The following is a 63258-nucleotide window of genomic DNA, read 5'->3' as shown; positions in this document are numbered from 1 at the left end:
ACAATGAAATCCTCTGGACTTTTCTAAAAACTACAATATTGTTGGTGCAGTTGAGATAGAAACCCCTCCTCCTGAAACACGCTATTATGCTATGCAGTTGAGATAGAAACCCCTCCTCCTGAAACACGCTATTATGCTATGTGCTCACCATATCAAGTTAACAGGCATCAGAGAGCTAGGTTTCATACTTAACCTGAGAGTATACTGTTACTGCAGAAGGACATGGATAGGAATAGTAACAACTTCCCCTCAGTTGTGTCTGTTACTGCAAGTTGTTTCCTATAGCAATGCTAGAATACTGTAGAAAAACCATAGTTCAAGTGGTCAGAGAAAAAATTATGCCTTTCAACAGGCCATAAGTGAAAGATGAGGATGGTTTACCTCCAGTCAGGTAGAAGATGCAGTTTGTCACTTGGAATCTGGCAACATTTACAGAGCTACCAGCAATTTCCTCTTCCAGCCATTTATCCTAGGTATGGGAAGCTCTACCATCTACTGATGATCGCTCTAAGGAGTCTTCAAGGGTATAAACTGATTGGGAACACTCTCAAAATGCAAAATAATTCTGCCTGTCATTTGCAAGTCTCACCCCAAGAGCTGAAGGTAAGAACAGCTTTGTCATACTTTTACCTGCCCTTTTAAAAAATAAAGCTTGCTTCTGTCCTACACATAAGCAAGACATCACTGCACTATTTGTACATGATTTGACAGATACATTGAGGAGACAGAGGGCAGCAACTTCCTAGCTTACCCACAGCAGCAAGGAGTTCTTTACTGGGAACATATGTATAAAAAGAATCAAAGTGGGCTGGATGGATGACTTAGTTCCCTCCCACATGAGCACGACCTGCGTGGAAGACAAATCTCTACAGAACTACATCACTGGCCCACCCAGAGTTCATTCTTTCATGCTTTTTTTTTTTGCGCTGAGCTGCATGCCATTGCGCCACGAGGAGGGAGGAAAGAACCAGCCATGCAATTGTAGGTGTTACTGTATCTTGATATGTAGATGGGACTTCTGGGATTGTAACTCTAGAGTCCACAGTAAGGAGTGGGGAGAATTATGTCTACAGTTCTACTGTTTCCAATAGCATTATGATCTATAGTAAATCTTCTAGCATTCCTGCTAGTATAACTTCAGGCAACCTGCCTCAAATGAGCTCCCCCTGAGCTCTTTATGCACTGAAATGCATGGAAGCGGCTTAGAGGAACAGAATTTTAATGTAAGTTTATGCTTTCTTTAAAGATGATATGGCTGTACTATAGGTTTATTTCATTTAGAGTATTGATGTGTAAGAACAGAAACATCTCACTTAAAATTTCTGCCTGGCCAGGGGAGGGCAACAGTTTTTATTAATTCCCTCTCCACACAAACACATAGGACCTTTGATTCCACTTCCCCCCCACCTCACCCTATTCCTGGGTGTCGTCCTGCTATTTCAGGATGTAAAAGCTGAAGGGAAGTGGAAAAGTCATACTTCTGCAGGTAGAACTCCTTTCATCCACAGAAACTGCAGCCAGGATTCCAGCTGGGGCCTGCAAAACAAGCAGTAATAGTTTGCCAAATGAGAGGGGCGAGGGATGGTGTGAACTTCCCACTGTTAGCCAGTTATGCTGTATTCACATAACAAGCAGGGAGAGAGGCCCTGGGGAAACTGTGCCTCACTTCTGTCTTGTTTGCACATACTTTCTGAAGTTCAAGGCCATGTTTAGCCCTGGCTATCATACAGCTCTTTAAAAAAATATTCTAAACAGATCCTTTCATATATCCTTTGTGATGAAGACCATCACCCATGAAGATGTAAAATGGCTCCTACATTAACCAGACCATTGAGTCAGTTCATCAAAGTCAGCACTGTCCAGTGAGACTGGCAGAAGCTCTCCTTCTGTTCACCTGGGACCTTCCGTATGCAAGCAGATGCTCAACCACAACGCCATGGCCCCTCTCATTGGAGGCACATAATGTTTAAAGACAAAGAAATACCTACTATACTCCCTGAGTCTTCTCAATGCTCCCTCTAAACTGTGGAGTCCTGTGAGCAAAAATTCTAGTTTGTGAGCTACTGGCATTAAAGTTGTGAGCTCCTGCATAAAATAGTTTGCTGTGGGGCCATTTTTCCTGAACTAAGACAAAAATGTGAGTCAGAGGCTAAAAAACAGTGAGCTAGCTCACACTAACTCAGGGAACCCTGGATCATTCCTTTCAGTCAATGGCTGCATTGCCTTGATATCTGAATGTTGCACAGATTTTGGCAAATATTAAAAACAGAAGTACATTTTGTGTAACAAAAGATACTTGTAAATGCTGAATGAAGAAGCTATCTGTGCTTCTTCAAAATGTTCATGATCTTTAAAGTCATCTTTCTCATAGAGGTGAAATAATTGCACTCCATGGGCAGATCTTTCCACCTACAGAAGCACTCCATTGGTCCAAGACAGGCTGTCAGATTTAACCTATACATTAGTCCTCTCTCAATAAAAGTACATTCTTAATCTGTAGTTCTTCATATTTTGTTTCACAAATTTCTACAGGCCCCAAATTTTGCATACTGCCCACTGCCTACAATATTACAGTACAGGCTAAATTTAAGTTTCTCACCGACTTGGCAATAAAAAACAAAACTTTGATAAATAATCAGACAATAATGGAAACATTATACAAAATTCAACATTTGGTTTAAAAACTCCAGGGTTTGGCTGGCACAGAATATCATGTGATGGAAAAAGACATTTTTTAACTTTATATGTTTAAAACAAGTGTTGCAATTTGACTAATCTTTAGCTGCAATAAGAGAATGTAGCCCAAGTTGGTGTTGATGTTAGATCTTTATCCTTGGGATTTAAAGTTATTTTCAAAAGGAAATATATTCCACATTAAGCCGCTCTTATTTACAGATAGTATTAACTGTGAAAGCTGGATCTTGAGCAAAGATACACATTGCAAGGATTCTGGTTAAGAACACACACACGGCCATATCTTCCTGAACAGTATTCACACAGATCTTTGATTGACCACATCAAATCAGGTCTGACTCAACATGTACGATTTTGTATGAGAGAATTAAAATACAAAACATTTTCTACTCTTGGCACATTTGAGCTTCATTTATTCCTAGTTCAAAAACTGGGAATTTAATAGAAACTCCTCAAGAAATCTGAAAAAATAAAATGAAACTACAAGTTAATCTTGATGTGTTCATAAAGGCATTTTTTCGTGTTCATATAAATAAGCTTTATACAACACTGGCATGAAATATTTTAAATAGCTTTTGAACTTGAAAAATATTTCCACAGGGTTTTTTTTTCTCTGTACAATCACCAGTAGTATGCACTCTTCAACTTCTTCCCAAGTGTACATCAGGTTTTTGAAGAAAGTCACTGGTGAAAATGGAGAGTCAGATGCAGTACATTCACTAGTGAAACTACCCAATGTCATCATTGTTCAATAACTTAGTCTATTGACCATCCGATTTGTTCTCCTCCAGTGGAACAGGCTCTTTTCTTGCCATAGTAGCAAAGAGTGCATCCATCATTCCCAAGACTTCTAGCAGTTCCTCCTGGTAATCAATCTCCTTTTCTACAATATTCTGAAGTTTTAGAAACTGCTTATCAACAACAGCAGATTGTCCAACCACAGGCATGTAGATATCTGGCAAGGGAGGGGGGGGGGGGGAATAAAAGTTAATGTAACTTCCTGCTTACATCAGGCTGTAAAAGTTCTAAGCACAAGGAATTCAGTTGCACAACTAAGATAGTCAACAAAATAATTTCAAGTAGAACAGAATTTTCACAGGCAACTGCATCAAACCATTTGTAGGCAGGCAACAGGCTCTTGACTTTTTAGAAAAGTCATTCCAGTTAGTCTTGAAGGTGCACATGGGTTCTTCTTAAACAACAGGAGAGATCCACAGGAGAAGTCCTACTTTCACCCTCACTTCATCCCTTCCTCCTACTTCCCTTCCCATCACCTGCAATTGCTGTGGCCCCTCCAGCTCTGCTTGATGCCACTGCGATGTCCTCTTCTTTGTGCAGGCCACTATTTCAAAGGCCCTGTGCCAGAACTCCAGGTGGGTGCCAAAGCATGCATTGTGATTGCTATGACAATCCACATGGGTGGCTAAAAGTTGGCCAAGGTTTTTTCCAACACAATGCATAATGATTTTCCTATCCATACAAGGCCAGCCATTCATTATTAGATACAATTTCCAGGATTCTTAAGAATATACATTTTGATTTTTTAACAAGACATTCTAAGTCTTTCTGTGAAAAGCAAACGCTTCTTATCAGCATGGTTCTAAATATAAATGACTACATTATATTTATTCTCCTATACAAAAGGGCTGAGTTTATTTTGCAACTCTAAGCAAGAATAAGAAGTGTTTACTTTGATACTGTGCACTTGGTTCAGTTATCATAAAATCCTGGCTTCCTTCTCCATATGTATTTTTAAAAGGCAAAACTCAAAGGTTTTATAGCTGTGAGGACAGACTTCAGAGAGTGGAAAGCCTTGACATACAATGTCAAAGCAAGAGGCACTGGCTGCCCACCTGTTTCTGGGCACAATTCAAAGTGCCAGTTCTAACCTTTAGGGCCCTAATTGACCACCTCCTCCCTCCAGCCCACCAGTTAAGAGCTTCAGCACAAGCCCTGGTCTCTATGCCCCCACCTGCAGGGGTGAAGCATGTGGCAATTAGAGGGGGTTTTCAGAAGTGCCTTGCCTGTGGAACTCCCTTATCCTTGAGTCACTCCTGATTGCATACCTTACTCTTTTAGGTGACAGGCAAAAACACATCTTTGCAGCAGGCTTTTAATTAAAAATGACCCTTAACATCAAATCCCACTTCGCCTTCAAATTTCACTTCCATTTTAGAGTATTTATTGAATCATCATGAATGCCCTAATATAGTCAAGGATATGAACATATGGTAACTTTTGTGATTTTTGTACATCTTGATTTTAGTTAGTTACCTTTTGTTATGAAATCGGTATGCTCTATTTTTGCTATGCAATTTTACCTATTATTCTTTTCCATATTTGGTTTCTTCAATCGCTGATGTTGTTATGCTATGCTATTTAAAATCTGGTTTTGTGTTGGTGTATGGTTCTTTTTCCCCCTCTAAAATTCAATAAAATGTTAATTCACAAAAAATGACCCTTAAAAGATCAAGCCCTTATAGTCTGTTTTTTATTTTTAGCATAACAATTGTTTTGAGGCTCTTTTTAAGCTGCTTAATACAGTTTTTACTGCAGTGCAAGTCTAGGTTTTCTCCAGGTATGCTATTCCAGAAAAAAAGAAAGAAAAAGAGGACGACCTCTTGCTATTTGCATACAAGATACAGTTATATCCAACATACACACAAAAAGTAAATGACTTTTTTCAAGGTGGGGGGGAGAGTGTCTTACAGTCATGGTAGCCTTCCTTTCAAGTAAATACAGCATTTTCTGCCCTGATGGGTTTTTAATAGTTATCCATGTTTTCATTATGTTATTTGGTAAACCATCTCAAGCAAGTACTCTGGAGAGGTGATATTCAAATTGTCTAAATATATACTCAATAAATAAATAGCTCTTTTTTAAAAATTCCATCCTCCCTTGTGACTAACACTAGAAGGCATGCTTTCAGCCACCTGAGCATGAGTCAGCCTTACAGATTAGTGCTGTTGGAGATCCGTACTCACCTATAATCATTTCTGCAACATTTATTAGCACAGGAGCAAATCTTGCATCAGTCACATGCCTGCAAATTAAGTTTAAAAACCCTGTTAACCTTTATGTTCCAGTCCAGGAAGTCTAGCCAAGGCCCAAGAACCCTCCTTCTTTTGGTTAGTGTTCTAAGCAAAACAAAGCTCACACACTTCAGACCAAAAGGGGAACGTTGTAGGAGAAGGGGGAGAGAACTGACAGGAAGCCAGCTGAAGGAAGCAAAGTAGGAAACAATGACTATGGAGGCCTGGAGTTGCAGAAATGGAGAATGGAGGTCTGGCACAAAACTGAGAAGTAGAATTAGAACTGCACACCATTAGAAATGAGCAAGCAAGGGTAACTTGGGATACATTCCAGCAGGAAAGGTTCATCAGTGGCCACTGGCCATGATAGCTACAGGGAACCCCCACATTCAGTGGCACTAAACCTCTGCAATCCTTTGCTAGGAAGTAACATCAGGGGAATACATTAGCTTTTTGGCCCTATCGGCCCTCTGGTTGGCCACTGTGTAAAACAGGGCACTGGGCTTTAATGGACCACCAGTCTGATCCAGCAGAGTTCTTCTTATGGGAAGAAGAGAAGAGAGTTTGAATTCCTCATGCTGCTTTGATCCAATCAACCAATTATTTGGCTGCAGCTTTCTAACTTAGATGTATAAATGGTGCCTCTATCAATATTTGCATTGCTGGGGCTGTCAATCGCCAGCTTCCATATCCTGGCCTCTCTTTCTATTTACCCTTGATCATGAAAGAACTTGCCAAATGTTTCCAAACTCTTTCAAAACCATGGATTTTGAAAATGAAATTCACTATGGAACTTCTCAACATACAGCATGACATATTGGCCCAAAGAGCATCTCCTAAGCATTACCTTATCAAGAAACTAAGGAGTACACTGAGCTGTTTCTCATCGCGTCCCGCAAGTGCATTTTTCAATGTGCCTCTCCGATTCAGTTCCTGCATGACAGCAACTGTAACTTCAGGTGGGTTTGATCGCACAGGGCCCTGGAAGCACAAAACATTCAATAGCGCACCTTTCTAGCTGACCATATGCTTTTACACTAGTCAGACTTCCTGCTGGCCCACATGGGAAGAGGAGTTCATGCAGAATATAACTGTTTACCTTTCAAAGTGACTCAAGGGGTACCTTGTAAATCTCCAGCTCCCAAAGTTCTGGAAGCCTCAGCTACAAGGGACCAACAAATAAGCCAGTCTCCTAAGTACTTGGATGGGAGACCACCAAGAAAGTCCATAGTCACTACACAGAGGCAGACAATGACAAACCACCTCTATCTGTCTCTTGCCTTGAAAACCCCAAGGGGTCACCACAGGTCAGCTGCAACTTGACATCACTTTACATGCAGCAAATAAATTGCACGTTGGTTGCACTCAACCAACACAAGAAGTTTTCAGTGCAACAACCCATACTGCACTGAGGTGGAGGTCATGCAGCTGTGGCATGAGCCCCTGAAGAGAAGTGGTTGCATGAGGCACGTAAGAACAGCTGATGGACATGTGTAGAAATGTATGGAGCAGGGACCCCAAATATGAGGTATGCACATATGCCAATCACTGTTCCCTCTAAGCTGAGTTAGCGTGAGCTAGCTCATGGATTTTTAGCTTCTAGCTCACACATTTTTGTCTTAGCTCAGGAAAAATGGCCCCAGAGCACAATTTATGCAGTAGCTCACAACTTTAATACCAGTAGCTCACAAAGTAGAATTTTTGCTCACAAGACTCTGCAGTTTAGAGGGAACACTGATGCCAATCATATTGCTGTGAGGTGGATTCAAGCACAACTGTCTACAGTTACACATAAGGCCCGGCCTTACAAGACTCTTTGACTGTAAAACACAACCTCGGATCAAATATGACATGTATGCGAGTCTGTTCCTTGATTCCATTCCTCCTTAAAATGTATGAATATGCGGCAAAGCCTCACGAGTTCAAATGGGGAGCAAGTATTAGTTTGCAAAATGCTGTGCCTTTCCCAAGAATATTGCTAGATTAACACTACCGGGGGGGGGGGGGGGAGGAAGCATGACAGGGCACTGATCAACCACTATGCAGATGTATCTTGAATACACCAGTGTAATCCAGAGATACACTGGAATAGCGTCCCAGTGCTACACACTGGCTTGGCCCCCTGTCCCAGCAGCAGAGTGGGCAGGCCTACGGAAGTGGCAGGAGTCAGTCAGCCTGGGAACATCCCCAGCCAGCAGCACAGAGTTACTCCCATAAATCCTATGGCATAGCCCAAAGGCACCCATGCAGGCCAGAAAAACTACCTCCCCACAGGTGCCATGTTCACTGTTCCACATCCCTCTTTGGCAACTTCCTCTCATTCCAGGAGCAGTGGCTGTACCAGGGCAGACATGGCAGATGGCCCCAGGGCAAGAAGCAGCCCAGTGCTCAGCCAGCGAGAGGCTCCACCCTGAGACCTATTCAACATCAAGGCTGGTCCCAACAGAGGCTGGCGGGGGGGGGGGCAGCCTACCAGGCAACCACCAACTGATAAACCCTGCCCAGAACATTATTATGTTGACTCCCAGAGATCCACCTACCACCTGGGTTGCCAACCACCAAACAGGCCAGACCACCCTCAGAAGTACACCCCTCCCCCAAAGACCATCTATGTGGTGAAATATGACTGGTCCAACAGATGACCTCTCTGGACCATCAGCCCCCCCACCATTCCACCTTTTTGATCCATCCTGAGACATAGCAACAGAACCCACCAGAGGGTTATCTGCTTCATGTACATCCATATGGTGGCACTAATGTTTGTCCTTGCCCAGCCAGGCCCTCTCCAGTGATCCATCCACATGTCACCAGCAGCAGGCATCCAGAACTGTCCATGACAACAGCAGGACTGGCACAGCTCTGCCCAGAAGATCCTGCCATTCAGCACCCAGAGCCCTGCCACACTGGCCCAGAACCTCTCCACACAAACACACCAGCACTAAATCTGAGAGGTGGATAAAGCATGGAACTGAGGCAGACACAAGGGAGTGACAGCAATGCACACGCATGCAGGAAAAAATAATACATGCTGCAGCCTCCATTTTGTTTGGGTGAGGCCTGTGGTGCAGAGATGTTTGGTGCTCTTTCCCCTCTACCCAGTGCCCCTGGGATGAGGATCCCATGGCAGTTTCCCTGTGGTTGGTTAGTTCCCCTTGTCATCACAGTCTCACCATTGTATCCCTGTGATAGCTTGTGGGCACAACAGGGGTACTTGCCCAATCAATTACCTGTGTGGATTCCCTTTAGGAAACAGACCAGCTCTCAGGATTGCACTGCCTGAGGAATATAGCACAGACCTTCACAAACCACAAAGTAGCCAATTTATCTGAGAATGTTACAGCTTGTTGTACTGTGCATTCTAAAAGACCACCCAAGTAACGTTACCTTACCTGAAGGACAGCATCCAGGGCCTTGGAAACCTGGAAACTTCTCAAAAGTTGGTCGTATTTTTTCAAGTGATTTCTTACAGGCTTTGTGACAAGGAAATCCTCCTAAAAAGGAAAAGATCACAGTTCATGACAGAGACTACAAAAAGAAAAAAAAAAGAATCCACATTATTGTAATTATAACTTCTATCTTACATTTTTCTCTCACCTTTTCACCAAGGCACTCAGAGAAACATAGGTACCGCACTTCTCCCCTTTATCCTCACAATGATTTTGTGAGGTAGGGCTGAAAGACATGGCTGAGACACAGCCACCAATTGAGCTTCCTGTCTAAACAGGGGTTTGAACCCAAGTTTCACAAATTGTACTGCTTGTATTACTAACAGTTGGCACTGGGAGACAGCATGGTGTGGTGGTGAAGAGTGGCATACTCTGATCTGGAGAATGGGGTCTGATTCCCCACTCCACATGAAGCCTGCTGGGTAACCTTGGGCCAGTCACAGTTCCCTCAGAACTCTCTCAGTCCCTCCCACCTCATAAGTTGACTGTTGTGGGGAAAGGAAGCAAAGGAGATGTAAAACTCCCTAGGATATAGAAAAGCAGGGTATAAAAAGATACTCTTCTTCTATTAATATAGACAGTTAAAAGCACATGCAAAAAACTGTGTGAGAAAGGAAAAATACCTCTTTGAAGAGTGTAACAGCCAGCCCTGATTTTACAAGCACTTGTATTAAAAACATTTTTTTAAAAAAAAAAATCTACTTGTATTAATTGGGGGGATTTTATAAAGTGCTCAAAAGGCTTTCTAATGTATTGTAGTTCTGATGTCCCCCTAAATCTTGCTATACCATATGTCCTATTAAAATTGTGAGCTGAAATAAGCCCTGATGTTTGCATCCTGTGGTCTTGTACCTGCTTTGGCAAATAGTTTCTTCCTTTTACAAATGTTCGATATGTGGGCCGCCTCCTCCTTCCAGAAGGCTGCTTTTCTTCATGTTTTCGATGTTTGATATTCAGGATTCTGTTTGTCATGCCAACAACTAGGGTTTCATCATTTGGCTAAATGGAAGAAGAAACAGGTTTGCTGAACCCAGGACTGTAGTTCAGGGATCATTTAGGAAATGTTTTCCTACAAAACTGCCATATGCCAAGCCCAACCACTGGTCCACTGAGCTCCAGATTCTCTACTCCAACTGGCACCAATTCTCCAGATGGAAACTCAAGTATGGTGTGAAGACACATGGAGCAAGTTGGGTCTGGATGGGAACCACCCCATGTATGCTGCATTATATTGTGGTGGAAGAAAGGTGGGATTCTTTCTTTCCCTGCTCCTCTGACTTACAGGTCTTGAGTAGTATCCGTCAGATCCAGATGCAAGAAAGGAGAAATTCAATCAAGCCAGAGAACAAGGGCATGTCATATACACGATGTCCTGTTACAGGCTGCCCAAGTTCTCATGGCCTGAACAAGAAATTTAGTTTTCAAAAGAATGTTTTCTAGTCTAGAATCTATTAAAAATGTAGTAACTAAAATATCTGGAGGAAACTCGTTGCACTGCTGCATAAGGATTTTAATCCATTTCTCTCTAGCCTCATTATACCATGGACGTTCAAACAGAACAGGGGTCACAGTTTCTATCTTGCCTAAATCACAACTGCAATATCTATCTGAGAAGGGCATCCCTAACATACGTCCTTCAAAAATGCAGCTGGTAGCACATTTAATCTTGCAAGCATAACCACTCATCTATACCCTGGAACTATGAAACTAAACAGATATTTTGGTACTGCAAAGACAGGTGGGAAACACATATGGAAAGAAAAACAAACATATCTAGCTTGGCAGATGGTACTATTATCTAGCTTCATAATCAGCTGCTTAATAGTCTTACGGGATAAAGACCATTCTAATATGAAAACCACATTCTCTAGACACCCCAAAATATTCAATTTTTATGCTATAGCCTGATTCCATGAACTGGAAAAGTGATCTAATATAATATAATAAAATCCTCAGAAAACAATTTGAGTTTCAAATTTGCCAGTATACAGGCTGTAGTTTTGACAGAATGCTGACCAAGTTTCAATCTAAGGTCTGCACCAGCCACAGATTTTGGTATCTCACAGATGTGGCACAAAAACTGTAGTAGTGGCCTCTATAGCCTCATTTATCTTATGGAGAAAAGTGGAATATTAATCCAATAAAAAAGTAAACAGAATAAGCAGACAAAGTCATTCCCAGCACTTGCTACCTTTCACTAAAGCTGTTAGGGACTGAGCATGGAAACATCTGCTTACAATCAATGTGCTGTATATCACTAAACCCTGGAGCTGGCTGTGCTTTGTTTGATTCAAAGACACACATTTAGATTACTTAAGAAAGGCCTTAGAGTAAAAGTGTAGAACACTTTCTCTAGAAGGCACCAGTCAAACGGCACCCCTGCATCTGAAGCGATTCCAAACTCAATGAGGAGGAAAAACAGAACCAAGAAAAGTTACTAAGCCTAGCAACTGCATGGCTTGGAACTTCTCACAATTAAGGTAACTCACAGATAAAGATACTCCAACTATTTCCAAGATACAATCCAGCATCCTAATCACCTGGCTACCTATCCCAATAAGTGAATACACAAGGCACAACACAACCTGAAAATAATCTCTTTTTGAACAGCACTTGCTCTTCATTATGTGTATTTTGCAAGCACCAAACTATTTCAAACAGCCTGACTCACATGACACACAGACATAGAAGCATTACTTGGTAGTGTGGCTACACTAGATTTTCAATGCCATATGTAACCACAGTCCTAACTGGACAGAAACTTTGGAAATAGAAGGATGCAATGCCATAGATAACTCTGCAGCAGCGTGCCAAACCATAGCAAACGATGTCCCATCCAGCAAGAAGCATTACTGTACAAGTGCCACTCACTTGAATAGGACCTGCATTCCACAGGCACTGTTATCCTATTCATACAATATTTCCAGTACAATCCCAAGCAGAGTTACACCTTTCTATGCCCGCTGACTTTTATGGGCTTAGAAGGATGTAACTCTGCTTAGGATAGGACTGTTCTTCTTATTCATACAAAATTTATACATACAACAGTTTTGAGATACTTAGTGACCAGAAGACCTTTTCATCATACATACTGCTAATGCAAGACTGAGAATGGAGGCTTCGTAGAGAAAGCTGTGAACCACTTTGTAGGATGTTGTACTGTATACCTTCACATGCCTGTGGGGATAAAAAAAATAGCTTAGCAAGTAGTTAGATGACATCTCTGAAGAATTTAACAGAAATTTAATGTTCACCATACTGCTGATATCTTGTCATGGTCTGAGGAGTGAGGAAAGATATTGAGACCAAAACAGAGCTAAAATGCATACAAAAGTGTCTACTAATAAACTGGGTTCCCACAGGCAAACTGGCATCATGCAACTTAAAATTCTCATTCGGCATTGCAACTGCCTTTTCCAAATTAAATTAGAACAAAGGAGATTCAAGAATGTATGATTGACAAAGATTCAAGAAATGTACATGACTTGAAAAGAGTTTTCAGGCATCTCTATTCCCTCACTGACTCATGACGTTCCCAGGTTACTAGAAACCACAAGAGGCATTTTCAACTGCAAGCATCTGCCTGAGAGGCATGTCATGTCTCAGTTTTGCTTCCCATTACATCAATACAATTGATTGGGATGCAGAGAGCTTCACTTTTATTTCAATGTTGCACCTACTCATAAAAATAGCCATGGCCAGACAGGATGGCAGGCAGGCTCTTTCTTAAGACACACATGCAGTCCACCAAGGTTAACCCAAATTCTTTGGAGAAAAATTAAGACACACAGCCATGTTTTTCTGTCTGTAGTAGTAGAAAGGAGCAAGAGTCCAGTAGCACTTTACAGACTTAACAAAATTTGTGGTAAGGTGCGAGCTTTTGCGAGTCACTGCTCACTTCTTTAGATAACACTGTGAAGATGTGAGCAATGACTCATGAAAGCTTGCACCCTTCCACAAACCAAATTCTGTGCTAAGAAACCTACCATAAATCACACCTACAATGCATGCGTTTGCACACCTGATTCTTTTCCTTCCAATCATGTGGAAAAGGCATGAAGCCCCATCTTTGACCTCCATGACCACCTCATATTTATCATGCATTGCTCACCAAGTCTCTTTTTTTGAAATATAATCGAGAGGAAGTTTTGACATTCACAGGACACTAAATTGGGCACATAAGGCTGAAGTCTACACTGGCAACCAAGAATACACAGGACTCCCATGTATTAAATTGTTCTCATAAAAAGCCAGGAAAATACATGGTGAGAAGTACAAACCTATCTAGTGAGCCAGACAGCAGCCTCTGACCAGAGCTGGTTAGGCACAAACAGGTTACAGTTTTATGGTGATTTCTCAAGGAAACAAGTAACTGCCCTCCTCTAAGGATATCCCATATTTTAACATACCGACCACCTGCAAGTGAGAGAACAGAGACTTTTATTTGCACACCCATTGCTTCACAAAAAGCAAACTGAAAATGAGACAACTTAAATTAAGAAGAGTCACAGACTTTGATCAGGGTACAACCAAAGCCTGATTACATAAACAGCATGGCTTTTCTTGGCGGTCACAGACTGTGCAGGTGATTCTCAGAAGCTACGACCAAACCCTCCTGAAATATTCAACCATGAGTGAAGCATAATTTACAACAGTATGTTTTTGTCAGTGTTGCCCATATTACCAATGAGATAAGAATTCTTTGAAGACAGAAATAAAAGCAAGCTGCAATGCAACAGGAAAAAGTAAAAGCAAGTTTGGCTATTTGATAACATACCTGCAGTCACAAGAAGACCTCCAGAAGGAAAGAGGTTAACACTTTCCACTGGGTGCCCATGTTCTATCGTCACCACACTTTTTTCTGTCCGGGTATCAAATACTTTCACAGTATGATCATAAGAGCCTAAAAGTCATCCCAGAAAAAGAAAAAGTTTTAAATCCTTCAAAGATGTTAAATAGAATGTTGCTCTAGGTACAGCCAGATATACTGTGCTAGATCATAAGAATTACATTTATTAACGCTTTAAATAAGCACAGTCACACCAATTACAGTGAAGTAATGAAACATAAGCTAGAAAAATAAATCAGTTTAAAGCAGCCAATCTGGCCTACCAGAATACAATCAAACATGCAAATATCACATACAACAAAATATTCAGGCACAGAGTTAAATGAAATAAAATGCAATACGAAGCAACTGTAAAGAGGACATTCTTCTGAATAAGCAGCAATTGATGCAGTAAATTAAATAAATGAGTTTAACTTGACACAGGTAAATCTAACCAAACCCACAAACCTGTTACAAAGAGATCTGCATTCAGTTTACTAACACAGCCACATCTCACATAGTCTGTGTGCTCTCTATAGGTGATGATTTCTGAGGCGGAAGAAACATCCCACACCTTGGAAGTGTAATCATCTGCTCCAGACACTATTCGGTATTTATCAGATAGGAAGCCGGCAACATGTACTGCTCTAAAAATAAATAAAATCCAAATATTAGCCCTCTACAAATACTTTGCAAAATACAAAAAATGCCTTAGGGGAAACAGATGGTGTGCAAGAGCTTTCATACCAGCTCCAGGACTTTAGCATCCTGAAATATGTCTAGAAAACTTGTACAGAATGAGCAGAACCTAAATGGCTGCCTGTCTACAGCTAGGCACCATGATGAATTTATTAAAAAGCTAGGTGAAATTTCCGAGGAATACTATTTTCTCAGTCTCTCATCTTCAATGCTGGGACAGCAATACTGGCCTACATTACAGCTTGTTATAACGACTGAGAACATATGCTCTTGAGCAGAGAACTAATCTTAGCAGAATCTCTGCTAAGCAAACAGCAATGTACACTTGAAATGTAAAAGTATAATATCACATTTACTGCTTAAATTAATACACAGGGGCTAGAATGGACAAGCCATTTGTTTCAGAATAACTTACAGGAATACATCAAAGCAGGAAGCCACAATGCATATACCTAAACTGTGATCTCTTACTTGGTATGCCCCTCGAACTGTCTCAGTGCTGCTCTCCCACCAATGTCAAAGAGTCGAATGCTGCCCTCTTCACTGCCGGCTACCAACAGCTTCCCATCATCTCTATATGTAGCACTGTATGCAACATCTTTAAACCGAGAGAAAGTTTTGATTGGCTCCTGCGAGTATCGACCATAGATGTGAATCTAAAACAAAATACATTTCACCTGTCAGCCAGTTTTAGGCAGAAAAGCAGCTGAACAAGGCTTGTAGTATGATGCTGGATGTGAAACAGAGCATCCCTGCCCAGCAAATCACTCCTGGAGGGAAAGGGTAGAAGAGAAAGCAGGCAAGAGTGCAATCCCAGGAGTGGGCAGAATGAGTTACTATGGGCATTGGGGAAAGATGTACTGCACCCCCACATAGGGCCACTCTCAAGGAAAGTAAGCCACTTGTGCCAGGATGGATAATGGGAGAGGAGGGAAAGGATGCCCTGAAAAGTGGTATTTTAATCCCCCACCCCCTTAGGTGACAACTTCTATGTGAGAGAATAAAGTGCTGAGCCACAATTCTGAAAATCTGGGCTACACCAGCCCTAGTACTTGGCTTTGTCCTTCTTCAACACCTTTGATACTTGCACTCCATTTCACTTTGGTCAACAAGACTTAATGAGGGCCATGGAGGTCCAGTACAAGTTGAACAGCATGGTTCTATCCCGGGTTCTGGCAATATTACAACAGAGACAGACACACTTTGACATAGATCATTATATAAAACTTAATTCCATAAAGACTTTTTTTCTGATGCAGTAATCAATCTGTCCCATTTGTTCATTTCCAAATGCCTGACTTTGTTTTCTGTAGCCACACCAGCAATTTGCAGTTTATTCCTTTATCTGAAATCCTTACCCTTGAGGAAGCTGTAACAGCATAATTATATGGACGGACTGGAGAAAAGTCAATTTTATTCACTGCACCAAACTCCTTTATCTGAATGGGAGCCTGGAAAAAGGGAAGCACAAGTTTTATACAGTTCATCTTTGAATTTTTTTTCACTAGCAGAACAGTTACAAAAATGTGAAAGAAGCAGAAATGTCTTTTAAAGTGTTTTAAGATTACAAAAATTTGTTGATTTTGAAAAAAATCAACAAGGTTTTAAAAATCTGTTTTGTCTTTTATGGTGCACTCCTAAGCAAAATTGGACTTTGAAGGGTGTAACTCTTCTTAACATGGTACTATTAGTACTGTAGAGAGATGCGCATCTGCTACAACACCACTTAAAATACAATGCATATGAACTTTAAATTTGTTTTAAAAACATCAAATATTGTCATTTAACAGAAATGTACTAGTCAAATGCTAACCTAACTTAAGCGTTTTACATTTTGCAACAGGAAAAATCAAGTCAAAACACCTAATGTTTTCAGATCAATGAGAATATAACCATTTTCTAAACTCCATAATTAACTATGCATTACCTTGTAATTCTTCCAGTATAAAGTGTCCTCCGTTACTTTTTCGCCAAGTTTTGGATAAGTCTGTACTATGACAGGTTTGTAGCTAGCCATTATTCCTTTTAGATAATGTTTCCTCTGGTAGAAAAATAGTACGTTTCAAGCCTCTTGGAAAAACAAGAACTTTGCTGAAATGATAAAATAATGCATTGTTAACTTTCAACTAATTCACACATTTGTTTCAGCTGTATACCAATGTATCGTCCCTTGTTTTGTGTAAAACTGCTTCTCTTGCTATGGCCCACGCTCTTCACTACCTAAAGGGGAGTGGCTTATAATCACCCTCCTTTCCTCTCCCTGTGACCACTTTGCTAATCTGAGCAATGCCTCCTGAAGGTGCCACCCTTGCAAAAGGATAAAATTGGCAACTGTTTCTTAATGCACATCCTGTGCAGTGGCTCCCGCTTTGTGGAATGGCTAACCTGAAGTGATCAGAAAGGTTTGACAGAATGGACAAAACAGAAATGCTCAGGAGGCATGTTTACAAAGGGATTAGAATGGTAATATAATGGAGCAATACAGGAAATCAATTTTGTAAGAGACAGAATCATAAAGTTGGAAGGAACCTCCAGGATCATCTAGTCGAACTCCTTCCACAATGTAGGAAATGCACAAATACCTCCCCCTAAATTCACAGAATCAGCACTGTAAACTAGTATGATATAGTACTATCTCTGAACATACAATTGTATGTATTATATCCCTTTTTGCTTCAATGTCCTCTACCTCTGAAACTCCCTTTTTTCATTATGGTATGGCATGCCTTAGATCAATTTTAATTTCCACTGTTCTTTCAGTGCTGTGATCCTAATCCTACTGCATTTTTATTGGAGATTTTGCTGTCAGATTAAACTGGTTTTGTAATCTCCCTCAAGTCCAAAAAGTAGCCTATAATACTTAATAAATAACGATAGGGAAAGTAGCAAGCAATATACATTACAATCGTATAGCTGCAACATTTATTTTCTATATCTAAAGCAAAATGAAGAACAACACATAGTTCAATTTAAAACCAACATTTCACCTAGAATACCATGTGTTAGCATCAGCGCACATGTAAACTAAGTGATTCTCAACATTCCACATTGTCAAAGCACCTGCAGGATTGAAGTCTAAAGAATAGCCATAAGGAAAAGAATCACTGTTTGCATAAGCAGAAGAAATATGGAACAGAAGTTGGGGATAACTAATTTCCATCTATCATTGAACAACTCTCATTTAACAACAGTCATCAACCTCTTCCTAGTTTACTTAAAACTGCAGGCCTTAGACAGGACTTCTTAGACAATCATATTCTAGCCAACAGCATCAGGTACTAGTAAGAGTTTGCACAAACTTTGCAGATTACAAATACCCTGGCAAAAATAGGAAAGAATGCCTATCATCCTACTACAGACCACAGGGTTTGAACTAGCAGAAACTGGAACAGGAAAGGAAGCTCAGGTTCCTGGCTGACAGACTCAATATCTCTGCACATCCAACTGATAGCATGGTGTTTTTATAACAACAACCAATTCCATTTTAGGTATTTTTGTAAATGACTTGACAGTAAAACTAGTAGTATAATGCCTTTGTACAAACTTATTTGGTTTCATTTGGAATATTATGACAGCGCTGCAAAATTCATATCATACAGCATATGCGAGAAAGAAATGGAATCGAGGAGCTGCAACATGAAAAAAAACATTAAACAGAGAGTGTAGGGAAGTAGTTCTTCACTTCCCGCCAGTTGGCCACTGCTGAAAAAAGCAAGCTGGACTACGGTGAACCCTCGGTCTGATCCAGCAGGGTTCTTGTTACATTGGGTGCATTCATACACAATAAATAACATGCTTTACAACTGGATTTTTATTGTGTGCAAATAGCAAAATCCACTTCCAAAAAGTCGCTGTGTTTTTTCTGTTGCGGGGCGTAAGTTACAGGAAGGACCACCGCCGGCTAAAATCCAAGCACCTCTAGGAGGAAAGCAGACACCTTTGGGCTTCAGCGAAAAGGGGGAAATGGAGGCTACTGCAGCTTGCTCGCCCCACGAGCCCTCCGTGTCGGCCCACTGGGCTTCTTACTTACCCCCGAACGCCACACTACTTTCCTTCTTCACCCACCAGAAGTCACGTTGCTCCGCAAGGAAGTCGCCATCACCACAGCCCACCTTCAGGAAGACGAAAACGTCATTACTGTCGTCACAAGCGCTGCGCCACAGCTTTCGGCGCGCGCGCTATAATGTCGTTTTCTTTCCCATAGAGGTAGAAAAAATAAGTCCACTGAGTCCCTTCCGGTGTCGAATTCAACACCACCATCTACAGGGCAAGAAGCATCATGCAAAGAGGAGAAGCTTTTACGGTACCCGGTGGAGTTCATTTATATTCGTTATTCCCGACACATTCAGTCGCTGTTGCTATGGTTTCACTCTGAGGATCTGTCCCTCCCCACCTATAGGCTGTCAGCCATAGGGGAGGCGCTTTTATGGTGACGTAAAATGTAACGCTCTCCATTCCGAGACTGACTTATTCGACAAGGCGGGCGTAGCTTTGATATTTCATTACGGGTTGGTCCTGTGATTTGAGCGGAAGTGACATCATGATATGAATGAGAGCAACAACAATAATGTCGTCGTCATAACAGTGGTGTTGACTGACGCGTGGCTGCCGCAGTAAGAGGTGTGTAGTGGGGCCAGAGGATGAAATGATGGCATAAGGGCGGAGACCTTGTGTCGGTCCTCCCATAGTAGCCAGCCTGCCAGTTACAATCTGCTTCCAAAGCCCTGCTCTCGCCTGCAGAGGTGAGGACTAGAGAGGGGGCTTTTCACGTGGCCGTGCGTTGCCTCTGGAACACATTCGCCTTTGATGCTAGCCTGGCACCTAGTTTATTTTCTTTTGTTGTATTGATAATTTTTCTTCAGCTTGTGTCTAATGGCTTTTTAAAAAGAATATTGCGGGTTTTGATTGTAAATGGCTTCATGCAGGACTTTGAAGAGATGTTATAGAAATATAAACAAGTAAGGGGCATGCTTCATCCTCTCTTCTCTGCTTTGTTGCTTGAGGTTATCGTTGCGTTTAGAGTTAAGGAGAGCTGAGCGTTTAGGAAGAAATTCCAGACTTCTTCCCTAAAGCTCTAATTCTATAATTGGTTTCATATTTATCTGTTTATTGAATTTTGACAGAGTGGTGCATAAAAGCTTCTGTGACAAATTTGTTAGTCTTTGAAAGGTGGCACAAAACTCATTTTGGGTGTAGCTTCCCAGGGGGGTGGGGTGTTGCATTGTCATGATTTGTGTCTCTGTTCATCATCTCACCCTTCCTCCAAAGAGCTAAGTATAGGCTTTCCTCCCCTGTATTGTATGCTTATAACCACCCTTTAGGACAGATAGTGACTGACTGCTGAAAGGTACATAATAAATCCATGGTTATCAAAACAGCTTTTGATAACAATTGGACTACGCTGGAATCACAGAGATTGTATGTTTTGTATGGATAGTTAGGCCTTAATAAACCTGTAATGACACAATCCAGCTAGGAAGATTTATACACAGAAGCAGCCTTCTGTATGCATGTCTGATGCAGGTATTTGTATTTCTATCAAGGGCACAAAACTAGTTGCACGTAAGCACAACTGAAGTGGGTCATGAATCTTAGAGCAGCCCTGTGGCCTGCTCTCTTTTAAAAAGCACAGAACCGTTTAATCTGGCTGTTCTGCCAAAAGTTGAAAGACCTAGCTAATTTCTCTTAAAATATGTACACTCCAGCAAATATTGTGATAATACAGTTGAGTCAGTCACAGAACTAATTTTAATAGGCCAAACTGACTTCCGTAGCTTTCAGAATATTCATTGCCAGTCTAAGGACTAGGGGCATCCATGGCCACACTGCTGACGTTATTTGATTATAAGCAGGGTGCTTTTTTTGTAGAAAAAGCCCAGCATGAACTTATTTGCATATCAGGCCACACACCTGATGTCACCATTGTTTCACATTGGGGGTTTTGGTCTAAAAAGCCCAGCAGGAACTCATTTGCATATTAGGCCACACCCCTTGATGCCAAGCCAGGCAGAACTGTGTTCTTGCTCAAAAAAAAGTCCTGGTTATAAGTAAAATAACCCAGCATTATTTGTTCATAGCTAGCAAATGTGCCAGTACTAGAGGACACGCAGAAGTCTCAGAATCAGTCCACGACATCTCTGATTAAAGGATCAGACAGTAAGTGATATGAAAGACCGCTTGCCAGAGACCCTGCAGAACCACTGCTAGTTCAGATGTACAGTATTGAGCTTGATAGACCAGTAATCTGATTTGATCTAACAAAGCTTCATGTACTTATTCTAGAGAACATCACTAAAAGGAGTTACTGAAGCAAGAAAAAAACTGATTTCAGTACTTGCTTCTGTCATTAAAATGACTGCAGTCATTAGCTTTGAAATAACTGTCATTTCAAGCCATTTGACAATTAAAAATTTGTAGCCTGTGTAAAATCTGAGTAGCTATTTTCTATTTTGCAGTTTTCTGTGCTTGCAGAGTGGTAATTTTCTATGGCATTTTGAAGGGGAAATTGCATTGGTTCAGCTTAACGAATGTGTTTCTTTTGTGTTTTATGGCATTGTGTTCTAACATGTTAATATTTTGTGTCCAAATGCAGGCTACATAAATCTCAGCCACTGGAATTTGGTTTTGTTTTTGTTTTTTAAATAAAGGGAAAACACCACAAGAAAACACATATCTAAGTTTCAGATAATGGAGTCTTCATCAAATCTTGATGTTGGAGCCCCGCTAATTGTGGAAGACTGTGCGAGCAGCTATAGCCTATCTCACATGCCGAACATTAAAGTGGAGCATCATCTTGATCCCAGTGTAGAGGAAGGACCAGCACAGAGTGTTGCTATGGGAATGAAATTCATTTTGCCTAATAGGTTTGATATGAATGTCTGCTCCCGATTTGTGAAGTCCTTGAATGAAGAAGACAGCAAAAATATTCAAGATCAAGTGAATTCTGACCTTGAAGTGGCATCTGTATTATTTAAAGGTTGGGATTTCATTATTTTAAAAAGTGGGGAAATTGGTACTATGATGAAGGAATGCGTAATAGGATATAAACATTTCACATTTTTCTCATTTATGGAATATCTTTAAAAGTCAGTGGTGTTTTTAGCCACAGAATACATTAGAGAATAGGAATTTTATTTTAGCTATGAAAATAGCCACCAGATTGCAATAATTTTCTCTAGGAAATGTGGCAAGAAAGTTTCACAATTATTACTTTTAAATCTAACATGTTTTGAGCAAAGACAGGCTGTAAATGGTGGGAGGTGTTACAAGGTAAACTTTTAGGCTCAAGGGCTAGCTGTACTTAGTCAAGGAATTACAGGGTCCTGTTCAGTTGAGTTGGTGAATCTTTCCATTGCTCTGAAAACCTTGGTGGTAGTTACAGAGAAGCTGGGGGAGTGGAGTCAGTTGGTAGAGGATTTAGCTGAGGAGCCAGGTGTGGTGCTGGCTTCCCATCTCTCAGTGGGAAAGAGAAATGCAAAAGAAGAATTTCAGTGCATTTTATGCTGCACATACTCTCAAAGTTTGTTCAGCGTTTCAATCACTAAGACCTGCAGCATTACAGTGCTTTGTGTTAAGTACACTTATCCAAAATCAGGCTCTCAATGCTGAGTTTACATTTTGATCTCTGAACACTTAGTATGGAAATATAAGTTCCACTCAAATCAATGAATTATTTCCAAGTATTTATACTTAGGCTATCCCTGACCTAGATAGCTTAAATTAGCCTAATCTCATCAAGTCGTGGAAGAAAAGCAGGGTCAGCCCTGGTTAGTATTTGGATGGGAGACCACCAAGGAATACCAGCATTGGAAGAGGCAAGAAATAGCAAACTGTTAACTTGACAGCAAAAAGAACAAATGCTTAGGCTACAGGTTATTTCTTTTCACTTTAATTTACCTTTTGTCCTAAGCCTAAAAGCACCTGCCTAGCCTACAGCCAGAATTTTTTTAAGATATAGTAGCTCTAACCTTGCTTTGAAGAGTTCCCTCGTTTAGTTCTTGGGGGTGTGAGAGGTCTAGGTTTCTGCAGCATTGACTATGCTGCAGTAAGGTTGGATTCACATCCTAGTACTAGAATTTCCCCCGAGAACTCACACTGAATAGGCATTTTTCTGCACAACATGAAGGAGTGCTCAACTTGTTTAGGCTGACTTCAGCTGCAGAAGAGTGAGATAGTTTTCATTGTCAACCGTGCTAAGGGATGAAGTAACCTCTTTTGGTTTTGGTGGAACAAACTTCCACATAAATACCGTATATTTGGATAGCATCCTTGGAATATGACTTTTCTACTACTTGTTATTCTGACATCTATTATAACTTTTTTTTACTTCTCCCACTTAGCTGAATGCAATATCCATACTTCTCCTTCTCCTGGGATTCAAGTCAGACATGTCTACACCCCATCAACTACAAAGCATTTTTCACCTATAAAACAATCCACCACTTTAACTAACAAGCACAGAGGAAATGAAGTGTCTACAACACCTTTGCTTGTAAACTGTAAGTGTTTCTGTCGTGGCCTTTAAAACAGTTTGGGGAGCTTCTGTTATGAATGACAGTACAAGATGCCAGCATTTTGGCAGCATTTAAACAAAACCAGCATTTAAACAAAACCATTACTATATTTTCCTTCTGTTGTTTCTGTAGCTCTCTCCATTCACCAGCTGGCAGCTCAAGGAGAAATGCTGTATCTAGCCACCCGCATAGAGCAAGGTAAGGATTTGTTGTGTCTTTCCTTTTGCAGTGAGATAACTTGTCAGGATAGGTGAGGCTGCAGCAGGCCCTGATTGTATGGCTAGTTTCCATTCATCTTCATTTCATACGTTTCTTGTCCCAGACATTATTGCCCAGTGGATCACAATATTAAGACTTCTCACAAGCTATTGTGTGTCTACATTAAAATGTGTAACACTAAGAAATCTGAAGGTTTAAAAACAAAAGCAGTGTTTTCATGCCCTCTGGTAAAAGCCAAACTGCATATTATGTTTTCAATGGCAATGTCCCTGGGTCAGCTAGAGAGGCATAGTTTGAACTTCTGTGCCTCCAAGCATGCAGAGGCCCAGTTTGGATTCGGACTGCAGAGAGAGGGTGCTTAGACCTCCCTCCCCGCACATGGTCCTGACCAATGTTCCCTCTAAGCTGCAGAGTCTCGTGAGCAAAAATTTTACTTTGTGAGCTATTGACATTAAAGTTGTGAGCTGCTGGCATTAAAGTTATGAGCTACTGCATAAATTATTGTGCTCTGGAGTCATCCTTCCTGAGCCAAGGCAAAACTGTGGCCTGGAGGCTAAAAATCGGGGAGGTAGCTCACGCTAACTCAGCTTAGAGGGAACACTGGTCCTGACTTCCAGTGGCCAGGGGGATGGATTATTGGCCAATGTTGTAGAAATGTGGCTTGTAGCTTGCCGATGTGTATCCAGGTGCCAATAGGGCAACTAGTATATTCCCCTGGGCCATTGCAGGTTGAAACAATGGTACAGGAAGAGGTCAAAGCCCACTCCTCAGCACACCATGGTCCCAGTCCAGAATGTCCCTCTCTACCTGACTCAGGGGCATTCTCAGGAAAAAACATGATGTGTAATTAGGCTTTTAGTCCTCTTTTGTGGTAAAACCTTTTTTAAAAAACATTTTCTACTTTGTGGTATGATGCTTGGTTACAGCTCATGTTCCAGATATTGTTTGCTTTTACTGAATCATGCAACATACAGGGAGATACTTTTGTTTCAGATAGTAGAAGCAGTTAGCCCTTCCTGTTTATGGTAACAATATCACCACAGCATTCAGTGTCTAGATTTACTGAGTTACTCTCTTTGTTCCTATCTATTTCTAGCATGGACAAGCCTATCACATGCTGCCTGCTGTATAGCATTACCATGGCAGGGGGATCCACAACCATTCATTAATTGTTATCACCATTAATTCCCCCTCACCTGTCTGACGGAATATAATACTAATCATATATGCTGTGCAGTTCATATACAGAAATTATAGAAACGTTTGAAATGCAAGGTTTGACCGCATCTTGCTTATAGTTTTTCAGGTTCCTTGTAGGAGTTGTTCTTCCTTTCTTCAGCCTTGAACAGGTCATCTAAACCAAAGTGTTGCATTGTTTGTTGTTACAATGAGTTAAGAATTATTGATCTTCTGCCAAAGTAGCTCTCATCCTGAAAAATGCCACAGAGCTGGCTTAATGCCTGTTAGCCAAAATGCCCTCAAAACGAGGTTGGGGAATTAGTTAGGTGGGCACCTGGCTCACTAGGGATCTTTTACCAATGTATACAAGAATACACGTCCAGAAAAGTGATGCTTAAATAACAGGACTCTAACTTAGTAAAACCAATTATAATTTATTAAGAAAAATATAGTCTTCCATACAAGATAAAAATACACATCCAATCACACATACAGTCCTAGAAATATAGATAGATCGATAGGGGAACATAAAGGGTAGACACACAGGGTAATATTACCTATCGTAGTCTTCAAGGAAGGCTCCAATGGCGACAAAAGAGGACGGGGGAAATGGACCCAAAACTGTGGCCAGAATTGGGGATGGATCTAGACAGCGGAACTGGGATACTGCTAGAAGCACACATGAGTGGAGTTGGGTCAGAGGTTAAATAGACTAGCTTAGACCCTCAGGGGCTGGGAGGTAGGAGGGAGGAGAAAGGGGAGGCTCTGCAATGACCAGGAGGGCTGGACTATTGCAGAGCCAATAGCAAGTCCCTTGGTGGCACCTAGTTGGGTACCTGTCTTGACCAATGAACTTGCCTGGGTCCTGTGTACCTGAAAGAACTTTCAGATTGAAACAGGCTGTGGGGCAGGCTCCAAAGTGACAGAATAGAAGTGATTACTGGGTGGGGAACACTTAAGATTAGATGGACTTATCTGAAAAGGTGACAATAGAGAATCAAATATTGACCTAGGTATCCCCCGGGTTAGACAAAAGACTTGGCTCTGGCAGGAGATGGTCTTCCTCTTTTTCTATCTTCTTCCTGGCACCAGTCTTTGTCCTGGGTTTCGTTAGACAAAGGCTTGAGTGGTCTGGCAGGATCCATGCCTGGATAAGCTTGATTGCCTTATGCAAAAGCTGAAGCAGATGCTGGAGATGGAATCAGGAAAACAAGATGGATTCTGGTGGTGTTAGCCTTTGGTTCATGGAAACAGGCTGGAAACTGTTTGCTTGTACAGTTCATGGTGGCATGGCTTCCTTTACTGCAGTGGCCAAGACTGGGCACACAAGGAGCAGAGTTCTGGCTAACACCCATCAGAGATGTAGAATGCAGCTGCAAAGCTGAGGCTTATAGTATCCACATAAGCCTTAGAAACTGTAAGCAAAGTCCACTTCTTAGAGCAGATGTGTGAGAGTCAAAACTCCAGGCACCCTGGCAACCATACTGGTGATCACGATGTCCATATGTATGAAAAGTAGGGGGCTTTCCTTACATGCCCAGGGGAAAACTCCTATTGTGAAACTGATGTCTTCCAGAATACGTTCAGAGGAATGCCACATCATGCCTTTAGATAGCATGAATCAGAAGATTCAGTAAAGTCATGTACTGGCCTATGAAAGAGCATCTGTATAAATTGGCCATATCTTGTAATCCATGAATCTCGGAGGTTTGGCATTCAGTGAAATCTGCTCCCCTCACCTTTTTCCGGGGGGTGGGGACAGTACTCTGGATAAGGAGCTTTGAAATAATAACCTTAAAGTCAACTTAGGCAGGAATGAGGTGTGTGCTCATCTAGGATTGATTTCTATAGGGTATGCCAGTGTTCTGTGTATCTGGGCAATAATGTTTTAGTTAATCAAAATCCAGAGTTAGTTATCAAATTATTTTTATATGAAAAAATACAGTGATGATTTATTGGCTGGGAAATTCAGGGCTTCACCTTGAACTTGGAACAAAGCTCAATTGCTTAGAAACTGAGGGCTGCGTCCAGAGTTTTAAAGGAGCATTCCATTAGCAGGCTGCACTGTGATATAGAGATTAATGCAGTTGTTTAATTCAGTCAAAGTTTTTCGTTTCCAAGTGACTAAAGTAATGCCCCCTTACAGGTGGGTCCAAGTGACTGCCACACCTGAGTTCTTTATGCTCCCCAGTAAGAAGACTGTTGACCTGTGTGTTTTGTCAAATAGAAAATGTAATCAATCATACAGATGAAGAAGGCTTTACCCCTCTGATGTGGGCTGCAGCCCATGGACAGATAGCAGTGGTAGAATTTCTTCTTCAAAATGTAAGTGAAAACATCACCCACATCATACTTATGTCCAGTGTTCCCTCTAAGATGAGTTAGTGCAAGCTAGCTTACGGTTTTTTAACCTCTAGCTCACACATTTTTGTCTTAGCTCAGGAAAAACAGCCCCAAAGCAAACTAATTTATGCAGTAGCTTTAATGTCAGTAGCTCATTAACTAGAATTTTTGCTTAGAAAACTCCACAGTTTAAAGGGAGCATTGCTTATGTCTTTAGATAAAGTGAGTGTAGTGTTGTAAATTCAGAAAAGGCAATTGCTTTTTCCTCTGTCTTCTCTCTCCCCAGCAAGCAACACATTTTTGGTTGAGCCTCTAAGCCAGGGGTGTCAAACTCATTTGGTTACGAGGGTTGAATCTGACATAAATAAGACCTTGTTGGGCTGAGCCTTGTGTGTACCTATTTAAGATTAGGTAGCAGAGATAACTTTATAAAGGACACAGACAAACACAATTAAATATATTTTTTAAAAAACTTAAAACATGCTTAAAACTTTAGCGCTTGTTGGTCTTAAAGGTGCTTTATTTGTATTTCTCCCATGGGATCCAGAGAACTGGGCAAAAGAAACACTGGCTTTCTTTCCTTCCCCAGGGGACCAGGAGGAAGAGGAGTCTCAGCCAATGGAGAAAATAAGGTTTTGCTCTGGAGCTTCTGTGCGATTGAGCAAGCCTTGCAAAGCAAACTGTTATGCAGAGGGAAGCAAGAGAGAGGGAGAAGGAAGCAAATGACAGCCAGTCACTTGGGGGCCTGATAGGAGCCCTCCAGGGACCTGATTTGGCCCCCAGGCTTCATGTTTGACACCCCTGCTCTAAGCCATTCACCATCCTGTGCCCAAGTTCTCTGCACATTCCCTCAGCTTCAGACTTTTTGAATGCATGAATGAATCTGTTCTCCAAGCAGTTGGGTAGCAAGTCATATCAGTGTCATCCTCCACAGTTACCATTCTTGAGATTGGTGGGGGGAGCATGGGGGCACATTTTGAGAGGTAGTTACTTGCATTAAGTTTGCTGCAGCCAAAACATCAAGAGATTAGGGCCATTTTAAGAGTCAAACATTTATTTTGGGTTAAGCTTTCATGAGCCCAATTCATGAGATAAAGATCGTCTTTTCAGCATCTTTCAGACTTTCACAAAAAAGGGGAAACCACTGTATACAAAGACAAGAAGCAATAGTTGTCACCTGCAACAAAGCAGATTGAGGCTTTGCATATAAAATAAACCAGTAGAACAAATAATCCTTGAAACTTTTGGAAACTCTTTTTATTTAAAAACTTTGTCAGAAATATAAGATCTCTAGAACCTTGCTGGCTTACAAGTGGACTTGTGGAGTTCTTTACACATATAATTTGTGAGGTTGATACAGAACAACTCTTTAAAAGCATCTTTGTTTTTTAGGGTGCAGATGCACAGATCCTGGGGAAGGGGCGAGAAAGTGCCCTGTCATTGGCCTGTAGTAAAGGGTACACCGATATTGTCAAGATGCTGCTAGACTGTGGAGTTGATGTCAATGAATATGACTGGGTAAGTCTCTTGCTTACTACACTGCTGTTTGCATTCATGTGATTTATCTGAGAGGTAGCTTGGTGGCGTGGTCAAGAGTTGCAGACTATAATCTGGAGAATTGAGTTTGATTCCCCACTCCTTCACATGAAGCCTGCTGGGTGACTTTGGGCCACAGTTCTCTCAAAACTCTCTCAGCCCCATCTACCTCACAAGGTGACTTGTGGAGAGGAAGAGAAGGCTTTGAGAAAAAGGTAGAGAAAAGCAGGGTATGAAACAAACTTCTTCTATGGCTCTGCTGTATTACCCGTTTGACCTACTTGAGGGTGAAATCACTTTTTATATGCCTGATTCAACAATACACACTAGATAATTATGTTTCTCCATATATAGTATCAAGTTGTACAAGATGAAATCCAATTAAGCAACCAAAGATGGAGGCAATTCTATAGTAGGCATGTTAATCTGCTATAGTAGGCCATAAACACAAACTATATTCTAGAATAGAAACCTTTCCTTGCACATTCACATTGCGGCTATTTGAAAAGCTAGCATTGCATCCTACCAGTCCATGCTGTTGACGTGACATATTAGGCTTTGCTACCAGTGAAATGAACTGGTGGGATCCAACCCCTGATATCTTGATGTACTCGTGGAATAACTGTTCTGACTTATGTGCAATCTGTATCTGGATTTTAAGCTGTTTGAGTGTATCCTGAGACCTGAAATTTTCTTGGCTTTTGCAGAATGGTGGTACACCTTTGCTCTATGCTGTGCATGGAAACCACGTGAAATGTGTCAAAATACTCTTAGGTAAGTAGTATTATGAAGATCATGTTAGCCAATGAAACTCAGGCAAAAACTGTAACAATTATATAACAACTCATTGTTTTTTATAGAGCATGGTGCTGATCCAACTATAGAAACAGACTCTGGATATAATTCCATGGATTTGGCTGTAGCCTTAGGTCATCGAAGCGGTGAGTATTCAAGAACATCCTAAGATGTGTTTCAGTGACCCCGTTGAAGGTTGCAGCTTTACCATATTTCAGCTTACAGCCTGTACAGAGATGTCATAGAGCTGGGAAATGACCATTTAGTCTCACTGTATTATGCCTCAGCTATTGTCTCCTCCCCATAAATTTCTCTCACCACAGTTCTGATCATTCAAAATCTAGGACTAGGTGTGCCACCCCCACCCGCATTCTAGTTTGCATTTTCTTTGCTTCATTCCCTTGAACACTGTAGAGAACATTAAGAACTGGATTTGTTCCTGTCTTTGGTCAGACTATATTCAGTTCTTGGTCACTTAGTGCATAGCTGCATCCCAGATTATTCTTCTTCGTTGGAGTATGAGGAAAAAACTGGGAGAACAGAACAGGATGCTGTTTGAGGGAGCAAATTTCCATGCACCTTCCATTATAGGAGAAACACTTCCTTATCCTGGTTATCTAAAATAGGCTAGGCCACTGCTTGTACTGAAGAAATGTACACTAACCTAACCATGTTTCTTCTGCTGTAGTTCAACAGGTGATTGAGTCTCATTTATTAATGCTTCTTCAAAACGTCAAGGAATAATGCCATTGCAGGCATGACAGCAGATTCTGAAGAGTTCAACTGTGTTAGCACTGCACGTGACAAACTTGATTTGCTTACTCAGTCCAGTCATTGCAGGGGGACTCTCATTATTTACCAAGTAAGGATAAAACTGTTCCTTTATGAATAATGATAGTGATGGCTTGCCATCCACCCGCATTTTGACAGTTCCTGCTGGCATGGCCATTTTAATAGGCACTGGTCACAAAGATGGGAATTGTTGGTAGTGGCACACATCATACTATGTCTCCGTAAGCCTTGTCTTTACCATGGTATTGCTTTATTGTTCCAGCAGGGCTTAAGGTCCCAAATGAGTAAAAATACCACAGTAGAATAGTGTTTTGGGCAAGAAGTGAGATGCCAGCATAGCAATTTTTGATAACTGCATTCAGGTAAATGTTTTGGAGAGATTGTTTTTGTTTCTCTTTCATTCATAGACATTTGTAAAGCCAAACCTTACCGTATTTGTAAATATGTAGTGAAATGTGATATTAAATTGTATAGGATATTTGAAAAAGGAATTGGGGGGCGGGCGTGCAATCACTGTCTGCAGCCTCACATGTCATTCTGACTGGCACATTACGTAGTTGTGTATGTTTTGGGGCGATAACATGTATCTCCAGAATATATTTATTCAGGTCAACAGTTGGAATACTGGTTAGTACAGATGATACTGAAATGAATCAAGAGAAAGCAATGAAATATGTGAACTTATTTTTAAAAAAATATACAGACCCTGCAAGCTCCTACTGATAAGACTGTACTGTCACTGTATTTCCACCAAGTAGTATGAAATAGGGGGGTGGGGGAGAGAGAGCAGCATTGATTTTCTCAACTAGCAAAGAAAGTTCCCCATTTATTTGAAATTATGTGAACATGAAAATTGGTCTCTATCCCCGGACATGATGTATATTGGCTGTAATTGCAGAAATGAGAATGGCCCATTCTCCTCACCATTTGCTAGATAACAAGACAAATGTCAGTTTATCATTTGATGAATCACAACCATGGTTTGTTGTGTTGAAAGCCAATCTAATTTGGTTTAGAAGATGGAGAATAAACTGCAGCTTAACATTTTGCCTGAATCACCACCTGTGGTTTGATACAGAAGCACTATATTTACTAGCCAAATATGGAAGGACAGAATGAACCAAAGACTTATTCCCGTAATGGCAAACCATACTCTGCCTTCCATTATATGAATCATGCAAGGATGCAGTGTAAAAACAGCCCTGTTGAGGGAGACTGTAACTATTCCACTATAAATGCAGGATCATATCTTAAACATAATTCAACCAAGTGAAGGGTAATGGTGCAATATTAAAAATATGGTTTCCCATTCATCCAGCTTCACTAGTCAGAGAAGACTACTGAACTGCTTGTCTCTTCTGGCAGTGGGGTCTTTTGCGCTAAGAAATCAGAATGGCTAAAGCTACATGTTTGGATGTTATTTTCTGTGTTGTAGTTCTATATACATAGTGTAAATAAAATGTTTTTAAATTAAATTTGTACTTTGACATGTTTCATCACAGTAGTAAAGTTACCCTTTGTTTTGGTTTTCACAAAGGTGTACTTTTTAGGGATGATTGTTTGGTATTTATAGCATTCTCTTTTAAACAGCATGTTTTCATACATATAGTACATGCATGAATTTTCTTCATTTTATGAGCCCCACAAAAATAGGAGTTAAAAAAACTTCTAAATATTCTTCTGTCCCTGCAAGTCCTCAATGTTATAATTTGTTCAATGTTTGATTTATAAATTGTTTTAAAGTGAATGTCATCTTCTCTGTTCTGTCTTTAATAAACCTATACTGGTTTATTAAAATGGAACTCTTTATAGTTCCGTCTCATATCCCAAAAGAGCTTTTCCTTGGTTGCTGTGTAAGACTTCCATACTAAGACTTAGCGCCTAACCCGAATACTCTGGCCTACAGGCCACAGGGATTAGCTACCGGTCTTCTAGTAAAAATCAGTTCTGGGTTCCCAAACTTTGCAGAAGAATCCACACTTATGACAGATGTTATGTCTAGAGCTTTCACCAATCCACTTCATCACAGATATTATGTTATATAGAATGAAAGTCTCTTCAGGAACCTGCAAAACCTGTTTCAAAGTTAGTGTTCTGCTTTATAAATACATCTGTTTAATAAAATAAGCCACCGGCTACAGTGTATAATCACGATGACTGCTTTAAAAAGAGATTGGATTTATGCCCTGCCGTCCACTACCTGAAGGAGGCTCAGAGCATCTTACAATCTCCTTTCCCTTTGCACAACAGACATTCTGTGAGGTAGATGGAGTTGAGAGAGCTCCTCTGGAGCAGAACAGCTCTGAGAAAACTTGTGGTTGACCCAAGGTCACATCAGCAACTGCATGTGGAGGAGTGGGGAATCAAACCTAGTTCTCCCAGGTGAAAGTCTGTGCACTTAACCACTACACCAAATTGGCTCTGCCAGAGAAGCTGACATTTCAGTAACGCAGGTGCCAGACCTGTATTACAGGCAAAGCTAGCATTGACAACAGCTGTAACAAACTGACAATGTTATACCGTATGCCACTAGCAATATTGCAGAATTTGAGTTCTGTATAAATTTTACATAGCAAATAATTTAATATGATAACCTAGATACAGCAACACCTAGGATAAAAATATCACACATATTGACAAGGATGCCATCCATAACATTAAAACAGGGCTTTGTATTACATGTGCAAGATATAGGCTAGCATGTCCCTCCTTTTGTTCCACAAATTCTGGTTCCTTCCCTGCCTGTCACTCCAAGCCATCAAATTATGCTTTGACTTTGCAATCAAAACCAGAATTCAAAGTCATGGTTTCACTGCAGTTTTGAGGGCAAGAACATCCAAAGTTGATAATATCAATACAACCAAGAACTCAATCATCAAATGCCAAACCATGATTTACTATGGCCCACTGTTCATGTGCAAGAGTAGCTTTTTAAAAGATATACTTAAATGCTATTATGATATTAATCTCTGTTCCTGAACAAAGTGTTTGACATGATAGCAGCCACAGTATGTTATTTACAGGTCACAAAAGAGAAACCTAACAGATCACATACAGCATGTTGTTGGATAAAGCAACCTAAGTTCATACAAACACAAGTTATTGGAAGGGAATGCACTAGAGCTGGCATTTCTAATCAATTACTGGGCCTTTAACCCAGTATTTAAGCTGTGACAGATTGAGAAACCATCAACCAATTTCTTGAGATCTCAACTAAGCATTCCGGTAGAAGTATTATAATAGATCCAGGTGGGCAGCTGTGTTGGTCTGAAGTAGCAGGACATCAATATGCTATTCCAACTTAACATAAACTAACAAACACCAGACCCAAACTTGTGACCTGCTAAAAAACATTTCAATGACTGCACACTAACTCACTGCCCACTTTCTCTATATTTAGAACTGCTTGCCATTCCATACTATTGTCTGATGAAGTGTGCTTCTAGCACACGAAAGCTTACATTGTTCTTAAAGGTGCAACACCTTTTGTTATAATGTATTCAACAGGAATGAACATAAACCTTGAAAGCATGACAGGGAAATGTGTGAAGCATTGGGCGAACAACTTATTCTAATGAGGTTTGAGGCCAAGAATCTAGTTTACCACAAAACTAGTCATAAATTATTCAATCTACAAAATACAACATACAAGTATTTGCCTAAACATTTAATTTTTATTAGCATTTTTACTTAACACTTTTCCATTTTGTGCACATCAATCCAGCCGCAAATGAATGCTTAGTGTGCTAAGCAATAACCGAGAAGAGCTGCAATTTTGAGGGGGTTCCAAATAGTATAGACCTTTGACTTATGATCAGTACAAAAATGTTACAAATAAAAGTCACAATATAAAATAGCAGCTCCATGTAACTTTCAAGTTTCAGTTTCCAAAAAAGTGACAGTTCAGTTTGCTTCATTCTTCGAAGCCTCATCAAAGTTTTCCACAAGATCTGGAAAAGATAAGTGTTGTAAGAGGTCTTTAAATTTAAGAGGTAAAACTGTTGGTCAAAGAGCTGCAGACATTTTATATTCCAAACAGTTTTCCAATGCAGACCAGAAAGCAGGAGAAATATCACAATATAAAACAAGTATAGCTATTTAGCCATAAATTAACTACTGCACCTACCAACCACGGAGCCACTACATTCCCCTCTTAGACATAGCAAAATTAGGCCTGAAACCAGAGAGAAGGCTTCAGAACTGGCAAGGTACTACACATAGCATCAAACACCTGGGAGATCCCAGCAGCCCAGTAGATAGGTTTGGCTTTGGCCCACCTGTTTTAATATTTTCACTGGATCCAGGTCTGATAGCTGGATCCAGGTCTGCCTATCCCTAAGAGCAGCCAATGGGAGCTGACAATGTTGGTAAGGGGGACAAGCAAGGTGTCAGCTCCCACTGGCCACTGTTAGGGGGAGGCAAAACCTAACCACTCAGAATTTGGTAACACCTCCCTAATCTAATTCAATGTTATATTCAAACCAGAAATAAAAGTTAACTCCTTGTTGAACCCTGTGGGCTAGTTGCTCAGGGAAGGACATAAACTTACCTAAGTTTGAATACATGTTATGATACAAATAAATGGTGCCAGTGTGTGAAAGAAGCAGTGTTTGGGATCCCAAACCCCATCAAAACAGCGTTAAATACCATATTGTTAAACAATATCTGTAACATTTAAGGCATTGGATTTACAGCTTCTCCAATCTATGTCACCCAATACCCCTCCCTTATGGCTTTTGTCTATGTGGCTCCCACATTCTTGGGGTGATTCCTTTTTTCAAGCCACAATGGGCCCTCCTCCCTTCTTTTCACAAGAGCTGTGCCATTCCACAAATTAAAGAATTTCCCAAATATATCGGCACACAAAGTAGTAAGAAATCTTTCACCACCAATCATAGTCGTTCAACAAGACAGTCCCTGTTCCATTGTCAAGTTTGTCTTGTTTTAGGATAAGATGTGTCTCATTCGCTTTCTAACAATTACACATTATGGAAAATTAAGTGAAGTGTTACCTGGGACTTCATCATCATCATCCTCACCAGTAGCAAGAGGTGCTTTTCCATCAACAGCTGTAATCACAAAGGGATCGCCATAAAACCACCTCTAGAATACTTTAACAAAGCTATGAAACAGGGCTCTTGCTATGTTTTACTAGGTTATAAAAGTAAATATGACCCCAAACCTATAATTGAGAAAACAGGACTAAATAGTCCAACTTCAATCATACATTCCTCAGAGCAGGGAAAAGAAAATCACCACCCTGAGTTGCTTCATTAAGCTAGTTTTAAAAGACAGTCACCATCTTCCCCCTCCCCTGAATAGCACATCTGTAAGAAACTTCATTACCCATCACTTGTCTGCAGCTTAATGGCTGTTTGTTGATTTTAATGATGTTAATGAAACAATACCAACTTGCCTTGAGAGTCATAACCAAAAAGCTATAAATAGATTTAAAAATCCTTTCTTTCTAGAATAAACGAAGCCCCTTTACTCTTTAAATCTAGAAGCACTAGCAGTCATCTGTCATGGTCCACAGCTATAGATTCCCGTGGAGACTCGAAGTCCACACTCCAAAAAATATATTCCAGTGGCACTACCATATCCTATGTTTGAATATGCATTTGACAATTACACCCAAGAGATACCAGGACTATTTCCATTCCAAATTAATGCAAAGTCTACTTACGTTGTTTAGGTAGAGCCTCCGCTAGTCTCCTCAAGCTAGTCAGACTGTCAGCTCCAAGCTGGTTTAAGATACTAGGAAGCATTTCAGTTAGCTGCTTTGTCTCAGCATGGCCTGTGATTGTGAAAGTATTAGCAGCCAAAGATGCCTGAACCTTCGGATTGTTAAAATGGATGACTGTTCCTTGATTGGTGAACATATTTACCTGCAAAACAAATCACATCTATTTGAAAATCAACCTTTACAAAAGGTACGGTGAATTTCATTTCAACAGCAAATGTTCTGTTGAAGTCCAATTCATTACAGTCAGTGCTTTCAGAAAGCTCATTTAAGAGCATTTGGCAAGGAAGATAAGAAACCATAACTTACCTCTTCAATGCCAGAGATATTGTTTACTCCTAGCTTTTTTAAGGAAAACTGAAGTTTCTTATCATCTGCAGTAGCTGTTCTATGGACAACCTTCTTCTTTCTGCGAGCAGTACCCTATGGAAAAAGAACACTGTAGTAGTTAGCAAAGTACACTGTTCAAATCTTCTCTGAACTATATGGATTGCATGAGGACCAAAAAAACCCTTTAGGTATCCAAGTGGTGAACAGTACAGACCTCTCTATAGCTATTTAAAAAAATTCTTCTTCACAAAGAAAACAGCAACAATTAAATGTAACCATTACTACTATATCCAGGTGGATCTTTCACATCTGGTAGACAGATTCACACAGTCTAGGATTATAATAAATAATTATGAACATTAACACAAGAGCTTTTTAAAATAATCAAATACATCCAGGATGACAAGTCATGATAGCCAAAAGATAAAGTAAAATAAAAGATACAAACCAAATTAAATCAAGATTTTGGGCTTAGTTCTCTCCTCCCTCACCATATCAACAGGACCAGAAATGCTACTTTATCTAATTTGTTCAAATAACGATTTGGTAGTGAACAAGTCTAATTCAAGAACAAATCAACTCCTGGATATCATGTGATACTGCACTTAAAAGGAGCATAAATTGAAAGTACCATTGCTAGAAAGGGATGCTTTATGGAAGCAACACTCCCAATTCCTAAACATATATATGTGCTTATTTTCCTTGCAGTTACTAGTACAGCATGTTAACTGTTCTGTACATGATTAGTACATGCAAGCCTTAAGACTGAACTGCATCTCTGCAAAAAGCAACTCATCAAACATGATAAACCTTTCATATAAAAGTTTTTTTAATGTGGATCTTATAAGCTGATGATCATTTATATATGTATTTTGAGACTCTCAGGAGCAACTTTTGAAATAAAGCAAATCTAGCTTTGACATCAAATCAACATCAGCCATTTTGTAAACAGTATGCATAATGGAAAATTATGGGTTTCAATGTCTTAAAGTACATGCTTTATCAGGCTCAGACCTGAAATTCTGCTAACCCCACCTTGATTAAAGATGCAATCTGTATGTGGTGATAGCTTTAAGCATAATCTACATTCAAAACCAAGAAATTAATAATTTTATGATGCACCATATGCAGATTCAACAGCATAGTTTAGATAGTACTTTTCAAATATTCATAAGTAAAAACAAGGCTGAGCAAAGACTGCATCACTGGCTTTATTTTAACAAGTTCACTGGCTTTATTTTAACAAAATATAGATTGTTCCCATAAACTACTGGGATTTTTACTATAAACACAAGACACCTATCTTTGTAAAACTAAAGTGACTATGATATAATGCCAAAGCCCATTAAAGCACCTTGATTAGCCAACTTTTTGCCAAGCCATATCAAAATTTGAACACGTAGAACTGCATTCCTCAAGCTGATTCAGGCATTACTGGATCCCATCAGCTCTTAGAAAGGAGACATACATAGGAGTTTTGTTTGAGAAATACTCAAGAAACACAGAAGATGAGGGAGATGAGAAACAATAGTTGACCAGAGGACAGTCCTGGCTGTTCAAGGATCTGAACTTGGCTCCTCTTACCAAGTCAATATAACTCCTTGCCTCACTATGTTTTTCCAGACTCATTACCATCTACCATAAATTCAGTAAGAACCATTAAGAGCTTCTGCAGAATACAAGTTCCCATAAAGCAAAAATACAAAAGAAGCTTAACGTTACAAAAGCCAAGCAGTACAGAAACATTTCAAGAGAAAGAGTGTACCAATCAGTTTTGAACTAAGATCTGAAAAATCCAGATTCAAATCCCCTCTCTCTAAAAAGTGAGGAGGGGCGGGGTATAAATCAACGGAAATAAATAAAAAAAACCCACTGAGTGACTTTGGGCCTACTTCATTAGGCTGCTGCCAGTGTAAAATTAAGGAGAGTGAGGTACACCCCTGGAGCTCCTTTTATTTTTAGGGGGGAAGAGGTGGGGGTCTAAAAGCACTAAATAAACTGCACAAAACAATGTGCAGGTCGAAGACCGGAGAACCACCACTTTACCTTTCCTCCGATGCGCACTTGTGCTTGGAGCTTGGCTAGCTTTTCTTGATTCATGATCGTTTCTTTCATCTAAAGGCAAGAAAGAACACGAGAAGGGTAGTTAGGCTGGTATCTGGGCGGTGTCCCTACGCTTCCCGGAGGCCCGCGAACAACTCGAAGGGCCACCCAAACCAGGCCCGCCCAGGCCACAGGGAACTGCAGCTCGCGAGAAAGCCCCCGCCCCGCCCAAGCTCCCTCCAACACAGAGGCAAGCAGGAGAGCAGGGGCTCTGCGCAAGGGCCAGGCGAAGGCGGCGAAACCTCGCCCAGGTTTCAGCACCCAACTCGGAGATTCGCTCGACGCTGAAGCCGCAGCCTGTCCTCCCCGCTCAGGCCCTCGGAGTCTTCTACCGAGCGAACACCTGCCACCTGGGGGAGGGGTCTCCCTTACCTTCTCGGAGGGAAGTAGCCCGGGCCGGGCAAGCCTAGGAGCCGGAGGCCGCGAAGGGAAGCGGGGAGCTCAGCGCGCGCACGCGGAAGAGGCCAAGATGGCTGCCGGGAAGAAAAAACAAGCCGCAGCCGCCCAGTGACGCAACCAACCATCCCGCCCCGCCTCTTCCCCTGCCTGTGCGCGTGCGCGTGCGCGAGCTGCTCACGCGGGCGTTGTTCCTGGGAAAAAAGAATTACGGAATGGGTCCAAACCCGAGATAATAGAACCCTAACCTCCTGCGGGATTCTTAACGGGTGCTAATATTTTTATTTTTGAAATTAATTTATACGCTGCTTTCTTCCCCAAGGAGAGCCTTGTTTTTTCATTTTATCGTCACAACAACTCTGTGAGGTAGTGTAACGTACTCAGTCTGGAGACGCGAGTAGGGCAACATTCTTTATTCGGAGCACATTGCAAGAGAGCGAACACGCGGGCCGGGTCCCGCTTATGTACAATCCCCGGTACAGCCTACTGGACAGGTCAGGCCAATCCTGACCTGTTAAACTTCCCGCCACAGCTGGTGATTGGTGGGGGATTCCGCGCCCCACGCTGGAGGCGCCTGGGACAGCCCAGTCGCCTCTGCGTATGGCTGCTGATACACTACAGGTAGGTTAGGCTGAGTTTGTGCCTGGCCCAAGCTCATCCGGGCACCTTCCATGGTACCAGGGCGGATAGTCCGGCGCTCAAACCCACTACACCATAACAGATATCTCCCCACTTAAAGATGTGGATGACCAGGGCCGGTGCGTGTGAGTAGGCAAAGTAGGCAGTTGGCTAGGGCGCCACCTGGCCTAGGGGGTACCACTGGGCACCCCCTACCTGACGCATGACTCTGGCTCCTGACCACTGTCACTTCATCCTCTCGCATCACCACACTGCCCTCAACAAAGCCAAGCCACCCCCCTCTCCCAGATGTGTGACTTGGCTTCCCACCTCATCCTATCCTGCCACCCTCCTTCCTGACATGGCCAGCAAGCACTTATTCTCAAAAAAAATTTATAACATCACATTTAAAAAAAATTAAAAATCAGTAAATTAAAAATGAGAAAAGTTCCAAGTTTGGCGCTCTTCAATTTCCCTATGTTTTTTTTTAATAATGGGGCAGGGGCTAGTGGGTGATTCACCTAGGGTGCCAGAAAGCCTAGAACCGGCCCTGTGGATGACTTCAGCTCTGCTTCCTCTGCAACTTCCTATTCTCCCTCTCGTTTCCATTTTGTTTATCTAACAACAGTTGGGAGAGTGGCACACGTTGGAAGTAAACTGGTCCCAGCGATGGATCTCCCTTTATAACATCTCCCCATTCCTCCAGTGCATCTGAAGAAGTGAGCTTTGACTGACTCAGGAAAACTTATGCTAGAATAAATTTGCTAGTCTGCCACTGGGATCTTGTTTTATTATTTATTCAATTTACTGTATCACCCCATTCCAGCCTAAGCCAAGCTCTGGGCGATGTGCAACAGGTAAAAACAATACACGAGTTAAAAACAACACAGTAATGCAAATTAAAACAATTATTTTGCTGCAAACGCCTAAGAAAGCCTGTGATGTATCCTCAGTTCTTTCCTCTCATGTGGGCACACTGTTTATGATGGCCTGTAATCACCATTTTTTCCCTTATTGCTGGTGACATCATATGACACTTTTGAGTGAAACTTGATAAAGTCACCATGGACCTGTTGGCCATATGCAGGATTTTCAATAGTGGCCCTTATAAGAAATAACTCTGGATGCCAAGGTACTGGAGGCAACTTCCATGTGGAAAACCCTCTAATATCAATGGAACTCATTCAAGAACTATATATTTAGCTATGAAATACAAAGTTGCAATCCCTTAAGCAAGTATGTGACCTAATCCTAAGCATGTTTATTCAAAAGTTAAGTGCTGTAATAGAACTTATTTCAAGGCACTGCACTGCTCTGCACACCAATGAAGGTGTCATATCACAATAGCTCCTGGCAACAGCACTGCCCAAAGTTACAGTGCCACATCAAGACAAAACTTCCCAAGCAGCAGAAAGAGCACCAATCTATAGGCCAAGTGGTCAGAAATAGTGCCTTAAAAGCTGGCCAATTCAGTTCAAGGTACTGGGTTGACATATGAAGCCCTAAATCAGGGAGGACAAACATCTAGCCCCTGGGACATATCTGGCCTGCACAGGGTTTAAAACAAGCCCCCCCAAGCAACCTCCTGCTTCCTTTCCAGGATTGCTACTGCAGCCACACTTTACCTTACTTTTCCCCCAGCTTCCTCTGTGGCTCTTCGCTTCCTGTTTCCTGCCTCTTTCCTCCCTTCTCTCTTCCTCTCTCTCTCACACACACACACACTCACAGGCTCAGGGAGAGATCTGTGGTTGCTTCACATGGGAGAGATACAAAGGCAAGCTTGTCTCTGCCACTCAGTCTGACTCTCTGCCTCTCTCTTTCTCACACACACTCACCCACTCATCCCTTCTGCTTGCTTCTTTGGGGCTGCTTTTGGGGATGAAGGGGGAGGACATAGAGAAAATTATTTTGACTGATTCAGAAAAGTGTTTTTAATGGATTTCTTTTCCTATTTATTTTCTTTCAAAAAGACCCTGATCATGAATTAGAACACCTGAATTGGTCCTTATGTCTTGGAGAGTGGAGTGATTTCAGATGGCAAATGATAATAGCATACATTGACAAAAAGACAGGAAAACCAACTCTCAGTTCAGTCCAGGAGGTTGTTGTAAATCTGCTGTTGTGCTGCTGCTCAGTTGGTTGATTTCTCCTGTGCCTTGGGCTGTGTGTTTTTTTTTGTTCTCCTGGGCCTTTATTTGCTTGAGTTATTTTAATTGCTTTTTAATTAAATGGTTGTTTTTAGCTTCCTTGAGGGCTACCGTCGGTGAAAAGGTCAAGCAGATTTTTTAAAAGCTATAAAGAAGACCAACATTCCCTACCACAACCACCCCGTTACACACACACACCACCCAAAACCAGGTCCTGAGTTTATATTTCCAGGAGAAGACCGAGAGGACAAGGCAGCAGAGACAAAGGGGGCAATCCTTGCCCCAGGGCTCCATTGCCTGATGCTCCAGAGCAAGGTTTCCCAAACTTTTCTTTCCCATGGCCTAGTTATTTTTACACTTCTCCTTCATGGCCCACTAAAATTTGCGGGTAGAGCCAGAAGATTTTGGAGGTGGAGCCGGGAGACAGAAATTATGTCATTTCCTGTGGTGCCAAGGATCAAGTGATGTCACTTCCGGGGCACACTGAACCAAAACTCTACCTTTTCCTGTGATGTCACTTCCAGGACACTGCCCCAAACCTGCCTTTTCTTTGGAAGTAAATTCATTTTCAGAAAAATCTCTCTGAAACTCATGCTGAGCCAAAATGGGGGTGGAAAGTGGGCGATCCTCTCTTTTCACTCCCACACCTACATGTACCTATTTTTTGTGTATTTTTCTCCAGCTTGTAAGCACTCCTAATGCCCATGTTCAATTGCCTGCACCACCTACACAGGCCGCCCTGAGCCTGCTTCGGCGGGGGAGGGCGGGATATAAATAAAATTTTACATTACACATCCCTTCCTCAACAGCACTGGCCAGTGTATGCAGTTGGGAATGGTGTTGCCATTGCCATCAGGAATGCCAGCACTGTGTACCACCCACACTGGGCCCTGGCAGTTGGCCTACCTCAAAATATGCTGACACATTTAGTAGGCCCTTCCTTCAGCTGCTGCTACTGGAACCCTGCCTCAATCTTTCAACAGCTATTTTTCATACTTTTCTTTGGTTGAAACACTGGGAAATTGCTGTGAAAGGTAGCAGAGTACTGTACTGCAATTAATGAATTAATTTCAAGTTATATGAAGTTTATACAAGCTTTTCTGCAGTTATCCCAAAAAGGATATTTATAAGGGGCTTGCAGCTTTTTACTGGCAGTGTTTCCCATGTCTTTAAAAGCAACCTGTCGTGCAGATACTTAGCCAGTGAACTACTTTCATCTTTTTTAGCATCTACAGGAGGAGTTTAATTTTGGTGTCAGACAGCTGTTAAAAGCAGGACCTGTAAAACAGTGCCAAGTTCATAATACCATCTCTTCCAGTGCTGTTGAGATATACCGCAATAATCTCCAATAATCTCTTTCTGCCCCACACCTCTTACTCTCACCCACTCACAAAGAAATCTCATAGAAGGCCATCTGGCTACAACTGGGGGTGCCAACTTTTCATTGGCAGAGCTCCTATGTCTGAAACAACAGTATGATGAACAGAAAAGTTTCACCCAGGAAAAATGGAGGAAAAAAAGAAAGAGAAAGGGAAAGGAAAGGAAGATAATAAACAAGAGGTGCCATGTTGGATCAGGCCAGTGGACTATCCAGTCCAAAATTCTCTCATACAATGCTCCAAAAGCACCAGGATGTCCACCAGTGGGGCCAGGGCACTAGAAGCCCTCCCACTGTTGCTTCCCACCCCCACCCCCCGGCACCAAGAATACAGACAGAGCATCAAGAAAGAAGGGGGGGCAAAGAAAAAAAAGCCTTCCTCACCATCAGATGACCCCAGCCAGCAAAAATTCTGCCCAGGAGTCATTTGGTAAAAAAAAAAAAAAACAGCTACTGGAATGCCCACTCCCCACCCCTCCCAGCTGAAAAAAAAAACACACACACCCTTCTTTGCTGCCCACGCCTCCCGGGGAAATCTCCCCAAAAGAACATACTGCAAGGCACATGAAAGCTCATACCTTGAAGAACACTTCATGGGTCTAAAGTGCCAATGGATGCCAGCTTTTCTCTCAAACACTGGGAGCGGGGGAGAAGGAAGGAGAGGCAGCCCAGCTTCTCTCTGCACAACACAGAGATGGAATGGGGCTAGCTTTGCTGGGGGTGGGGCTAGCTTTGGCTTTTCTTGTGACCCAGTAGTGAGGCTTCCATGGCTCAGTACCGGGTCATGACCCTGCAAATGGGAAACACTGCTCCAGAGGATTGTTGCAGGGAAGCAGCAGGTAGAGTCTTTCTGAAACAGAATGAGCCCGTGCAACGCAGAGCCATGGAAGACAATGAGACTTTTGTCTTGGACTTCAATGCGGCCTGCACACTCTTGTTTAATGCACTCACTGAGACACTTCCTGTCCCCCACAATGGAAGGACCTTCCATTTTGTGCATCCCTGTGTAGAAAGATCTGCCTGCCTGCGGAGCTCATCAAAAGACTCTCCTTTTCTGCTATAAAGAGGGTTAGAAACTACTTTGAGGCAAATCCTGTGATCCTCGTGCCCCCTCTAGCTCCCACTATGACAATCAGTGAGGGTGACCCAGTAGCAATGACATTCAAAGCACATTCTTTTGGGAAAGATGTCTCTTCATCCCTTTGCCCATCTTGATGCAACTGCCACAGAGTAAGAACTGCTTCCCTTAAATGCCGAGGCTTGCTTTCCCCAACTAGTACCCAAACATTATCAAAAACTTTTTTAGTTTTCAGATTGCTCCGGAAACAGAGAATTCTGTCAAATCAAAATAACCCAGGAGGAAAACATACCTATCCAAAAGGGGCTCTTCTTGGTTTCCTTCTTCATCTCTTCACCATTGGAATAATAGTCTGGAAGAAATCTGAGACTTTCCTCCACTCCCCTTTCCTGTGCTGTCAGACCAGTTTGCAGGAAAATGGCAATCCTATATACTCTTTCTTGGGAGTAAGTCCTACTGTTCAGTGTAGAATGTACATCTGAGTAATTGTGCATGAGTTGGGACTGCAGGTGATAACTGGGCCAGAATTCACGGACAGCTCTAGGCTCCATTGGGAACTGGGGAGGTGGGGGGACTTGCTTCTGAACAAGTACGTAGATCAGGCTTCAAGGGTCCCAGTAAATGGAGTGAGAACTAGCTACCCCATGTCCATCTTTATTTATTTTTATTCTTGTTGTCTGAAAAATTCAGAACTTCTGCTTCCAACCTTTGAACCTGGTGGGCTTAGGAAAGCTTTCTGTATAGCGAAAGAAGTCTTTCAGTGCTTTCAGGATCAGTGTATTTGTTGACTGAGTTTGGTGCCTGTGAATGATCCCTCGGATTCTTAGTGCAGAAGGTGGAGGAATCTGAGGCCCACCAGAGGCAGAGTGTTCCAAGGCTCTTGTTTGTCATCCTGTGTCAGGAGTCCCTGGCCTGACAGATTCACTGCAGGTTTGCAGATATTTTCCCCACTTCCTCTTTCAGAGGCTTCTCTGAGAAAAATTCAGTGGCAAAGGTGGCATCACTTACTTGGAATCTTGGATGTTTTACAGCTAGCTGCTTGAAGGCATGTGACTGTTGCATGCATTCTGGCAGCAATAAAAAAGTTCCAACAATACTGTAACAGTATCACTTGTTTTTTTGACGGAGAGAGAGGGAGATGGTGGGTAGGTAGGAAGATGGATAGGTAGATAGACAGACAGACAGACCTCTTGCAGTGGGAGAGATGCTGGGCGGGAAGAAGTGTTCTTGGCAGCAGAAGCATTTCCCCCCTTATTGATTCCCCGGGAGGGAGGCGAGGCTTCCGGGTGTCTCACGTATGTACCTAACTGCGTCTTCCAGGGCGAAATCGGGCGGCTTTCCTGAGTCCCCAGCAAATTTGGCTTCAGGGGGATGCTTGTCTTTGTTGCCGAGACCCCAAAGGAGCAAGTCAGCGGCACGCCCAGAAAGCAGCGTGGGTGGAAGGATGGGGCGCAGGAGGAGCCTCGACACTTCAGGGGTGGGGGCACGTCTGAAGGCCTGTCCCGGCACCCTGGCGTGACTGGTGACTTTCGAAAGGGGCGTCGAGACCCTCGTGTTGATTGCGACTGATCCGTGGCGACGTGGGTGCCTTCTTGTCCCTCGCGGGGAGTCGCAGAGGCAGGGCAGGAGGCGAGGCGAGGCGAGGCCTAAGCAGGGGCTGCTGCTCTTCCGTGGGCCGGAGCCGCCCGAGATCCCTCGCCTCTAGGTGGCGCCCTTCCTCTACGCTGAAGCTCTTCGGCTGCCACGCTCAAGACCCCGCGACAAGGCGGGCGAGGCTGAGCTCCGGAGCCGGTCCGACGGGAGCTTTGGGGAGCTGCTTGAGCCGGAAACCTCCAGCAGGTGACCCCAAATCCCTCGGACCAGCGCCAGGAGACGCTGCCTGTCCCAAGGGAAGAACCGGCGAGGCGGGCGCTTCTCTCGTGGGCGAGGGGCGCCGGTTCTCGGCTCGGCTCCCAGCCCGAGCGGCCCCTCCTCCTCGACGGCTCCTCATCTCGCAGCAGGTGAAGGAATCCTCACCAGAGGACGGAAGGACGGCGGGGACCAGCCAGCGACCTGGGCGGCAGCAGCAGCAGGGCGGGCGGTTTGTTTCCCAGCAGCGCTGAAGAGCCAGACCCGCGCGAGAGAGGCCAGCGGGTGGACGGAGCTCCCTGCTGCTGCTGCTGCCGCCGCCTGCTCGCAAAAGAGCCGCTGCTCCGCCATGCTGCGCTTCCGAAAGGAGGGCCACAGACGTCCTCGAGCTTCCTCTCTGCTTCCTTCCCCTCCGCTCGCAAGCAGCCGCCCGAAGCCCCTCTACTGCGCAGTCAAGGAGGCCGCTGGAGAGCTGCCTGACCCTCCCGCTCCGCCGCTGCAGGGGGACCCCCCCCCTCCTAAACTTCTGCAGCCACTTCCTCAAGCGAAGCTCCTTCAGTCCTGGGCTGAGAGAATTCCGCGCGTGTTGAACACGCCCAGTAAACCGGTTGCGCTTCAACATTTTGTCTGAACTCTCCTCTCCCACACACCTACACGTCTACTTGGAAGTAAGACCCGAAGCTTTCGACAAGAGACTTTTTTTCTCAGCGTCCAGAAGGAAAGTCTTCACGGATTGCTCCATAGTTTAACTCCGACCTAAATACCATAAAATAGGAGGGGGAGTGAAAGAAGAATCATTCGAACTTTTACGACATAATTTTTCTAGCTGGTACTGTCAGAGGACCGGTGAAACCAGGGACTTGTAAGCCAAACTCTTTCCGTTATTCATTATTCCAAAAGATTTCGAATAATACTTTGTGTGAAATATCTCCAAACGGTTGGTGTGAATGGGGAAAGCCTCAGCAGATCTGCTCAGAATCCAACCCAGGTCTTTTCAGTAAGGGAAAATGTTCTTCGCATTGCTGTGGTAACCAGACAAACTCATACAGCAATCCCACACAAACCCAAGTTCCTTAGAAAGAACGGTAATTTGTATTTCTTCTTCGTTAAAATCCCGGGAAAGTTTGCCGCTCACTTAACTCCGGCGCGCCGATTCTCTGGTGTGTTTTGGAATTGAAGTCCGGGGAGTTGTCAGGTCAGGGGGCTACAGATTGAAGTGAGAAACCCATCAAAATCAGCCCTCCTTATTGCCAGTGAAATCCGCACTAGGCTTTTAATCCTGGTTTAGCCCTGTCCCCAAACTGATATTCTAAACTAAAACCATAGAGTCATAGAGTTGGTTTCTCTGATTCTAGCGTAGAATGTCAATTTGGGGACAGGGCAGAACAAGGATGAAAGGTCTAGTGCGGAATTGGTCCCAGTTTCTCATCACTTGGAAAGAGTGCCGCGGACCGCTGCAGAAGATCTTATTTCCCTGCCAGTTTCTTTTTAGGATCGTAACCCTAAAGAAAAACTCTCTTTAAGGGGGGGGGGGGCTCTTGCTCTAAAGATCGCGCAGGTGAGTTCAGAGAAAGCATAGCGCTGTGTGGCACGCGGATAGAGTTTTATACCACTGTAAATGTATCCAGAATTGAATATCACTACGTGAGCGTATTATATCCCGGTCTGAAAGAATATACAGTTTGGGATTTTTAAAATTACTCTTAATTTCTTTTTTTAATCCTAAATGTTCGAGTGATCCGAAGCAAAATACTGGAAAAGGGAGGATGTTCCTCACCCCAGGCGCCTCTAGATGAGAAAGAAGCCCTTTGACTCCTGCGATAGTCAGGCAGCCCAGACCGCCATTCCCAACCTTCAGGCTGCGCCCAGTTCTGTCGGCTTAGACGGGCGTCCAGAGTCGCCTCCGAGACCCACCAACCAGTTGGGCGGCCTTTGAGCTTTCCGAGTGCCAAGGCTCCCGTCGCCCTGAAAGGGGCGCCCTCGACCACCTCCCCGGGCCCTCACGGTCTTCCCCCTGGGCCCGGCTGAGCCAGCCCCCCTGCCCGCCCTCCCTCCCTCCCGCGCTCCCGGCGTCGCCAGCGCCCCCCCCCCCCAGTCTTTAGTAGGCACCCCCTCTGATCCGGGCCCCGCCTGGGAAGGAACTGGGCTGTGCTCTGTTGTGCTGAGGGGGTCGGTGGGGGGAGGCGTTTTCCTGCCGGCCCTTAAAGAGAAAGCGGGGAAAGGAGGTCCTGCGGGGGGAGGGAGAGACTGAACGAGCTGGGGGGGCTCCTGGTTCCGGCAGCAGCTCTTGAGCCGGGCTGGCCCCCTCCCTCCAGTGAAGCTATTCAAGAGAGGGGGCGCTGGCTGGCTGGCTGGCTGGCAGGGCTGGCCTCTTGGTGCCCCCTCCCGGGGCGCCTCTCTCTCTCTCTCTCTCTGTTGTGACGTGGGAGGCACGTGACGGGGCGGCCCCCCGTTGCCGTCCGGAGCGCAGAAAAGGCCGCCCCCTTCCGGAGGTCCGTCCAGCTCCGCCTCCGCCGCTGCCCTGGCCCCGCCGCCGGGCTCCAGCCCTTCCATTCATGTCGGAGGGCGGCCGCGGGGAGGGCAGGCGGCGGCGGCGGCGAGGGGGGCGGGCGGCCTGCCGAGGGGGGGCTCCCGTCGGGTGTGCTGCCGGCCTCTGAGGCCCGCCGGCCCCCGGCCATGACGCTCAGCGCCGAGATGTCGGAGGCCGCCTCCGTGGCGCTGGCCGAAGACCCGGACATCGACGTGGTGGGCGAGGGAGACGGCGAAGGGGACGACGAGGAGGACGACGAGGAGGACGAGGACGCGGAGAGCCTCCAGCGGCGCTTCCCCGGGGGCGAGGAGGACGACGAGGAGGACCCGGAGGAGGAGGAGGCCAGGTCCCCCAGGGCGGGCGCGCCAGGCTCCGGCTGCTCGGGCTCGCCCTCTTCTTCTTCTTCGTCTTCGGCGTCTCCGTGCCCGGCGTCGGTGTCGTCGGGGGTGGGCGTGGGCGTGCGCGGGGGCAAGAGCAGCCTGGTGAAGCCGCCCTACTCGTACATCGCGCTGATCACGATGGCCATCCTGCAGAGCGCCAAGAAGCGGCTGACGCTGAGCGAGATCTGCGAGTTCATCAGCGGCCGCTTCCCCTACTACCGGGAGAAGTTCCCCGCCTGGCAGAACTCCATCCGCCACAACCTCTCGCTCAACGACTGCTTCGTCAAGATCCCCCGCGAGCCCGGCAACCCCGGCAAGGGCAACTACTGGACCCTCGACCCGGAGTCCGCCGACATGTTCGACAACGGCTCCTTCCTCCGGCGCAGGAAGCGCTTCAAGCGGCAGCCCCTCCTCCCCCCGCCGCCCCCCGCCGACCTCCTCCTCCGACGCGCCCTCCCCGACGCCCCCGGCGCCGCCGCCGCCTTCCTGCCCGCCGCCCCGCCGCCGCCCCCCTACGCCTACGGGACCCCCTACGCCTGCCCCGCCGCTGCCGCCGCCGCCTTCGGCCTCCCGCTGCAGCCCTACGCGCCCCCCGCGCCTCTCTTCGCCTTCCAGCAGCAGCAGCACCACCAAGCCCGCCGGGGCCCCGCCGCCCTCCTGCCCGCCCCCTCGGACCTCAGCAGGACCGCCGCCGCCGCCGCCCGCTTCGCCTACCCACCCCAGCTGGGCGCCTCGGTGCACAAGAGCAGCGGCCCCCAGGCCCCCGGCCCGGCCCTGGCCCGCTCGCCCTTCTCCATCGAGAGCATCATCGGGCGCAGCCTCAGCCCCGCCGCCGCCGCCGCCACCAGCTGCGCCTCCCAGTCCGCCGCCGCCGTCCTGCCAGTCCTGGCCCGGTCCCTCCTGGCCTCTGCCTCGCCTGCCCCCGCCGCTGCCACCTCTGCCGCCGCCCTGCACCACCACGCCGCAGCCGCCGCCGCCCTGGCCGCCGGAGAGAACTTCGCCGCTCGCATCTCCAACTGCTGAGCGCCTCTGGCCCAAGGTAGGAGCATCCCGCCGGCGCCCCCTTCTCTCCCCTGCTGCTGCTGCTGCTGCGGGCCTTCCGGGGAGCAGGGAGGGAGGCTTTCTCCTGGACAGAGCGGGCGGCATTGCTGGGGGGGGGGGGGGTCCTTACGCTTCCCCCTCCCACCTTCTCAGTCCCTCTATTTATGCGGAGCCATTTCTCTGTGCTGCACGGACAGAAAAGACGCGCGGCGGAAGAGTGGTCCTGGTCGCTTTCCTGTTTTATAAATAAGAAAAGCTTTGGCCCATTCAGAGGCTCCTGGTCTTAGTGCTCCAAAACAGCCACCGCAGAAATAAAAAAGGCCCACCCAGGAATAACGAACGAGGGGAAACCGTCGAACAGAAATGTTTTCAAAGGAGGAACAGCCAAGCGCCCTGCTTTCTGTCGATGTAGTTCTCATGTATTTTTATATACGAAATGATTAACATGTTTACACAGAGAAGAGTCGAGATTATCATTTCTTATTTTAACCTGTGTTTTTTGTAACATAATAGGCTTGGAGGTGCTTTTTTAATTTTGTACTTTATGCATATTCTTTACAAGGAATATTGTTAAGATTTCTGGAAAGTGTTATTGTTACCATTCTTATTTGCAACAACACTTTTTTTTACATATTTTCAAAAATAAAGTCACTACCGTAATTTGCGAGAAAGCAAACGCAGCAACCGGCTTTAGGTCTTTAGCTCTTTCGAGTGCCACCCGGCAGAGGAGGCTGCGGGGGTCTGATGCTGTTTAGGGCTGCGCTGCCAGGCCCCCGCCCCCTCCCCTTCAGTTTCCAGGACTTGTAATATTTGGCGGTAGGGATCGCGTTGGTTCCTGGGGAGATGGAGACTATTGTCGAAAAGCAGCACCGCAAAATGCTCCCCGACCCCCCCCCCCCAGACTAGGCCGGCAGACTTGCCCACAGTCTAGCACAAGTGCAGGAACTACATTTAAGCCCGTTTGGTCCCCCTCGGAAGCCACTCCCTCTTCTTCGCCATGGGATCTCCCTAAGTGGCTCAGGATCGCGGCCATCTTGAAACTCCGCGTGGCCTCCGGGGCCCTCGCCGCCGAGCTCCTGGTGACGCCCACGGGCCTCAGTCTTTCACTCTCCTTCACCTTCTCCAGCACTCGCGTGGAGGGCATAAGAACTTTAATGCTATGTCCCTCGATGGAAGTATTATTCTCAAGCCTTTGCCATTTTTTTAAAAAAAAAAACACCATTAAAACACAGGAAGGACTAACCAAAGAAGACCGGTGATGACCATTTCAAGTTTCTACAAGCCGCGATGTTTTATAAAAATAACGGTTTTTTGTATCGGAATCAAATAAATTTAGAGTATTTTGAGAATTTTGAAGTGTGCTTTAGATTGAAACTGCATCATACTTGCCTATGAATTCCTTTTGGGAAGGGGAGTGTTCGTGTCTTCCAGCTTTTTAAGGCAGGTAACGCTGTCCTTCCACGTGTTCACGCTCGGCCTAGGCACAAGACCAATGAGCACGCAAGCATGATCGTTCACTGCAATAGGAGGTTACATTAAAATGCAGAGTAGTATTAAATGTTACTTTTCAATATTTCAAAAAGGGGGTCGAAAACTTTGAGACTGTTTGTTACTTTTGAATTACTGAAACAGAAAGAGAAAGAGATCTGAAACATTATATATATAACGCCTCAGATATATATATGTATATCTCACATACCATATCTATCTATCTCATACACAAAAGTAGCTGGTGTTTGAGTAGAATGCTCCGAATCTACCAAACATTAAGTCCGAAGTCAGCCCAGCTCCAATAACGCCATTGTTTTCATTACAATTTGTTAGCGAGTGAGGTGATCATTCCCTCCACTCCCAAAATTGTAGAGGTTTCCTCAAAGGACAGAGTTCTTAAAAAGTGTCATAGGATTTTATTAATTCGCAGACTTCGCCCCTCTGAAATCTGTGAGCGGCCTGCACGTGGGCGAGAGGGAGTCATTTGCGTCTAGGAATGCAAAGCCGCAAAGACGCTTTGAATGTGCGAGGTGGTGATCTGCCCGCTAAACCTGAAGGAGAAAGAAGGTTTTGCGAGGTCCTGCGAGATCTGAGCCTCCTGCTCCCGCCGTCTCCCGGGGGCCTCCCGGGGGGCTCTTGCCCTCGGTGCGCGTACAAGCGAGGAGGCCGGGTCAAGGGCGAGCTTTACCGCCGGGCTGTGTGGGCCAGGGGCAGGGGCAGGGGCAGCGCCGCTTTCCTTCTGCTGCTGCTGCTGAGCAGGAGCGAATGAGCCGGGCCTCGCATCTGGCTGCTGAGAACCCTGAAGCCCCGACTGCGACGCCCACGGAGGGCGCTTTCCCCACAACATCTCGCCGCCGAGACCTTGCAAGCCAGGAAGGCAGGAAGGCAGGAAGCGGCCCTGGGGCCTCTGCAGGCCTCTGAGGCCAGTTTCTGAGCGACGCTGAGGGGGGGGCCGGGGGGGGCTTTGGGCCTTGGAGGGGAAAGGGCAGGGACTCCGGAGGACTTGGCCGAAGGAGGCAGACCGCTGTGCTGCTCATGCCCCACTAAATGGCGAGGTTTGCAGCCGGCTTTTTGCTATTCTTACCCAGTCGCAGGCCCCGTGCAGCTCCGCGCTGGAGGCGCTTTAGGCGGAAGCAGCCGGCCTTCCCTTCAGTGCGGCGCGCCTTCCGCACAAGTCGGTGAGTGGCGCTGCCTGGGGTCCAGTGGGGCGGGAGTGGCGCCCGGCGGCGCTGCGGGTTGTCGGGGCCAAAGCCTCTGCGAAAGGCCGGGGGGCACCCCGGAAGGCGCTCTGGCTGGCTGGACTGAGGGCCGCCTTGCGTTGCTGCTGCCGAGAGCGTGGCCCGGGCAAGACGGGGGGCGGGGGGGGAGTGGCCGGCCGGCTGGCTCCGTCCAGGGCTGGTGCGGGGGCCCAAGAGTGGCCCGGGGGGGGGAGAGTTGGCCCTGGGCCTGGGAGCTGAGAGGAGGAGGAGGCGGCCTCCCTGGGGCCGGGCGAGGGTGGGGGAGAAAAGGTGAGCCGGCGAGGCTCTGCTTGGGCCGGGGAGCCGGACCCTCCTCCTGCTGCCGGCGGTTCCCCCCCCCCCCCCGGCCGGCCTGCGTGGAAGCAGCAGCAGCAGCAGCAGGAAGGACCATGGCGGGACAGCTCGGGGGCCCTTCTGGGTCCGAGCAGGTGCTGCGGGAACAAAGGGCTGCCGGGCGGCCTTTGATGGGGCTGGGGAGGAGCGGGATGAAGAGGGGCTCCCCACCGGCATGCAAATGGAATTGGGGTCTCCCTCGCTGGGCTTTGAGGCTCTTGGCAGAGATCAAGCCCTGAAAGACCAGCCGGGGGGACGGCCTCCGACGGCCCCGCCGCCACCACCTCCTCTTCTCCCCCAGCAATTCCAAAGTGTGGGTTCATTCAGCCGTCCCTTTTCTCTCCTCCTCCTTTCCCCCCAGGCAGGCCGGAGAGCCGAATGGGCCGGGCAGAACTGGGAGGGAAGGGCCCGTCTGGGGGGGGGGGAGCGAATGTTTCCCCCGGTGCCCCCAGCAGGGACCACACAAAAAGCCGCCTCTGCGTTTACGGGGCTATTATGTCGCGTTGTAATCGAGGGCTGGACTTAACCAAATGTTATCTGTTGGGGACTTAATGAAGCCCTGATGTATTCAGCCAGGCTTCGGCAAATGCCACACACGGTGTCCCGCCTTAACAGGGCTGCTCTCTGTGTCTTTGATTCATTCATTTGGAGTTAGGATGTTGCCCTTGTATCCCTCCCTCCCTCTCCCCCCAATTCTTTAACCCCTTTTTCTCCGAGGAGTCGGTCTCTTTCCCTTTTGTTCCAGCTCAGGCCACAACCAAGTCAAAGAGCCGCGTCATGTGCCGAGTCGCCGACCTCCGCGGCTTTTCCCAGGGGCCTGAAGGAAGCTCGAGGGGACGCGCGCTTGGCTGGGACCGGAAAAGCTGACCACCACCCCCCCCCCCGCCCCCAGCCTCTCTCTGGCACCCAGCGATATAGAAGTCCCGGCTGGGGCTGCGCGCTTCTTCTAGTGTCGCTCAGATCCATTAAGAACTGGCGAGCCGCTTTCTAGCTCGGATGTTCAGGGTGGAGAAGGACAGATGAACACGAGTCGGATGCACGTCAAGCGGCTCCCTTGAGAAAGGCCTTCAGCAGAGCGTTCCAGAACCAAGCGACAACAGTAGCCCACGAGGAAGCCTCCTTCTGGCCGCTGCGGGTGCCTTGCCCTCCTCCGGAGACTCTTGTGCCTTTGGGGGGCTTCACGAATCCGCAGCTGCTGCTGAGGCTGTTGGGACTTCTGGGGCCCGCAGCAGCGCCCACCCGCTTCCCAGTTGCTCCTCCGGCTGACCAACGAAGCTGTCCTTCATAGCAGCTGCTCGCGCTCCTTCCGTCGTGCTGCAAAGATTCTGGAGCCCCGCCTTCAGGCCGCCGGGTCGCCTGCAAAGACGCCCCTGACCCGCCCGACTTCTCCGAGCCCCGCCCGCCCCACCGCTCCCGGTAAGTCCCCCCCCTCGCCCCATCCAAAGGTCTTCTGCGACAGGAAGGAAATTGGGGTCTTTCCGGTCCCGGTGTTCTTCCTGGAGGGGTCCCGCAGGGCTCTCTCTCCCAGTTGACAACATGTCCTCTCTGGTGGGTGGGTCTGCTGGTTTCCAAAGGAGACACGCACGTTGTTTCGCTGCCCGCCCAGACCAGTTGGTGCGAAGGGTCCCTGTGTCCCCCCTCCCCCCCTCGGCTTCTTCGGCAGCCCCAGTTGCTGCGGTGGGGAGCGTCTTGTTCTCCTGTGGCCGGGCTGTGGAAGCCAGCTCCGGGCTGCCTGAACCCGAGGCACCAAGGCTCCCTTTGGGTTTGTTGGATGCTCCTTTGTGGCTGCTGAGGAAGCCCGGGGGGGACTGCGGATGCTCCCGGGAGGGAACTCCTGCTTTGGGGCGGCCTTTCAGATGGCCGGATCGCAGGCTTAAGGCAGCAGCCAGAAGGGGAGTTCCGGGGGGGCGGGGATGTGGTCGGTTATCTTCCAACAACGGAACCCCATGGACGTTTCTGACACACACCCGCACTCACAGCCCTCTTAATGAAAGAAGTTTGCCACAAGGTAGCGGAGGCGGCTGTTCCGCAACTCGCAGAATGGGAGCCAGGCAAGGATGGCGCTTGGTCTGACTACAGAAGGAGTCAAGGGGCACCTTTAAGACCAACAGCGTTTTATTCAGAATGTAAGCTTACGCTCTAAATAAACTTCGTTGGTCTTAAAGGTGCCCCTTGGCTCCTACTTTGTTCTACTGTTTCAGCCCAACAAGGGCTGCCCTCTTGGATCTCTCTGCTTGGTCTGGCTGTCCTGCTTCCAGGCTGCGGGGGGGGGTGGTGGAGGTGGAGGGCGCAGTGAATCCGGGGTAGGTGGGACTTTTCGTGTTCCTGTGCAGATGCTGACGCCATGTCGAGGGTCAGCCCGCGGTGCCGCGCCTTCTTCTCCTCCATCATGTGCATGTTTTGGAAACGAGCCCCCATGGGATTGTAGTGGGATGCCTATCCGTTTATTTAGAAAAAGAAGCATAGGCCCATTCCCCAGAGAGCTGTTCTGACGACTCACAAAGGGACTCAAAGGAGAGAAAACCGTTGTCACAACTGGCCTCGGGGTGTGTTTGTGGGGGGGGGGGGGGCGCTCAAGTCCCTTCGGACTTTTGGCGGCCCTCGAAGGAGCGGACGTCTCCCAAGAGGTCCTCTGGCCGCCCTCCCGCCTTGCTTTGGCCTTGCCACGTGAGGGCCGCGAAGCCCAGCCCTGCTGCTCGCGAGGAATCCAGGCGGCTCCACAAGCCCGAGGCGAAAGCAGGCAGAGGGCGGCGTGGAAGGACGGGGCTGGGTGGCGCCGGGCAAGAACCCGAGCCGCTGCCGCCGCCGCTTGGCCAGTGCTTGCTTGCTGCCTTCCTGCTGCCGCTGGGCCTCGCCCGGCTGTGCTGCGGCCCCCCTCCCCGGCACCCGCCCAGGGCACTGCAGGCTGCTCTCGATTCGGGGCGGCGGGCGGCTGCCTCGGTGGGGCCGGGCGGTGCGTGAGGAGGAGCCCTGGCCCGCTGGCCTGGCCCGCCAAGGCCGGGTGACGGAGAGGCGAGGCGAGGCGAGGCAGGCTCCACGTGTCTGGCCTTTGTTCGCCATTCCTTCTGCTCGGTTGCCTCCCGCGCCGCCCGCTCTTCTCCGGGGCGTCTCGGCGGAGCCAGGCTGGGCCGCCGGCACGCCCGCCTTCGGGCACTTTGGGGGGAGGATTCATGACCCCCTCCCCCCAAAAAGGACTGAAGGAGCAGACCGGGCCCGAATCACTCCAGTGGCTGGAAAGCAGAAGCCCTCCGTCCCAGCTGAATTCCCTGGGCCTCCTTCCCTCCCTGGAAAGCGCGCCCAGATGGCAGCCTCGGTCCCCAGCAGAGGGGCAGGCAAGCCAAGGCGCCCCCGGACTGCATGGCGGTCAAGGCGAGGAAGCTGAAGCCCCCCCCCCCCGCCCAGCTCCTGCACTTCAAAGGCTCCGCCGCGCACTCCCCCCTCCCTCCCGAACTGGGCCAAGTGCCCGCCTGAGCGCCCGCACCAGACTTCCCTCCTGAACACGTCGAGATTCCAGTTAAAGCCCTTCTGGGGCGGTTTCCTTACTTGAAAGGAATCCCTGCGGTTCCAGCGATCATCTCAGAAGACAACCCGCTGGATTCCACCCACCTAATCCAGCCTGTCTTTCCACCACCAGCGGTCCATCTGGAAATCCCCAAGACAAGCCAGGGCTGCTGGACACCCCCTAGACTTTCAAGAGCACCAGGAGTGGGCCTGGAGTCACATCCAGGAGCCCCCCCCCCCCCCCGTGCACCGAGCTTCCACTCTGACGGCACCACCATAGACTTAGAGCCAAACATCCCGAGGCGCCGCGGTGTGTTTCCTTATCCGTTCCTTTATTTACAACTGGCAGGTTCTTTGCCTCTCGGGTAGGGTCGCCAGTTGCCTGGAGAAAAACGTCCTATGTCAGAGGCTTAATGCGTGCAACGGTTTGCGGCAGCCTTTCAGGGCCTGGCGGAAATAATCACTACCCCCACATCCCGCTTAGCTTCTGTTTAAGGGACAAGCATTTTTTCCAGGCAGCTGGCAACGTAGGACACAACAAATGGACCTTTCCGTTTAACCAGCTACCCATCACCATCCCAGCAGCTTCTTTCCTGGGAAGTCTCGGCAAGGCCCAAGAGCTGCTGTAACTTTTAAGTCTTTTAAGATTCAGGAAATATCTTTGACCTTGACTGGAACAATCGGAGATATAATGCTTTCCAAGCACAATGGCCCGTGGGGCGGCTGCCGTCCTCCCCAAGCGGCCCTCTTCGGTCTTCCGATCTGGTGTTCCCTGATGGAGTAGTTTGGAGGAGCGGCCTCTAATCTAGAGAAGCGGGTTCGATTCCCTGTTCCTGCTGGGTGCCCTTGGGCCAGCCCCATTTCCCTCAGCGCTCGCTCAGCCCCTCCCACCTCACAAGGTGCCTGTTGCGGGGAGAGGAAGGGAAGGAGGTTGGAAGCGGCCAGAAACTCCTTAACCCCTGGCTTAGGGTAGAGAAAAACGGGGTTTAAAAACCTACTCTTCCGACGTTTTCACACATGCTAAATAATGCAGTTTCTATCCACTTCAGCTATCTGTGGATTTTGTCATTTCACACAATAAAATCCAGTTGTAAAGTAGATTCAAAGTGGATTGACGGTGCATTAGTTCCTGTGTGTGTGAGAGAGAAAGTGCCGATTCTTCTCCTTCCCTGAGATTAGGCTGCCATCCTTCACTCGCTGGTATTCTGATCCTAACCACTCGGGCAGACGCCTTCTTCCAAGGTGGAAGCGAATTGCGCTGGACTCCTTGCTGCCGTTTCGGCTTTCCGGGAATTTTTTCCCCCAGTCAGGTGGTTGCAGTCACATGTGGCCTAAGAGCAGGCGGCTGTGGGTGAAGGGCGCAGTCCTCTGGTTCCAGCTGTTCCCTTTGGAGTCGAGGGACTCTCCCGAGAGACGGGGCAGTGCGGATTGTGTGTGCCGGAGCGCAGGCTGGACAGATGGGGAGGGGGGAGGCCTGCTGGTGCCAGCTGCATCCTTTTTGAAAGAAGGAGGGACCACTTAGCAGCACCTTCTGCTGGGCAATAAACACCGCGAGGCTCTGCTGGAAAGGCAGAGGGGTTGGCGGGGGTGTCAGGGATGCCTTGGGGCATCTAGGCGAAGGAGGCCCTTGGTCGGGAGAGGCCTTCTTAGGCGTGAGTCTGAGCGCCTTCTCGCCAGGCCTCCGATCTTTGTCCTCCAGAAAATGCTGGTCATTCACACCCAGAAAAATTTCGCGCAGAGCCATCCTAAACTTACTTTTTGGTGTGTCCAGGACTAAGGCGGCGCTTTTGTAACAGAGTAATTTCAAATTGCCTTCACTCTCGGTCCACTTTGGCTAGATCAGCGTGAGGAACGCCAGCGACCTGGATTCAGGTGGAAGACTCGGCCCCTGGAATCACTGACCTCGTCCTCCTCTCCGCGGCTTCTCCACACCAGAGTTGCGCGGCAGCCGGGCTTCTTCACTTCACCACAGACCATCTCCAAAGCGGTTTGGAAAAGCGAGGGGAAGAAAGCTTGAAGGCAAACCCGGAGAGCCGCGCCCGGCAAAGAAGCCCAGCGGCTCCGGAAGTCCGGGCTCGGGAAGCTCTCGCAAACTCCTGGAATGCGGCGGGCAGCCCTGGGCGAGGTCAGTTGTTTCGGCGGCAGGCCTCGGGCTTGCTCTGCTTCTTCTTCTGGCTGGACAGGCGACTTCTACTAAAGCTCCGGAGGAGTCGCCAGCGCAGTCCAACCCTGGGCGGGCCGCAGGCAGCGAGACCTTTTCTCCTCCGCTTCCAGCTGGGACGAAGCCCACCGAGCCCTGTAGACTCCTCGGCCCCATCGACCTCAGCGGAAGAAGAAGGAAGCCCGCACCGGCCCCTCCCCGACATCTGCAGGACGTGCTGCAACCGGATCCCAGCAATATTTCTACACGAAAGTCCTACTGAGGTCGTGGCGGGAGGCGGGCGGGAGGGGGCCGAGAGGCTGGGAAAGTGCGCTGGCCTCTCTTCCCTTTAGCTTCCGCCGATCATTCATGGCCCACACGGGCCTTCAAGGAGTACGGCTTTCTTTGGCTCCTCCGGAGGAGACTGGGCTTCAGGACTTGCTTGTCCTCCTGCCTCAGGGAAAGGTCACTTTTAGGAGACCACTGCCTAATAGCAGAAAATGAGCAACAAGAACGACTAAGGTCCCAGTGCATTTCAGGGTTCTCCTAGGTAGTCCTTGATCATCAGGTTTTTTGTTACCGCTAAATGTAAAAATCCTCCTTTTAAAAAAAATGAAGAAAAGTACTTTTAAACTGGCAGACCGACTTGCCTTCACTCGGTTATGTTGTCCTTTACCCCTCTTTCAGGTTAGTAACGGAAGTGGATTTTTTAAAAAAATCTCTTGTTGCACAAGAGCAAAGCGTTCAGCAGCAGGGCCCTTGATGTTTCGCCTCTCTTGGAAACGCTTGCCAAGCCCATTAGCAGCTCAACCCTTTGCAAAATGAACAGCCAACGTCATGAGCCAACTAAATTCCTTGCTCTCTGTTTTTGGAAGGAAAAAGAACATCCCGTCAGCCTTCTTGTCTGAAGTCCTTCAGAGTCAGGAGAACATTGTCCATCGCCAGACAAACCTTCAACTCGGCGCATTGGCGCAGTCTGTGGCTTAAATTCAAGTCCTCCATTTCTCCCGGGGTAGTTGAAAGTCGCCAAGTAAGTATATGTGGCCAGCGATTAAGAGGCTTCAGCCATGGCCCCGGAGCCCTGAATTTGGCATGGTCGCCAATGGCAGGTGGGGATCCATCATCCACTACTGTTAGAGCCGGCCCATGGGAGCCCATTCACGGTCCTTCCAGCGAAGTCCTCGGGTGAGCCTGCGCCGCCAATCCCCGCGTCGGCACACAAGGCAGCGCCCGGTTTCAGATGACGCTGCTTCAAGCGGCTGAGCTGGAAGGGCCCCGGGCCGATTAGATGGCTCTTGACCTTGGGCAACTCAACAGCCTCATCTCGCTGCTTGAAGCTGCGCGTCGCGGAGCTGCAGCCGCCGCCTCTGGGTTTCAATTGCCCCTTGGCACTCGGAGCCGGCTAACCTTAACGGGCCCTCCCAAGAAGGGCGCCCCCCCCTCCGGAACTGCGGCTGGTCCTTTAGGAGCCAGAGAAATGGGGTCCCAAAGGGGGAAGGGAAGGGGGCTGTGGGCGCCGGGCAGAGCATCTGCTTGGCATGCAGAAAGCCCCGGGTTCAGTCCCCGCGCGGCATCTCTTGCCGAAAGGAAGAATGAGCCAGGCGGCCTTTCAGAGGTTCATCGCAGCACCGCGGGCAGCCGACGCTTCCAGTTGGGCTCGATCTTCAATGAATTGCACTTAATTCAAAGTGGTGTACTTGATTAGCACTGGATAAGAAAACCAGGACATCGTGCAAGTCAATACATTTGCCATATAACAGTCGAAGATAGATTTTGATTTTTAAAACACCCTCCTAAAGATTCTGCTTTACTTAGGGGAAAGCGCCGCTAACCGTCCGATGGTTTGTTTTTTCCGCAGCAGCAGCCGAGCGACCCAACTACCCCCACGGTCCAGTTGCCAGAATGAAGTGACCGGGGCGGACCCAACGTTGTCTGAGTTTAGGAGCGCCAGTGTGAGGCCTTTTCTCCGCTTCCTTCGCGGTTTCCTCCCGCAGTCAAGCACAAATGAGCTCTTCCACTCGGACATTTTGGACAGAAAATCGCAGTGTTGTTGTTGCCAGCGGGGGCTGGAAAAATCGCCAGACTGAAGCGGCCTAGACAGGAAGCCAGCGTGGGTTCCTTCAGCCTACCTCCCCACAGCCCATTCCGGTTTAGTTCAACGTCGGTGGCACCCCCATACGCCCCCGGGTCCGCTCATCCTCACAAGCGCCTGGGCAGATGGACGTCTTCCTTTAGGACTGGGCTTCAAGGGTGTTTTTTCCGCGGGTCACGCCGATACCTCTCTGGCTGGCCTAGAAGACCCTGCCCGGGAGGAGCTGCTGGTTTGTAAGTCTGACTCTTGAGTGCAAAGACACGAAGTTGCGTTTTGCAGTCTCCGCGCTGGCAAAGACCCATCTGAAGGGAAGACTGAGACAGCAACGCTCCCCCCCCCCAAAGTGTGTGTGTGTGTGTTTCATCCCCATTTCATATTTTCATGGGAAGGGGAAGGAACTTGTTACAGGTTATATAGCCCGCCCCTGCTTTGGAAATAGACAGGGACCCCCTCGAGGACATTTCCAAGCGGATGGTATGGCCCGGTGCCTATTCCAGGCTCAGCCGCCTTCGTGAGGCACTCCGAGGTCTGCTGGGAAGCAGCCAGGCGGTGTGGCCCAGCGGTGGGCTCCGTCGGGGAAGGGAAGGTGAGCGGGCTCGCCCAGGCCTTTGAAGAGAGCAGCGGGGAGTGGGGGGGGGGGGGAGGCAGAGGAATCGGCGGCCTGAGGCGCTCCTACCGGCGAAGTCTGGCTCCTCGGGCTGCAAGAGCTGCGCCCTCCTATGGAAACCGTGGAGGAGAAGGCGAAGGATTAGTCACATTCCACTCCGGATCATCCCCTCCCCCCCCACACACATCTCGCGGCAGCCTTTCGCAGCAGCCATTGATCCTTTCCAAGGCCACAACTAATGTCCAGAGAAAGGGGGCTTTGGGCCCAGGCCTGTAGCTGCAGGGGAGCCTCCAGTCAGGAGCCCCTAACCTTTCCTCCCTCCCCCCCGCCACCACCACAGGGGTGAAAACTGAGAGGCTGGGGACTGCCCCCTCACCCCTCATGGGAGGGGTACCCGGCAGCAGCCACTGCTCCTCTCAGCCCTTCCAGTGGCTGCTCTTGGGTATCTCTCCTGTGCAATTTAAATCATGGGGGAGGGAGGGGGCGGCCCCCAGCTTTCACCCCTGTGGCCCCTGAAGTGGTGGGGGGGCCCTGAGGCAGGGCAGCGGCCAAGAGAGGGGAGTCATTAAATGCCCCTGACTTTTTTACATGCCCCCCCAACTTCTGCATTCCTGGCTACGGGCCTGTTTGGGCCGTTTGCCTTTTTTGGCCTCCGAGACCCTCGCGCAGCTTTTGCCACAACCGCCCCCCCCCCCGGACATAGGAAGGGCCTCCTTCCTTCCTTCCTTCCTTCCTTCCTTCCTTCCTTCCTTCCTTCCTTCCTTCCTTCCTTCCTTCCTTCCTTCCTTCCTTCCGGATTGGGCTGGGGGGAGGGGCGTGGCGTTTTGTGTTAGCGGCGGCGGGAAACGGGGAAGAGGGGAACTGCTGGAGCGCCGCCCCGGCAGGGTTGCCTTCGCTGTCCATCCCGCAGACTGGCCGCCACTTGCTCCCCGGAAGCAGCTCTGGTAGCTTCAGGTCTTCTCCAGTGAGGCAGAGCGCAAAGCACAGGCGGCCAGTCAGGCCCCGGGAAGCACTCAGGCTCGACAGGCTCACGCTGGAAAACTGACCTTTGAATTGCGAGCTGCTCAGCCTGTTGCATCGACCAACTCCTGCGTGGAAAGCAACCCGGGACAGAAGGGTCGGTCCAGCTGCACCAGGGGGCCCAGCTGAGGTTCATCCATCCCGCCCAGGAGGACTGTCGCATCGCTCTTCTGCTTCGCGGGAGATTTTGTTTTCAAATAAAGCGTGCTATGCAGCCCCATCTTGTACCCTTTCCCCCCTCGGGATTCAGTGAGGGGCCCGGCGCTGTCTTCGGATGCGATGCTGCCCTTGTGTCCCATTATGGGGAACAGAGAGACAGATGGGACTCTGTCTGGGGCACGTGATGCTCTGTATTCTTGGCGCTTGGGGGGCAACAGTGGGAGGGCTTCTGGTGTCCTGGCCCCACTGGTGGACCTCCTGAGGGCACCTGGGTTTTTTGGCCACTGTGTGACACAGAGTGTTGGACTGGATGGGCCACTCTCTCTCTCTCTCTCTCTGATTCCCACGACCTTGTGGCAGAATTCGAAAGGTGCCCACAGGCTGGAAAAGGTCGGGGTCACTTGGCTACAAAGGAGCATCTGGAACCCCAACCCCAGTCCTAAAGAATTTCTCTTGGACGTAAATCCTATCGCGTCTGACTTCCAAGTAACATTCCGATCCATTAGATGCAGGTTCCACCAACTGGAATGGGACCCTCCCTGTTGCAAGGAGCGCTGCGATTGTACTTCGAGCCAAACAGCCCAAGCTGCCGTCCGTTTCCTGGGCAAGTAACTTCCATTGATGTCTGGAGGACCGACAAGCCATAAATGTGCTGAGGAACAGTCTGCGCGGGATTCTGCTTGGAAATAAATGGCTCAGTCAGGATAGATCCTTCCAAGCAGTGTTAAGGGGCTGCGGGTACCAGCAGTGCCCGTACGGAAGTTGCAAAGACCAGGCTGAGAACTTCAGTAAGTGAAACAGTTGCAAAGAAAGAGCCTATTTGAACCTAAACCGATGGGATCCGGATGGCGGTCCCTTAGATCCATTCACTCCCTCCTCTTTGCCCGGCGGGGAGGGGGGCTCTTCGGAGCGCTGAGGAGGAGGGAGGGGGCAGGCTGGCCCCCCAGGCCCCGGGCTCGCCGAGGGAGGAAGTCAAGCAGAGCCCAGGAGTCCCCCCCCCAGGCAGGAT

The 63258-nt window shown here is 46.7% G+C and overlaps 4 protein-coding genes across 6 annotated transcripts; 2 read left to right on the top strand and 2 right to left on the bottom strand.

The window, feature by feature from the left end:
• Positions 1–2807: 2807 nt before the first annotated feature.
• Positions 2808–19071, bottom strand: UTP15 (UTP15 small subunit processome component). Of its 2 annotated transcripts, XM_060235806.1 has the most exons (14): positions 19007–19071; positions 18730–18811; positions 16627–16790; positions 16058–16150; positions 15171–15355; positions 14469–14647; positions 13950–14075; positions 13453–13588; positions 12265–12349; positions 10025–10171; positions 9116–9217; positions 6574–6707; positions 5679–5737; positions 2808–3649 (listed from the first exon to the last, which is right to left on the bottom strand). In XM_060235806.1, exons 3-14 carry the CDS (start codon positions 16714–16716, stop codon positions 3456–3458), a joined length of 1530 nt encoding a protein of 509 aa, XP_060091789.1. In that variant the 5' UTR covers positions 16717–16790; positions 18730–18811; positions 19007–19071; the 3' UTR covers positions 2808–3455. The 2 variants fall into 2 exon arrangements, with proteins under 2 accessions (XP_060091789.1, XP_060091788.1); XM_060235805.1 differs by having other exon boundaries at positions 18730–19071.
• Positions 19072–19163: 92 nt separating this feature from the next.
• On the top strand, positions 19164–31551 carry ANKRA2 (ankyrin repeat family A member 2). Of its 2 annotated transcripts, none has more exons than XM_060235802.1 (9): positions 19164–19319; positions 21292–21675; positions 23039–23197; positions 23345–23410; positions 26838–26935; positions 28346–28471; positions 29197–29263; positions 29350–29430; positions 29973–31551. In XM_060235802.1, exons 2-9 carry the CDS (start codon positions 21387–21389, stop codon positions 30026–30028), a joined length of 942 nt encoding a protein of 313 aa, XP_060091785.1. In that variant the 5' UTR covers positions 19164–19319; positions 21292–21386; the 3' UTR covers positions 30029–31551. The 2 variants fall into 2 exon arrangements, with proteins under 2 accessions (XP_060091785.1, XP_060091784.1); XM_060235801.1 differs by having other exon boundaries at positions 19231–19441.
• Positions 31552–33730: 2179 nt separating this feature from the next.
• Positions 33731–38804, bottom strand: BTF3 (basic transcription factor 3). The gene is made up of 6 exons (XM_060235799.1): positions 38625–38804; positions 38196–38264; positions 36129–36242; positions 35763–35964; positions 35089–35145; positions 33731–34026 (listed from the first exon to the last, which is right to left on the bottom strand). The coding sequence occupies exons 2-6, from the start codon at positions 38262–38264 to the stop codon at positions 33980–33982; spliced, it is 489 nt and encodes a 162-aa protein (XP_060091782.1). The 5' UTR covers positions 38625–38804; the 3' UTR covers positions 33731–33979.
• A 9580-nt stretch (positions 38805–48384) lies between these two features.
• Positions 48385–49650, top strand: FOXD1 (forkhead box D1). Its single transcript, XM_060236432.1, has one exon. The coding sequence runs from the start codon at positions 48394–48396 to the stop codon at positions 49648–49650; it is 1257 nt and encodes a 418-aa protein (XP_060092415.1). The 5' UTR covers positions 48385–48393.
• Positions 49651–63258: the final 13608 nt, after the last annotated feature.

Source organism: Heteronotia binoei, chromosome 4 (assembly GCF_032191835.1).
Source record: "Heteronotia binoei isolate CCM8104 ecotype False Entrance Well chromosome 4, APGP_CSIRO_Hbin_v1, whole genome shotgun sequence".
In the NCBI taxonomy this organism is placed as follows: domain Eukaryota; kingdom Metazoa; phylum Chordata; class Lepidosauria; order Squamata; family Gekkonidae; genus Heteronotia; species Heteronotia binoei.
This window is presented reverse-complemented; position numbering and strand designations above follow the sequence as displayed.

What these genes read in the sequence shown, in the direction of transcription:
- UTP15 (XM_060235805.1), bottom strand. Translation starts at nt 16,716, where the DNA reads ATGGCTAGCTACAAACCTGTCATAGTACAGACTTATCCAAAACTTGGC. An exon ending in TGCAGATCTCTTTGTAACAG is followed by an intron (nt 14,076 to 14,468) that starts GTTTGTGGGTTT and finishes GATGACTTTTAG; the next exon opens with GCTCTTATGATCATACTGTG. An exon ending in TTCTCAGTCTTGCATTAGCA is followed by an intron (nt 10,172 to 12,264) that starts GTATGTATGATG and finishes TCTTCCATTTAG; the next exon opens with CCAAATGATGAAACCCTAGT.
- BTF3 (XM_060235799.1), bottom strand. Translation starts at nt 38,264, where the DNA reads ATGAAAGAAACGATCATGAATCAAGAAAAGCTAGCCAAGCTCCAAGCA. An exon ending in ATATCTCTGGCATTGAAGAG is followed by an intron (nt 35,965 to 36,128) that starts GTAAGTTATGGT and finishes TTTGTTTTGCAG; the next exon opens with GTAAATATGTTCACCAATCA. An exon ending in TGATGATGATGAAGTCCCAG is followed by an intron (nt 34,027 to 35,088) that starts GTAACACTTCAC and finishes TATCTTTTCCAG; the next exon opens with ATCTTGTGGAAAACTTTGAT.
- ANKRA2 (XM_060235802.1), top strand. Translation starts at nt 21,387, where the DNA reads ATGGAGTCTTCATCAAATCTTGATGTTGGAGCCCCGCTAATTGTGGAA. An exon ending in AGCCACCCGCATAGAGCAAG is followed by an intron (nt 23,411 to 26,837) that starts GTAAGGATTTGT and finishes TTTGTCAAATAG; the next exon opens with AAAATGTAATCAATCATACA. An exon ending in ATGTCAATGAATATGACTGG is followed by an intron (nt 28,472 to 29,196) that starts GTAAGTCTCTTG and finishes TGGCTTTTGCAG; the next exon opens with AATGGTGGTACACCTTTGCT.
- FOXD1 (XM_060236432.1), top strand. Translation starts at nt 48,394, where the DNA reads ATGACGCTCAGCGCCGAGATGTCGGAGGCCGCCTCCGTGGCGCTGGCC.